Here is a 72,089-nt window from a genome sequence, read left to right on the forward strand (position 1 = left end):
TGCGTTGTCCGCCCTTAAAATACACCAGAGAGTTCACACCGGAGAGAAACCATGTGGATGTGTTTATTGTGGACAACACTTCTCTACTGTGACCACCCTTAAAACCCACCAGAGAATTCACACTGGGGAGAAACCCTATGGCTGTGATCAGTGTGGACAACACTTCTCTCAAATGTCCAGCCTTAAAAAACACATGAAAATCCACACTGGAGAGAAACCCTATGGATGTGATCAGTGTGGACAACACTTCTCTGAAAAGAGAGACCTTAAAACCCACCAGAGAATTCACACTGGAGAGAAACCCTATGGGTGTGATCAGTGTGGACAACACTTCTCTAAAATGTTCAACCTTAAACGCCACCAGAGAATTCACACTGGGGAGAAACCCTATGGATGTGATCAATGTGGACAACACTTCTATGAAAAGAAACAGCTTAAAAGCCACCAACGCATTCACACAGAGAGAGACCAAATGGATGTGTGAATAATTTGGACAACACTTCCTTCTCTAATATGAAGGGCCTTAAAGGCCACCCGAAAATCAACACATGGGAGAAACCCTTTAATTGTTCTGAAGGATTAGGGATTCCTTCATGTTCTCGCGTGACTTCACTGGCCTATCAACCTTAGTGACTCTTTGGTTATTTTTAGGGATGTCTGATAACTGGTGTTGTCCAACTCTTAATTTCCGATCTTGTACTTGTATTTTTTTTTTCATTTCATATGAAAACAGAAAATCACATCAAAATAATGACATATCGGTTAATTAGATTGATTGAATAGTTTTGAAACAAATCACCATTTGTTACACATTCAGAGATACTAATTATTCTATTCTCCTGCAAAGCCATCTATCCCATCATGCTTTGTGTTTTTTATCATTTCTGATGGGCTGTTCTTTTAATTGTTATGCTAATATCGGCCGGTAATATCGAGAGGCAGATCATATTGGACATCCCTATTTTGGTAGAAAAGTTAATTTTATTTTACTTCAATCACCCTTCAGTTAACATCAGTTGCCTTTATCTCTATATCTTTGTTTAATTCCTCGTTCTACTAATCACATTAATTTGTCAATAGGCTACTATTTTGTAAATAAAGCTTCAATTTAATTTGCATTTATAACCCTTGGTTCAGGTGACAGGAGTTATTTCATGGTGTGTCTCAGGACCCCTAGACTGGGGCATAACAGTGTGTATTCCTTTACTGCTTTGTTACGTGTAAATAATAGTTGGTGCACACAAATAAAGACAAACATTCAAAGTCAATATGTGTTTTTGGAGCTTCTTTAGTACTGTGTGGTAATTTCAGACAACCACAGGAAATACCAGTTTGAATGTAATAACACACCGTAGTGTCCTTTGCGATACACGTGTATGTCGGTGTGTCAAAAAAAGGGTAGTTACTGCATTATGGCTTTGTAGGGCAGAACAGGTCTTACACCACCTTTGCTGTTAATATTGTGTGTGTGTGTGTGTGTGTGTGTGTGTGTGTGTGTGTGTGTGTGTGTGTGTGTGTGTGTGTCTGTGTGTGTGTGTGTGTGTGTGTGTGTGTGTGTGTGTGTGTGTGTTAATATCAGTCAACCACAGGAAATAAGTCAATTACACACCTTGCAATCTCCTTTGGGATACGCAAATATTCATGTGTGTTGAAAAGCACGGTTTTACGGTTCATATTTTACTTTCCAGAGTCAGAGATAGGTTGTGCAATTACCCTTTGAGATAACATATGTGTAGCCATGAAATAAGTAACTTCTTCTATGCCAACTTGGGAGTTTCACGCAATATAAAAGTAGAGTAGATACACTGAATTGCAGTTCTACATTCTAACACATTGCTTAAATAACAAGGAGACAAGAGACTCTCACATGGAGACACAGATAGAGATGTTAACATGTAAATGACAAAATGCAGAATGAATAGCAGGGACTTTTACAAAGTCAAAAGATAGTTTGTGAAGTGGTCCCCCATTACTTTTTACTTAGATTTCCAAGTCCATTAAAGGGCCAGTTCACCTCTGGGACAACCAGATCTTATTTTATTTTATTTCAGCATGAATGATGATGCATTTTGCATCATATGAGTCATCATGCTGCATCATATGATGCAAAATGCATCATTATTCATGCTGAAATACTAAAATATCTCAAAACACAGATTGAACACAAGAAATAACTCAGGATTGTTTTGATTGTGTCCCAAACAACAATAAAATAAGATCTGGTTGTCCCAGAGGTGAACTGGCCCTTTAAGTAATTTCCCATGTAACAAAGAATTGTGCATCTTGTAGTTGTGAGACAAAAATATGTAGTCACATTTCTTTATATTATGTATTGGTCTGTTGAATCTGAGTATAAAAAGCAGATTCATGGCATTTATAACACTTTTTGCATTTGCAGAAAGTTTATCTTCGTTTTTATTTAGTTAGTTCTCTCCAGTAAAGTGCCTTGTATTGTAGATTTGTCCATACATTGAGTTATGCCAATGCAGTATTTACCTGTTGGTTCCCCTTGACTCATTATTTCATGATTAATGCCATTCAATGGTTATGCATTAAATTAGTTCATGATATGTGACATTTGAAAATTAATTAATTCTAAAAAGATTATTGGTAAAGGGTGAAAGTTCATTAACACTGATAACATATGGGAAAGTGAATATGAAAAGAAATGTACATTTTTGATGAATACATGCAAGAGAGGAAAATATGGGTTTATTGTAATTTTAGTAAATTACTGAAACTATTTAAAACAAATATAGAAAAGTAAAACGTCATTTAACCTGACTAGAAGCTCGGCCAAGCGTGTGTTTACAAAACAAAGGCTTCTGTAGATTAGACTTTCACTGTTAGATTTGACCTGGACCTGGTGTCCTCTCCACCACACAAGGGTTAATAATGAGAACATATACATCCCTTCTTAGTGTGTGGTTAATAGGAGCTCTGTGGGTTATGCTCGTTTTACACATTCCATTTAAAATGACATGCTGTGATGCAGGTCTGTCACATATTCTGAACTTAACAAGCAGTTCTACATTCTAACACATTGGATAATGTGTCCAATATAGCCTACTGTGTGTCTTAATTCATTTATTTTAAATAATATAAATAATATATAATATAAATAGTTGGGGGTGCTCAGTATGAGCTTGTGATGGCCCAAGATATATGCTAACAGGAAATAATTGTGAAAAAAGTTAGCAGAGAACACTCCCGGACTACTTTACAAAGTCAAAGATAGTGAAGTGGTCCCCCTTTAGGCTACTTTTGTATAGATTTACAAGTCCATGAAGTAATTTCCCATGTATCAAAGAATTGTGCATCTTGTGACCTGGACCTGGTGTCCTCTCCACCACACAAGAGTTAATAATGAATAATACATAGTGTAAGTTCTTTTGGATTTCTATTGACTCCTGCTTTAATATATTTATATGTGCTTCTATATTACTCAGATTGTTGAATCCTGTTGACACTGTAAATATATTCATGTGATTGAATGTATCTGTCCCATAGTTTATATTCATGCATAAATGATACGTTATAGAGATATATTTATATTTGTTGTCATATATAATGTTGTTACCACGTTTTAGAAGGTTGCATGGAGCATGTCTGGGGGAATTAAGGGGTGGATCAGTGTCAACGTCCATGAAGTGAAATGTCCTTATGCAGTCCACATAAGTTATAATATTTATTTAACTTTAAGTATCAACAAATCAAGGGGATTAATTAGCTAGATCATATTTAATTTCTGTCTCCCTAATGTAGGGATACTCTAATAGCTGAACCTGTGGGACACATTAGACAAAGGGCAGTTGATAAAATGACACCATGATACTTGATATCTTCTGTGTTTCATTTATGACTTACATTGTCAATATTGACAACCAACACTGTTATTTGGAGAGAAAAAATAAATTAACATTGTGGCTAATATATTTATTCCTCCTTGAACCGGCACCTTATCGTGGTGGAGGAGTTTGAGTGCCCTAATGATGCTAGGAGCTATGCTGTCGGGGGCATTTTGCCCCCAGAAGGGTCACCCATGGCAGATTGGTTCTAGTTGACTGGGGCCAGACAAAGAACGGTTCAGAAGACCCCTTATGATGAGCAACAACATGAGTCCGTGTACCCGGCCCGGAGGGTTACCGGGGCTCCGCCCTGGAGCCAGGCCCGGGGTTGGGGCCCGTGGGCGAGCGCCTGGTGGCCGGGCCTTAGCCCATGGGGTCCGGCCGGGCCCAGCCCGAACCGACTACATGGGCACATCCCCCAGTGGACCCACCACCCGCAGGAGGAGCCAGAGGGGTCCGGTGTTAAACGGATCGGGTGGACCAAGGCGGGGGCCTTGGCGGTCCGATCCCCAGTTACGGAAACTGGCTTTAGGAACGTGGAATGTCACCTCTCTGGCGGGGAAGGAGCTGGAGCTGGTGGAAGAGGTTGAGCGTTTCCGGCTAGATATAGTCGGCCTCACATCGACACATAGCTCCGGCTCCGGAACCCAAGTCCTTGAGAGTGGTTGGACCCTCTCCTTTGCTGGAGTTGCTCCGGGTGAGAGGCGGAGGGCTGGGGTGGGCTTTCTTATAGCCCCTAGGCTCTCTGCCTGTACGTTGGGGTTTACCCCAGTGGACGAAAGGGTTGCTTCCCTGCGCCTTCGGGTTGGGGAACGGGTCCTGACTGTTGTTTGCGCGTATGCGCCAAACGGCAGTACAGAGTACCCACCCTTTTTGGAGTCCTTGGGACGGGTACTTGATAGTGCCCCGACTGGGGACTCCATTGTCCTACTGGGGGATTTCAACGCTCACGTGGGCAACGACAGCGTGACCTGGAGGGGCGTGATTGGGAGGAACGGCCTGCCCGATCTGAACCCGAGTGGTGTTCAGTTATTGGACTTCTGTGCTAGTCGCAGTTTGTCCATAACTAACACCTTGTTCAAACATAAGGCTGTCCACTTGTGCACGTGGCACCAGGACAGCCGAGGCCGGAAGTCAATGATCGACTTTGTAGTCGTATCATCTGACCTACGGCCGTATGTTCTGGACACTCGGGTGAAGAGAGGAGCAGAGCTGTCAACTGATCACCACCTGGTGGTGAGCTGGATCAGATGGCAGGGGAGGACGCCGCGCAGACCTGGCAGACCCAAACGAGTAGTGAGGGTCTGCTGGGAACGCCTGGTGGAAGAACCTGTCCGGACGGTCTTCAACTCACACCTCCGGCAGAGCTTCGACCGCGTCCAGGGGGTGGAGGGGGACATTGAGGCCGAGTGGGCCGTGTTCCGCTCCGCTATTGCTGAGGCGGCTGTCGCGAGCTGTGGCCGCAAGGTTGCCGGTGCCAGTCGTGGCGGCAATCCCCGAACCCGCTGGTGGACACCAGCGGTAAGGGATGCTGTCAGGCTGAAAAAGGAGGCCTACAGGGCGTGGCTGTCGTGTGGGTCTCTAGATTCAGCTGATTGGTACCGATGGGCCAAGCGGTGTGCAGCCGCGGCAGTCGCAAAAGCAAAAACTCGGGCGTGGGAGGAGTTCGGTGAGGCCATGGAGGAAGACTATCGAACGGCGCCGAAAAGGTTCTGGAGTACCATCCGGCGCCTCAGGGGGGGGAGGCGGCAACTTGCCCACACTGTGTACAGTGGGGGCGGGGAGCTGCTGACCTCAACTGAGGAGATAGTCGGGCGGTGGAAGGAATACTTTGAGGAGCTCCTCAATCCCACCAGCACGCATTCTGTGGAGGAAACAGAGCCGAGGGGCTTGGGGCTGGGTTGTCCAATCTCCGGGGTGGAAGTTTCAGAGGTGCTGAAGCAGCTCCGCGGAGGCGGAGCCCCGGGGGTGGATGAGATCCGCCCTGGGTATCTCAAGGCTCTGGATGTTGTAGGGCTGTCTTGGTTGACACGTCTCTGCAACATTGCGTGGACATCGGGGGCAGTGCCTTTGGAGTGGCAAACCGGGGTGGTGGTACCCATCTTTAAGAAGGGGGACCAGAGGGTGTGTTCCAACTACAGGGGGATCACACTCCTCAGCCTCCCCGGTAAGGTCTTCGCGAAGGTACTGGAGAGGAGGGTCCGGTCGATAGTTGAACCTCGGATCGAGGAGGAGCAATGTGGTTTTCGTCCTGGCCGTGGAACCATGGACCATCTCTTTACCCTCTCTGGGGTGCTAGAGGGGGCATGGGAGTTTGCCCAACCAGTCCACATGTGTTTTGTGGATTTGGAAAAGGCTTACGACCGTGTCCCCCGAGGTATCCTGTGGGGGGTGCTCCAGGAGTATGGGGTTGATGGCGCGTTGCTAAGGGCCATTCAATCCCTGTACCGAAGGAGTGTGAGTCTGGTCCGTGTAGCCGGCAGTAAGTCGGACCTGTTTCCGGTGGGAGTTGGACTCCGCCAAGGCTGCCCTTTGTCACCGGTTCTGTTCATAATTTTTATGGACAGAATTTCTAGGCGCAGCCGGGGGGCGGAGGGTGTCGAGTTCGGTGGCGGGAGGATCTCATCCCTGCTTTTTGCGGATGATGTGATCCTCTTTGCTGCTTCGAGCAACGACCTCCAGCTCTCCCTGGGGCGGTTCGCCGCCGAGTGTGAAGCGGCCGGGATGAGGATCAGCACCTCCAAGTCCGAGGCTATGGTTCTCAGCCGGAAAAGGGTGGAGTGCCCACTCCAGGTCGGGGAGGTGGCCCTGCTTCAAGTGGAGGAGTTCAAGTACCTCGGGATCTTGTTCACGAGTGATGGAAGGAGGGAGCGGGAGATTGACAGGCGGATCGGGGCAGCGTCCGCAGTAATGCGGACGCTGCACCGGTCCGTTGTGGTGAAAAGAGAGCTGAGCCGCAAGGCAAAGCTCTCGATTTACCGGTCAGTCTACGTCCCAATCCTCACCTATGGTCATGAGCTTTGGGTAATGACCGAAAGAATGAGGTCGCGAGTACAAGCGGCCGAAATGAGTTTCCTCCGCAGGGTGTCTGGGCTAAGCCTTAGAGATAGGGTGAGGAACTCAGACATCCGGGAGGGACTCGGAGTAGAGCCGCTGCTCCTACACGTCGAGAGGAGCCAGTTGAGGTGGGTCGGGCATCTGGTTAGGATGCCTCCCGGACGCTTCCCTGGGGAAGTGTTTCGGGCACGTCCAACCGGGAGGAGACCTCGGGGTCGACCCAGAACACGCTGGAGAGATTATATCTCTCAGCTGGCCTGGGAACGCCTCGGGATCCCCCCGGAGGAGCTGGTGGAAGTGGCTGGGGAGAGGACTGTCTGGGCTTCCCTGCTGAGGATACTGCCCCCGCGACCCGGACCCTGACCGGAAAAGCGGAAGAAGACGAGTACGAGTAATATATTTATATTTTTTCATAGATAATGTTACTTCTTTTGTAGAAGGTTGCATAGAGCATGTCTGGGGGAGGATGAAGGGGAGTATTTTAGATTGTGATTGGTGGAGAGATGATTGGTGGAGAGATGGTTCTATTGTTGTCTTTGGCCAATCATTCAGAGCAGTCAGTGTTTTCACCCCAGACTCTCTAGTATAAGAAGAGTTGGTCTGTGTCATTTCTCCACAAGTCTTCCAGGATATCAATCATTTCTGATCAGATCTGACTGTGGACTCCAGACTTCAGGATAAGATGAACTCTCTCAAACTCAACTCTGCTGAACAGGAGGAAAACAAAGACCAAGGTATGCTACTTACTCTACCTACCGTATCATCCCCTGTTGGTTTTCCTCAACATTCATTTTATTCACAATATTATATGTTGCTTCATTGTAATTTGACATGTAGCTTTGTTTAGATAGAGATCATCTATTTTGTGCACCACAGTTCATCAACAGAAGCATGACTATAGAATGCGAGTAATTTTATAATTGCTTAAGTCTTAACTCATACAGTGCCAGGTGACTTTTAGAGCAACTTTCTCACTATGGGCTTCCCTGCCAAGCGACTTTGGGCGACTTTTACTTAGAAAAAAAAACAAAAAAAAAAAATGTTTTCCAATTTTTTTTTTTGATTTTTGGACCCCAAAAAATGTAGTAGGCATGATAGAAATCGCGAAATTGCATGTTTAACCCCCATAGCAACCCCATCTATCAAACATGGCAGCCATCTTTGTTTACATTTTAGGAAAACATAATGGCTATTATCTCAAGAATGCCTGAACGGATTTCCAATCTTTTTTTTTTGTTTGAAAGCTGTGAACAGCCTGCACAAACATGGTGCATGATCTGTGCATGGGTGTGCATGATCTGTGCACTACAAATTACATGGAAGTCTATGGAGAGGGCTGGCACTAATGCCACTCGAGGGCATTTGTAATTGGCAGTAAGTGAGTGTTAATACATGTATTTTATGGCATGCAACATTTTTAAGGGTAGGCATAGTTAGGTACTAGGCCTACTTAATAACAATATTTGGCGATTTTATTTCTCCATACAATCCACAAGAAATGTAACAGCTTGCAAGTGTAAGTACTCCAATTGATGTCAATCACTCATCAATCTTTCCTTTGTATTTGTTTCCAATCCAGTGATGCATCCTGGCCTCCCTGTCCTACCAGAGGTGAATGTAAAAAGAAGGTTGGTTAAGCAAAAACAACACTGCTGTGATCAGTGTGGAAAACACTTCCCTAGCATCTCCTTACTTAAAACACACCAAAGAGTTCACACTGGAGAGAAACCATATGGGTGTGATCAGTGTGGACAACAATTCTCTTTAATGCACCACCTTAAAAGCCACCAGAAAATCCACACAGGAGAGAAACCCCATGGATGTGATCAGTGTGGACAACACTTCTCTGAAATGTCCAAACTCAAACGCCACCAGAGAATTCATACTGGAGAGAAACCCTATGGATGTGATCACTGTGGACAACACTTCTCTCGACTGTCCAGTCTTAAACGCCACCATAGAATTCACACTGGAGAGAAACCATATGGATGTGATCAGTGTGGACAACACTTCTCTGAAATGAAGAGCCTTAAAATCCACCAGAGAATTCACACCGGAGAGAAACCCTATGGATGTGATCAGTGTGGACAACACTTCTCTCAAATGTCCACCCTTAAAACACATCAAAAAATTCACACAGGCGAGAAACCCTTTCATTGTGATGTGTGTGGAAAAGCTTTTATTCAATCAACAAATCTAAAAAGTCATGAGCGCACTCATGTGAAAGAATGATTTGTGTCAGCAGTAGGACAACAGCTTACCTATATTGGGTGAGAATGATTAGCACATCAGCATAACAAAGTGTAGCATATGCAGTACCTTCCCTATTATAAACACATTACATGTATTATGAGCATATATTGATTCTATGTTTTAATTACACTGTATTGTTTTTGTGGAACATGTCCCACTATTTTTAGCAGATATAGCTGAACAAATCTCAGCATATTTTGTTCTTCTCAATATTACCTTTTCCATGTAATTGTTCATTTTTTTGCATTGTTCATTTTGGTTGTTCGTTCTTTGCATTATTGATAGTGTACTAGTTCATTTTTCAGTGTCACTCACCAAAGGAAATAAGTGTCTGTATATTTAGTCATATGTTTCTATTGTTCTGAAGGGTTAGGGCATCCTTTAGGTTCTTTAACACACACCCTTCCTCAGATGGACTTTCTATTCAGCTCAAGCCCATGTGTGTTAAATAAAATAAGCAATTATAAAACATTGTACACAGAAATGTTAGAGCAATATAGTATAACTGCATAAAGCTGTACAATTTGTGCAAATGTAAACATATGCAGCCTATTCTCATTTATAATATATATAATATAGATTCTCATCTATATTATGTTTTGCATGCTTGATACATCCAATCATTTGACAGAAGGACATGCAGAATGATAGCAGCAACATTTAGAGAACATTATTGTGTGTATTCCTTTGTTGCTTTGTTAAATGTAAATACTGGTTGGTACAGGTTGTGTAGTCACAAATAAAAGACACATTCAAAGTCAAGAGGTGTGTTTGAGCTTTTGTTCATAGGTGTGTGTGTGTGTGTGTTAATATCAGTCAACCACAGGAAATAAGTCAATTACACACCTTGCAATCTCCTTTGGGATACACAAATATTCATGTGTGTTGAAAAGCACGTTTTTACGGTTCATATTTTACTTTCCAGAGTCAGAGATTGTGCAGTGGTCTTCAATTACCCTTTGAGATACCATATGTGTAGCCATGAAATAAGTAACTTCTTCTATGCCAACTTGGGAGTTTCACCCAATAGAAAAGTAGAGTAGATACACTGAATTGCAAGCAGTCCATTGGGCAATCGTGTACAAATTAAGTTTCTATAGGAACTTGAATGGCATTGAATGTGTCTTAATGGCTCTGCTTGAATAACAAGGAGACAAGAGACTCTCTTTCACACATGGAGACACAGATAGAGATGTTAACATGTAAATGACAACATGCAGAATGAATAGCAGGGACTTTTACAAAGTCAAAGATAGTTTGTGAAGTGGTCCCCCATTACTTTTGTAAGTAGATTTCCAAGTCCATTAAGTAATTTCCCATGTAACAAAGAATTGTGCATCTTGTAGTTGTGACACACGCAAATGTTTTTGCCTTGCTTCAGTCACAGTAGGCTATTATGTTGCTCCCATTTAGTGTCAAAAGCTCATGTTTATTTTCGTTTTGATTTAGTTAGTTCTCTCCAGTAAAGTGCCTTGTAATGTATCTTTGCCTTTTGTTTTATGCCAATGCAGTACCTATTTACCTGTTCGGTCATTGTGCTCGTCATTATGGGAAAATATGGTCCCGTCGTGAGTCGTGACCATATTTCCACATAATGACGTTTTGTCATACTTAACCCATTCAGAACGGGTACACATTATTGTGTATCATTATTTTATGCTTTAACTGTTGAAAAATAGCAGATATACAAGCTCACAGCGCGGCTTTGAGCTTGCATATGCTATTTTTGAAAAATCGTGAAATTAGAATTTTGACCCATTCTATAAGTATCTTTTGAATCCTTCTAAGACTTTTTGTAAAAACCCTATGGGTTTTCTGGCCAGCCATCGTCAAAGAAAAGGTCCTTTTCACTCAACTGGAGCTCAGTTAGTCTGTTCTTGAGAGACTACTATGTCAGTGGTTCTCAAACCTTTTCATGTCAAGGACCCCCAAAATGATATTTATTTGGACACAGACCCCCCATCTCAAAATATTTAGTTCCAGGGACCACCCAGAAGCAACATTTTAGTTAAAAACGTTCACTTTGAAAATACATATATTCAAAAATAGCAGATCTAGGCTACAAGCTCGCAGCGCGGCACTCATGTGCCATGCTGTGAGCTTGTATATCTGCTATTTTTCACTGGTTCAAGCATTCAATAATTCTAGATTAATGCTGGCATGTGGGAACAAACCCGGACGTTTGTCACCATAATAAGCTGGGTATTTGCCACGCGTCACACTGAAGCACACTGGATCCTTGAATAGCTAGCGACACTGGATTGTGAGTCCACCTCCCCTGTTCCAAAAAACTGAAGAAAATCAATTATGGCGTATGAAAGCAAATTCACATTGTATAAACATGTTATTTAGTCACATAATGGCATTTGCCATGGAGCCAGGCCATTATGTGCCTTCAACCTGAACCAAGGGTCTGATGTTCATCACAACAGGTTGTATTGTTCTGAAGGACTTTAGAGTAATCTTGTGCAAATTAAGTTTCTATAGGAACTTGAATGGCCTTGAATGTGTCTTAATGGCTCTGCTTGAATAACAACATGACGATAAGAGACTCTTTCACACATGGGGACATCGATAGAGTTGTTTAACATGTAGATCAACGGATCATGCATAAGGAATAGCAGGGACATTTACAAACATTTACAGACATTATTCAAAGACAGTTTGTGCAGTGGTCCCCTATTACGTTTGTATGGCTTTCCAAGTACCTCAAATTGTACATCTTAACTTGTAGTCAAGTTGATTGTATGAAAAATAAGTATGTTTGCCTTGTATTTAGCAATTTTAAGAATGAAAATGAAAAAGAGGGGTTTAATGACTTTTCCATTCCATATCACTTCTCTTAGTCTATCGATAAATGTGTGTAATCTCTGTGTTTTTGTCAAGGTGCGGGTTTATCCATATGTGTTGAAATATACTGTCCATCTATTTGCTATTGTTGTCAAAATTTGTAGTAGGGGGAATTAACCTCAGAAAATGGCCAAATCGTTAAGCGGTGGATAAAAGCACCACATTTGGTACACATTCTAGAAGGGGAGCCCAAAATAAATCTTAAACAGGAAGTGAGTTATGGACAAAAGTCAAAATGGCCGCCTAAACTGTTGACTGACTCATATGACACCAAATGATTCTCCAAAAAGCATCCTAAAATGGATGGGCCATCCTAAAACATCATAGAAGGGTGCCCATTTTTTTAAAACAGGAAGTGAGTTATAGACAGGATTCAAAGTGGCCAACTAAACTGTTGACCGTTGTCTCAAAAGACACCAAAAGAATCCCTGGGGTCATCCTAAAACATCCTAGAAGGGGTGCCCAAAAACATCTTAAACAGGAAGTGAGTTCTAGACAAGAATCAAAATTGCCACATAAACTGTTGACCGTTGACTCAAAAGACACCATAGGAATCTCCAAAAAGCATAGGATTTGGCACACATGCATGTCCCTTTGGCCATTCTAAGACATCCTAGAAGAGGTGCCCAAAAAAAATCTTAAACAGGAAGTGAATTATGACAATATTGAAAATGGCAGCCTACAGTGTTGGCTATTGACTCAAAAACCTATAGAATCTCATTGAGGCATACACTTTGGCACATGTGTGTCCCTTGGGTCAACCTAAGACATCATAGAAGGGGTGCCCAAAGAAATCTGAAACAGGAAGTGAGTTATTGACACAATTTAAAATGTCCGCTACAGTATTGACAATTGACTCAAAAGACAACTAAACATCTCATAAAAGCATAAAATTTGGCACACGGCCCTTGGATCGTCCTAAGACATCCTAGAATGGGTGCCCAAAATAATCTGAAACAACTAAACATAATTGAAAATGACCACATAAAGCAGTTGACACAAAATAAAACTAATTTGGTTCCTTCCTTTCCTATGTAAAGCAACTTTGGGTGCTTAGAAAAGAGCTATCATTATCATCATTATTATAAAGGGACTTCACTGCTTATTATCCTAACGGGGGATATTTATTTGTATGGTTAATCCTTTTGAAGTGTTATATAGCCAAGAATCAAACAGTTTTACAGTAGATTAAATATACACCTGTGTTCTATATGACAAGACAACTGACATTATGAAAATAGAAGGACCTGTTTGCTCATAATTGTCTCTCAATGGAAACCTTTCCTCCCACAGAGGTTGCACTGCTACAACATTCAAATCGAGCAGTTTACAAATCTGGCATTTAGTCCAGAAACCTGAAAGCTCCATCTCCTGAAAAATTTGGATGGATTAAAGTCACTGATTCATGAACACCTTTATGGACACACTTGCTAGAGGCTGCAAAAGACGGTGGAGAACTCCGATGTGGCTGCAAAGCGTAGCCCCTCTGTTCGAGAAAGTGTAGATGCTGGGATGCTGGGTTACCTTATAGCATTACGTCAATGTTTTAGTTAGTAAACATTAATAAAAAAAAAACAGTAATGATCGAGATAGATAGAGTGAAGATAGACCAAAATAAGAGGGTTAGATAAATAAAGAAGATTCAAAGAGTAAAGTAAATTAAGGGTAGGGTTCGATCAGGTTTTGAAGGTATGGTAGTGCCATACTCTGTTTACTCTGTGCGGGAACCGGGAGCCAGTGGAGGGAGCGGAGAAGAAGGTGATGTACACAGAAAGTAGACTGAAAAATACCCCAGGTTTAATAATAATAATAATAATAATAAATGTTATTTGTAACACACTTTACATTTGAAGCAAATCTCAAAGTGCTACATTAAAATAAAAAAAACATTAAGAAAATAACTAAGAATTAAAACGAGAAACAAAGAAGTGAATAAAATCAGAACGTTATTCACCTATACACAGCTAAGAAAAGGTTTAACACATAAAACATCCATAAGACGGTCTAGGCAAACGCCTTGTTAAAAAGGAAAGTCTTTAGTCCCCCTTTAAACGTGTCAATGGACTGTGGTGCTCTCAGGTGGTCGGGAGGTCATTCCACAGTCGAGGAGCAGCTGAGCTGAAAGCCCGGTCCCCCATAGTGCGTAACTTAGTGTTTTTGACCTTGGTTCTTGCATACTGTGCAGTTGTCAACTGTTTAAACATCCATTTAGAATTACTTCAATATGGTCCCTTCCCAAACAAATAAATAACCCCTTCTAGGATACATGGCAAATACATATACTTTTATGACGTCCCCTTATGTTTTCTTTTGTGTCAACTGCTTTAGGTGGCCACTTTGAAATTAGACAAGGGTTAGGTTTAAAACATAAACCCAAATAAACCCACATAAACCCAAATATTATTTGGGCACCCCTTGTAGGATGCGTTAAGATTTGTACCACATTTCCTGCCATGATATTGTTTAGGTGTCTTTTACATCATCTGTCAACACTGTAGGTGGCCATTTTTAATTGGGCAATAACTAACATCCTGTTTCAGATTATTTTGGGAACCCCTTCTAGGATGTCTTAAGCTGCATTCACACTGAGAGAAACCAAGCTAATGGTTTGCTTGGTAATTCAATGTATTCTCTATGCAAACCAGCTTTAAAAATTTCCAAGCTTTTTTTTTCAGCTTGGGAATTTTAAAAGCTGGTTTGCATAGAGAATACATTGAACTAGAAATACTGTTCCTTCGAAACAGTGTGGGCTCGCTTCCAACCCAACAAATAGGATACTTTAAGGTACTGTAAGGTACAGTACCTTACAGTATTGTACTGTACCTTACTATACTGTACTGCACCTTACTGTACTGTACTGTACTGTACTGTACTGTACTGTACTGTACTGTAACTTACTGTACTTTACTGTACTCTACTGTACCTCACTGTAAATTACTGTACTCTACTGTAACTTACTGTACTTTACTGTACTCTACTGTACTGTACCTTACTGTACTTTACTGTACCTTACTGTACTGTACCTTACTGTACTATACTATACTGTACTCTACTGTACCGTACTGTACCTTACTGTACTGTACTCTACTGTACCTTACTATACTGTACTTTACTGTACTCTACTGTACTTTACTGTACTCTACTGTACCTTACTGTACTTTATTGTACTTTACTGTACTCTACTGTACTTTACTGTACTCTACTGTACCTTACTGTATTGTTTTGTACTTTACTGTACCTTACTGTACTGTACTGTACTCTACTATACCTTACTGTACTGTACCTTTCTGTACTTTACTGTACTCTACTGAACCTTACTGTACTTTTACTGTACTGTACTGAACCTTACTGTACATATTCTATGTGTTCTAGAGGTGTATATTGAGTGCATATACTGTAGGTTAACAATCCCAGATCACATCTGTCCTCCAATATGTCTATAACCAAGGCGTTCTTCTATGTGGCCACTCCAGACTGAGGAGTGGAGCATGACTTTTATTGTGTTTGTGGATCTGATTTGAAAATGCATTGGTTGTGATATCTCCCTGACAACCAACAACAACCACTAATACGGCTGAGTGTCCCTGCGGGTTCTAGGATATATACTGTAAATCCCATTGCCCGGGATCCTAAAACCTTATTCTTTTTAAGTAAAATTTCTAAAACACTACAAAACATGTCTCAAAGACAAATACAAGCAAATGTCTCCAAGGTAACACAGTAACAGTTGTTTGTGTGTGTGTGTGTGTGTGTGTGTGTGTGTGTGTGTGTGTGTGTGTGTGTGTGTGTGTGTGTGCGTGCGTGCGTGCGTGCGTGCGTGCGTGCGTGTGCGTGCACATTGTAGATCAACTTCATAGCAGTATTAAGTGGTCCATCTATGTTTTTTTATTAATAATAAAATCTGCAAAGTAACAAGTAACTGAAGCTGTCAAATGCTGTATTTATAGTAGAGTATATGTAACAAAAATGGAAAGTAGAGTAAAAGTACCTCAAAAATGTACTGTAGGTACAAGTACTTGTATATACTTGAGTAAATGTACTTGGTTACTTTGCAGCACCACCGAACAGCCAATGACAGACAGGCCTTTAATCACAGCTGTCTCAATCAGTAGAGTGGAGAGGGACATTTATAGATATTTGTAGTTTTAACTCAGAATATATACATCACACAGCTTAGATATTTGGATCAAATCAGAGAGCAGACCTGTGTGAACGCATTGATATAAATAGCATATCTGAAGTGTGAATATTACAGCCACAGCGCCTTAACATAAACATGGGTCCCTTTCCTCCTTCTACACTCTCTCCCCACTCACTAAACCCATTGGAAATGCATTGGGTGCTTAAAGTTAAACATTTTTATTTTTTTATATTTATACTACAAAACATTTCAAAACCAAAAATACAAGCACACGTGTCCTCAGTAAGCTGAACACATAAAAATTTGAATGGTGTTGAAAGGTGTAAGCGTTTAAGAGATGAATCGCGCCAAAGTTTTGAGGATACTGACTAGTATAGAAACAAACAAATAAATAAAGAAATAAATAATGAAGATAACATACGTGTGCTCGCCTTCCAGGCGAGCCCACAATTACCAAGCAAACCATTAGCTTGGTTTTTCTGTATGTGAATGAGGCATTAGGATGACCCAAGGGACATACTGTACGTGCCAGAGTGTATGCCTCTATGAGATTCCCTATAGGCTTTTTGAGTCAATCGCCAACACTGTAGGCGGCCATTTTCAATTTTGTCAATAATTCACTTCCTGTTTGAGATTTTTTGGGGGCACCCCTTCTAGGATGTTTTAGGATGACCCCAGGGACGTGTGCCAAATTGTATGCCTTTTGGAGTAGATTTACAGTACAATTTTGAAGTATTTGTACTATGCTTCAGTATTTCCACTACTTTTACTTCTACTCCACTACATCTCAGATCCAAATATTGTACTTTTACTCCACTACATTTATTTGAAAACTTTAGTTACTAGTTACTTTGCAGATCTAAATGATTATATTATAAAACATACACAAACCACTTTAGCCTTATTTTATTGCCTTGGCTATTTGAAAATAGCCGATCTACAAGCTCACACCACGTCAATCGGCTTTTTTCAAACATTTTGTACTTTTACTTTTGGTACTTTTAGTACATTTTCATGCCGATACTTTCATACTTTTACTCAAGTACATTTTAAATATCCTGGACTTTTACTTGTAAGAGTCTTTCTACATTGCAGTATTGAAACTTTCTCTTAAGTTTAAGATGTGAGTACTTTTTACACCCCTGCGTTCAGTTCCTGAGCTTCGTGTAAAAGACGGCTGCAACGCACAGGTCAACGAGGCACACGAATCTCCGGGGAGGTGATGGTGTGCTGGTGCGTCAAGAAGTCGCAACAGCAGCAGGTGCTGACCTTGCACAGCCGGGTGATGCAGTGCAGGTAGTAGGTGGAGACGGTCTGGCTCTGCTGCTCCATGAAGCGGAAGGCCGGGAAGGAGAGGCGGGCGCTCTGGCTGAAGCCGTTCTGGATCACGGTGGCGCCGCGGGGAATGATCAGGTTGGAGCTGGAGCTGCTGGGCAGCGGCGAGACGGAGGCGTAGCAGCGGTCCAGCAGCACGTTGTACTGACCCGTCAGGTCGGTGGCCTTCACCTCCACGTAGATCCTGGTGCTTTTTTTTATTATTATTATTTTATTAGACAAAAATGGAGAACAGTACAAGTAGGCCTATAGTCAATACAATATAGAAATGTAGTACAGTACAAGTACAGTTAAACACCCTGCCTTAAAGGAACATTCCAAATAAGACCTTTTACGTATTTTTTACGTTGGAAGTCCTCTACATTTAATTCATGGACATAACAAATAGCAAGCAAAGAAAACATTCAATAATGGGGAAACGGGGGGGTAGTGATAACTACCTCCTTCTCTGGCCTCCTGAAAGGTGCGTTTTCAGGGCAGCTTTGAAGGATGCCAGCAAGCTACATGTTTTAAGGGAGGTAGTCAAGGAATTCCACAACTGGGTGGCAGTGTTGTAGAACGGGTCTTCAACAGGGGGTCCTCAGAGTTACTACAGGGGGTCCACAAAATCTTTGTGATAGAACCTTTTTTTTCACCTTTTTTATATTAACCACTTGAACCCCTATAGCGTCCATATTCAGAGACCTTAAGCCAGAAATAGCAGATCTACAAGCTCACAACGCCTCGTGCTGCGAGGCGTTGTGAGCTTGTGGATCGGCTATTAGATCGAGCTTGTAGATGGCTATTTTCGGCTAAGAGGTTTGGTGTAGAGGGTAAAAAGAGCAGACTAAGTACAGAGTGAAAGGTCAAGTTTTTTTTAAGTATTGACGGTTCAAGTGGTTAAAGGACAATTTGTTTTTTTTACAACAAGGGTTCATATTTTAGATTGTAATTAGAGAACAGAAAAGATGAGTGTTAAAATGTTTTCATTTACTGCTTTCTATTGTTTTAGCGATTTTAGTATTTTGATTTCAGTGGGTGGGGGCAAGCGTAAATATGTCTTTTTAGACACAATAAGTCGGCAATTTCTTTTTGCGGTGCATCTTGGGAATGGGCTTATTGTATCTAAAAATACATATTTAGCCACTTGCATGCATTCCCCCAACCTAGGGGCATGCATGCAAATCAAAAATCGTTAAAATCACTTACACAATAGAAAGAAGTAAATGAGAACATTTTAACACTCATCTTTTCTTTTCTTTAATGACTATCTAAAATATGAACCCTTGTTGTAAAAAAACAAAATTGTCCTTTAAAGATCTGATAACACAAATTGACATGAATCAAAAATACACTGATGATTGTGCTGTCAAAAGATGAAACTACATGGAATCTATTAACAGATTGTGGGGGTCCCTGCTTCATCTCTCTCTCAACTTAGGGGTCCTGAAAACGTTGAAGACCCCTGCTGTAGAAGGAGAATTTACCTCAGCTCGATGCCATCCTGTGGCATCACCAGGGGCCTCTCGTACTGCTCGTCGCTGAACAGCTTCAGATGCAGGGTGCTGACGAAGCTGCCGTTCTTGTCCGTCAGCGCGATAGACGAGGCCGACACGTCGATCTGGGTGTTGTTGATCCGGTCCTCTGAGGGGTAAGCGCAGGAGTAGTAGTACTTCAGCTCTGCATTCCCCGTGGTGGGATCAGAGGCTTGCACGACGCCGCTTACGTTGACGGCAGCGCTGGTGGTCCTGAAGACGCTGCCACAGGCGTGGGTGGTGTTCAAGGGGAAGCTGAAACGCACCACGGGTGGAAATACGCGTGTATCCAGGGTTCCCCTGCAGGCAGGGTCCGAGACGTTGTTCAGGATCAACAGTGTCACGTTGTAGCCGGCGTAGTAGATGCCGCAGGCTTGGATTTCCAGACTGATGGAGTTGTTGCCGCATGCCACCTCGATGTCAGTGCTTTTTGGAGGCCTCCATGAGTCATGTCCTCCGGAATGTACAGTATAGTTTTCTGGAGGCTGCGTGATTCCCGGATTAACTCCGGAACTTCTCTTTCCCGGATGGTGAGGATGCGGGGTGAAACCATTACATAAACGGTAAATATTGCTATTAGTCAAAGTAAAATCATCCGGTAGATTACTATGACTGCTGGGTATAGTATAGTTACTATGACTGTTACCTATGACGGCAGCGACGATTAAAAAAAAGTGTAAATTCATCTTGGCTCTATAAGCAGTGTGGACATTCTTTATTTAGGAATAGCTCTGGATAGCTTGTGTTAGTCGGCTCTGATGGCAAAGGCAGGTTGATGCTGGTTGATGGGTGTTCAGGAGTCTTTTATGGTCATGTCTCTTTCACTGCGATTGGCTCAAAACAAGGTTGAAGCTTCCAGCTAAATGTTAAACAATTGCATTGTGTTATAAGGAGAAGGGTGCCAGCGTTGCCAGCGTGTCAGCGTGTTACTCTCTGGGCAACAACCTGACCTCCGAAGCATATTGTCTTCAGAAACTGTGATATCTATGACCTGAGTCACAGACAGGCTGAGACATCGTGAAGTAATTTAACATGAAGTACAGTATCCCATATCTGCCTAAAGTATGCCTAAAGAGCCCATTCAAATCCTCCGGAATAGAGAACATTCATAAATGACGCAATAAGGATCTATATTATATAGTCATTATATAATTATAAATTATATAATAGTTCTTGCATTCGCTTTGGCTTTTTCCATTTCCCATGCGTTCAGCACTAGAGAAGAGAAGAGAAGACAGATTAAATTTAAACTATTTGGAAATTCAATTGTGTTTGGCATTAGGAAATGGTAGAATAAGGTATTATGCAGTCAATTACTTGGACGCAATTCTAACCTCAGTGTCTTCACCCATGTGTCACTTTAGATTTGAACCACTTTAACCACTATGTTATGCTTTAACTATTAAAAAATTGCAGATATACAAGCTCACAGCGCGGCACCGAGTGTTGTGCTGTGAGCTTGCACATCTGCTATTTCTGAAAAATCATGAACATTTGTGCAAGTCTTTGAATATTTTCCAATCGATTCTATAAATGTCTCTAAATCCTCCTTCTAACTCGGTGGTTCTCAAACCTTTTCATGTCAAGGACCCCCAGAATTACATTTATCCCCCAGAATTACATGTATTTGGCCGCGGACCCCCATCTCAAAACATGTTGTCCCCCCAAATGTTCACTTTTAAAAAGATACATTCAAAGATCTTTCAAAAATAGCAGATCTACAAGCAACGCGAGGCGTTGTGAGCAAGTAGCTCACATCGTCTATTTTCACAATAGAACCGTGTTATACAAAATGTAATTCCTCAGCTCTTAGTGCTTGTCAGGATTATGATTATTTTATGATTAGTTTGGGGGTCGCAGCCTGAAAAGGTTGAGAACCACTGACAGCTCTAGGGCTTTAAGTCCACTATAGTCTCACCCTCTACACAAAACCTCTTTGCCAACCTTAAAGCTCACAAAACGTTGTGTTGTGAGCTTGTAGATCAGCTATTTTAGCAGAATGTAATTTATGTGGTTCAAGGCAATTGGCCAATCACACGATTTCACTCGACTTTGTATTCATACAGAATGCAAAACACACAGTTTGTCATAATTATAGCTTCATTTTAAATCCCAGACTTTTACTTGTAACAGAGACATGTATGCAATGATAGGGATATGTTATTGTTATACAGATAGTTTAATATGTTGATGTTTTTTGTCATAGATAGATGATGTTGTTAGATTGTGATTGGTCAGTGTTCTCCCATTACTTATTGAGGTATCCATAAAGTGAAATGTCCTCGTGCCAAATACAGTACATTGTGCAAAAGGAGAATAGCACAAGTGAAGTGATTTACAAAGTAGTGCATTGCATGATAGAGGGCGCCAGATCCCTTTTAGTCACACCCTACCACTACTTCCTGTTCATCCACAGAGCGAGAGCACTGATTCTAGTTGTTTTCTCCATTAGATTTCTTTTCACTTTTTTCAGCTTTTATTACTTGGGATGGTAAAAAGATGAGGCAGACAAATAAAATGTATTTTGGCAAGTAATAAAAGTTGAAAAAAGTGAAAAGAAAGCACTTTAATCTAATGAATAAAATGCACAACTTTTTGCAAAAGGAGAATAGATGGAGTCCACAGAAGTCATTATATTTATGTAACTTTTAGTAATTACAAAACAAGGGGATTAATTAGCTAGTTCAGACTTCTGTCTCCCTATTATAGGGATGATCAAATGGCTGAACCTGTGGGAAGCGTTACAACAATGGCAAAGGGCCAGTTTATAAAATGAATCATATTTGATAACTTCTGTGTTTAATTTACAACTTAAATTGACAATATTAACAACCAACACTGTTATTTGGAAAATAAAATAAACTTAGTGGTTAATATATTTATATGTTTTGTCATAGATAATGTTGTCACCATTTTTTTTGTAGAAGGTTGCATAGAGCATGTCTGGGGGGAGGAGGGAGGGGTGGAGCACAGTATGCTAGATTGTGATTGGTGGAGAGATGGTTCTATTGTTGTCTTTGGCCAATCATTCAGAGCAGTCAGTGTTTTCACCCCAGACTCTCTAGTATAAGAAGAGTTGGTCTGTGTCATTTCTCCACAAGTCTTCCAGGATATCAATAATTTCTGATCAGTCATAGTATGTGTCATAGTATTTATTTAATTTATTTATTTATTTGTTTATACAAAGCACAATATTTATTTATTACAATGCACAAAATGAGATATGATGGAAGCCATTGTGATTTTTTGTTGTGAAGATGATGATAGGTTGAAACGTGTTGAGGTTGTCCTTTAACAACTTGCAAAACCATGTTCCAAGTTTCCAATCCAGTGTCACATCATTCTGGCTTCCCTGTCCTACCAGAGGTGAATGTAAAAAGAAGGCTGGCTAAGCAAAAACATCACCGCTGTGATCAGTGTGGAAAACACTTCCCCAGCATCTCCTTAATAAAAAGTCACCAGAAAATTCACACTGGAGAAAAACCCTATGGATGTGATCAGTGTGGACAGCACTTCTCTCAAATGTCCAACCTTAAAAGACACCAGAAAATCTACACTGGGAGAAACCCTTCCATTGTTAGTTGTGTGGAAAAGCTTTCAGTCAATCAAAAAGTCTAAAACGTCATGAGCGCACTCATATGAAAGATACATCTGAATGATGTGTGTGAACAGTAGGGCAGCAGCTTACCTAGATTGGGTAAGAATAATTAGCACATCAACATAAAGTGTAGCATGTACAATACCTTCCCTATTATACACATATTTATTTAAAGTTATACCATGTAACTTTTTTTATAAAAGAAATCTTAAAATTGTCCTAACTGTTAAATCGCTAAAGTTTTAGAACCCCCACTCCGTTATTTTCAGCTTCTAAAGCCTTCTCTTTATATGTTTTCTATGATCCCTACCGGGGTCCGGTTTTCGCGGAAAGATTGCGTCATCTGCATCATCTGTATACGTTGGCCAATCACATCGCGAATCATACACACATGATACACTAACGGCCAATCACAGGCGTATCTGCAGTATCTTCAGGAAATAGCTTTGTTTACACTGGTCTAGAAGTCTAGCATGTAGCTCCCCAACCGCTGCTCGTAGAGGGACACGGGAGACCTCTATGGATGCGTCTCGGCGAGGCGGACGCGGTGGTCTGAAGGACCGGTCCACGGCGAAAAACGGCCGAAAAAAGCAGACGCGACCGCGGTTTGCTATACTGCTACAGACCACTAGTTGAGCAACTTACACAGTATAGCTAATTAAGTTTGCCTGCTATGCAATGGCAAAACACTTATTGTAATCCTCCATACTTAAAGGGGCACTCCACCACTTTTCAACCTATCTTCATATAATAGGTCCTCATTAATGTTCATGATAAAATATCAAAAAAAAATTCTACTCAATTTGGGTCTCATAGGAGAGCTGTGGGTGGGTCAAATCCTTCCTACCGGTGACATCATCAATGGGAAATGCAAGCTAATAGAAACTGCAGGCTTTCTATTCCTGAAAATATTATTAATTATTATTACCCATATTAATTATTATTAATTATTACTAACCGGTAGGAAGGATTTGACAGCTCTCCTATGAGACCCAGACTGAATAGAAACAAATCGTGCTATTTTATTATGAACATTAGTGAGGACCTATTATATGAAGACAGGTTGAAAAGTGGTGAACTACTCTTTTAAGTAAGTCGTAATTTTGGCACAAATTTTGGCACGCAATAACTGCCGCACGATTTACGCCACCCCCACAATATATACATCAAAATGTGCGGCTCCCCCAATATCTCCCCCAACAGCAAACGGTGAGGTGAACCAAACCCTGTCCTCCAGCAGAAAACTTAGACAAGCTGGTGGATAAAATGGAACACCTCAAAAGACAGTCTTTACCCTGCAGCCTGATGGCCCGTTATCCCACCTTCAGCTCAAGAAGCTTTGCTTTTAGCAGTGGTGTAAAGTAACTAAGTAGATCTACAGTATACAATTATGAGATATTTCTACTGTACTTCAGTATTTCCAATTTCCAATACTTTTACTTCTACTCCACTACATCTCAGATTCAAATATTGTACTTTTACTCCACAACATTTATTTGAAAACTTTAGTTACTAGTTACTTTGCAGATATAAATCTATAAGCTCACAATTGTGAGCTTGTAGATCGGCTTCTTTCAAACATTTTGTACTTTTGCTTTTGGTAATTTTAGGACATTTTGATGCCGATACTTTCGTACTTTTACTCAAGTACATTTTAAATTCCAGACTTTTACTTGTAACAGAGTCTTTCTACATTGCAGTATTGAACGTTTTTCTTAAGTTTAAGATGTGAGTACTTTTTACACCCCTGCGTTCAGTTCAGCTTCAGCTTCATGTAAAGATGGCTGCAATGCACATGCAGGGGAACGACGCACACGAATCTCCGGGGAGGTGATGGTGACACCGGCACACCGGCACCGGCACCGGACCTCGCACAGCCGGGTGATGCAGTGCAGGTAGTAGGTGGAGACGGCCTGGTTACACTGCTCCACGAAGCGGAAGGCCGGGAAGGAGAAGCGGGCGCTCTGGCTGGTGCCATTCTGGATCACGGTGGTCAGCTGGTCATGGGCGTCGCTGGGAATGATCAGGTTGGAGAAGCTGGAGTCGCTGGGAAGCGGCGAGGCGGAGGCGTAGCAGCGGTCCAGCAGCACGTTGTACTGGCCCGTCAGGTCTTTGCAGGCCCTGGCCCTCACCTCCACGGAGATCCTGGTGCTTTTTTTAAATTATTTTATTAGACAAAAATGGAGAACAGTACAAGTATAGTCAATACAATATAGAAATGTAGTACAGTACAAGTACAGTTAAACACCCTGCCTAAAAGGAACATTCCAAATAAGACCATTTACAGTCTTTTTTTACGTTGGAAGTCCTCTGTATTTAATTCATGGACAACAAATAGCAAGCAAAGAAAACATTCAATAATATTGCAATTATAAAAACACTGTATGTACAGGATAGGGAAACAAGGGGGTGGGGCTAAGTTAAGGGGGGGGGATCACTTCTGGCCTGTCTATGGGAGAATTGATAACTACCTCTTTCTCTGGCCTCCTGAAAGGTGAGTTTTCAGGGCAGTTTTGAAGGATGCCAGCAAGCTACATGTTTTAAGGGAGGTAGTCAAGGAATTCCACACCTGGGTGGCAGTGTTGTAGAACGGGTCTTCAACAGGGGGTCCAGGACCCCTAGAGGGTCCTCAGAGTTACATCAGGGGGTCCACCAACTCTTTGTGTGATAGAACCTTTTTTTTTCAACTCTTTTTATATTAACCACTTGAACCCCCTACCTGCACAGCCTTTGTGATCTACTGGTAGATCACGATCTACCTTTTGGTCACCCCTGCCCTATAGCGTCCATATTCAGAGACCTTAAGCCAAAAATAGCCGATCTACAAGCGCACAACAGCGTTGTGAGCTTGTACATCGGCTATTAGGTCGAGCTTGTAGATCGGCTATTTTCGGCTAAGAGCTTTGGTGTAGAGGGGAAAAAGAGCAGACTAAGTACAGAGTGAAAGGTCAAATTTTTTAAGTATTGACGGTTCAAGTGTTTTTTTTTAAACAAGGGTTCATATTTTAGATTGTAATTAGAGAACAGAAAAGATGAGTGTTAAAATGTTTTCATGTACTGCTTTCTATTGTTTTAGCGATTTTATTATTTTGATTTCAGTGGGTGGGGGCAAGCGTCTTTTTAGACGCAATAAGTCGGCAATTTCTTTTTGCGGTGCATCTTGGGCTTATTGCGTCTAAAAATACATATTTAGCCACTTGCATGCATGTCCCCAACCTAGGGGCATGCATGCAAATCAAAAATCGTTAAAATCACTTAAACAATAGAAAGAAGTAAATGAAAACATTTTAACACTCATCTTTTCTTTTCTCTAATGACTATCTAAAATATGAACCCTTGTTGTAAAAAAAACAAAGTTGTCCTTTAAAGAGATGAAAACACAAATTGACATGAATCCAAAATACACTGATGATTGTGCTGTCAAAAGATGAAACTACATGGAATCTATGAACAGGTTGTTGGGGTCCCTGCTTCATCTCTCTCTTAACTTAGTGGTCCTGAAAACATTGAAGACCCCTGCTGTAGAAGGAGAATTTACCTCAGCTCGATGCCGTCCTGTGGCATCTGCTCGTTGCATGTCATCGCATCTACAGTAAGTTAATCACCTTGCCTAGGCTTGGTAGGCAAAATGTGGTCGTTAAAGTCCCATCAGGACAAGGACCTATGACGGTACCTATGACGGCAGCAACTATTAAAAAAAAGTGAAAATTCATCTTGGCTCTATAAGCAGTGGTCCGCTCCGGTGTCTGGAATCTCTGGATAGCTTGTGTTAGTCGGCTCTGCTGGCAAACGCAGGTTGATGCTGGTTGATGGGTGTTCAGGAGTCTATTATAGTTCTCTCTTTCACTGCGATTGGCTCAAAACAAGGTCGAAGCACCCAGCTATATGTTACACAATGGCATTGTGTTATAAGGGGAAGGGTGCCAGCGTGCCAGCGTGGAATACCCTCTGGGGGTATTTCTGAATAGGGGTGTTTCTAAGTAGGGGTGTTTCTTAATAGAGGGCTGCCCCCCTGGGCAACAACCTGAAATCCGAAGCATATTGTCTACAGAAACTGGAACAAAATACACATATATATGACCCGGATCACAGACAGGCTGAGAGCTTGTGAAGTAATTTAACATGAAGTACAGTAACCCATATCTGCCTAAAGAATGCCTAAAGAGCCCATTCAAATACTCCAGAATAGAGAACATTATGTAATAACCTTCTGTATAGTGGACATTGACCCAAAAACATTAATTATATAATGACTATATAATATATATAGTCATTATATAATTATAATTATATATTCTATTATATAATAGTTCTTGCATTTGCTTTGTTTTTTTCCATTTCCCATGCGTTCATCAACACTAGAGAAGAGAAGACAGATTAAATCTAAACTATTTGGAAATTCAACGGTGTTTGGCATTAGGAAATGGTTATGACATCACTGTACAGAGAGTTTAGAATAAGGTATTATGCAGTCAATTACTTGGACGCAAATCTAACCTCAGTGTCATCACCCATTTGGACTCTGTGTCACTTTGAATTTGAACCACTTTAACCATTATGTTATGCTTTAAATATTATTTCAGAAAAGTCGTGAATAGGGGTGTAACGATACATTTTAACAACGATACGATACGCATCACGATACATGGTTAACGATACGATACATGGATGATATTGGTTCATTAATGGCGATACGATACGATTCGATTCAATGATTTAAAATCGATATGGTAACTATTTATCAAAGACATGAAATCTCTGTAAAACGTGTACAAAATTATGGAAGTAAACGCAGAGATTATCTAGCAAATACATGGACATAACATTTCAACACGTGGACATGAACACAGAGATTTCACACATTTATCGATAGACCAAGAGTAGCTATATGGAATGGAAAGGTAATTAGACCCCTCTTTTTCATTTTCCCTCTTAAAATTGCCAAATACAAGGCACAAATACTTAGTTTCCATACAATCAATTATTTGCATTGCAAACCGATTCGATACCGGTTACCACATTTTAAAACGATACGATACGACACAAAGCCAAAACGGTACGATATTTTGCTTTTGCAAACACTATAGTAGATCATTAGTGGCCAAGGCCACGAAGTGGCAAAAGGCCACTCATTGATATTGGACTTCATCATTATTATTCCGCCACTTTTTCTCTAGCGGCTAGACCGTGCAGTCGCTTTTTACAAAACTCGGCAGTATGGCAGAGGACTATGCCAAACGGCTAAAACACGAAGCTCGCAACAATCGGCCAAAGGGTGGCGCTGTAGGAAGCCTTTGAAAAATGCCAACTTTGAACTGGTGTAGCTCATGCCCTGTTTCAGGTACAGCAATGAAACCTGTATACACTTATGCGTCTCCTCATGCCGAACAACTTTTACGCTCTGACTTTTGACCTTTGACCTTTACTTCTCCCACAATTTTGAATTATATGAAAAACAGTCAAAATCTATCTCCTCCTGGGATTTTCGCGTAACGTGCGCAAAACCTTTTTTTACATGAACTTTGGACCAACACGGTCATCGCACAGCGGCCGGATTTTCTTTAAAGCGAAACATTATTTTTTAATAATTCACTGTATAATGCAGTTTCATGCAAATTATTCTTCTGCCTCTAAATCATACATGCAAAGTGACACGTTCATGGCATTTGGCAAATATGTAAAGGGTTTGTCCAAATATCACTGAAAGCAATCTTACTCCAATTGGCCAAAGGGGGGCGCTATACGAAGCGTTTGAAAACTCAAACTTTAAAGGGGCATAAGTCATGCCTCGTTTCGTTTGAAGACATGCAACTTGCTTACACGCGTGCCTTGACTCAAGTGGAATACATCTGTGTCTTTGTTAAGTAAGCTCCGCCCTTAGATTTTCCGCCATTTTGAGCAGTTTGTAAAACACTTAAACCCGCTTTTATTCCTGAACTTTCGCGTCACGTGCACGGAACTTTTTTTACATGAACTTTGGACCAATATCTAAAGATCTTTCAGATCGGATTTTTTAAAAATTGAAACATGCTTTTTTAATAATTCTATCAACATTGCAAGTTTTATGCAAATTATTCTTCTGCTTCTAAAACAAACATTTAAAGTAATATTTTCTCACTGTGCAGAGCTGTGCATAGCTCACCTGGTAAGGCCTTTGTCTATCATTCCAGAAGTCCCCTGTTCAAGCCTTACCTCATGCATTTAAAATACATTTTACAACATTTTGCCGTGAAAACCCTGGTACTGCAACTGAACATGGCAACCTGACCAAACATGGCAACCTTCTTAAGCAAGGGTATAAATAGTGGTTGAGTTGAGGCCACTCCCCCCCTCTCAGATTGTTTGGAAGCCGCATGGTGCTGGTGGTTGCTGCTACTCACTGCTACATTATGCAGCAGCTGCAGGTCTGTACACTGTTCATTATTCCAACAACTATTCCAATTTCTAACAGTTTCATTCATTATACTTACCCATACTATAATTTGGCTTTTAGATTTACCTCACCTGAACATACCTACCTGATCCACTCGATACACTGGCTGTGTATGATGGAGGAACAATGTGACTTGGTAAGCTGACCATGTGCTTTTGGAATGTAATGCTTGTATGTTAGCTGCAACGTTGATTATTGAATTGATGTATTTTGAGTTTAATGCCAATGCCTAGTTGGGCAGATTAATGGAATTATTTTGTTTCAAGCCTGTAGTGCAGCAGATTATTTGAATTCGTTGTTTTTCTATTCATTTGGCCTTTTTCTTTGATCCAGGCCAGGTTTATTGCCTAGAACTGAATCTGAAAGATGGCGAGCCTGCAGAAAGACTGACACAATCCTGTCTGACCTATGGGTAGGAAAAAGCAGCCGCAGTGACACTCATTCCTAGTTTGATTTGATTTTGAAATAATGACTTTGAGTTTCTTTATAAAGTAATGATGTTTGAGTGCATTCATTTATTCATTTATTGTTTCAAACCATGCAGGGGAAGCTCAGCCTCACACCTGAAGCCCATCTGACAATCAACTGACAATCAGTACCAGCTCCCAGATTGCTTCATTGAAGCCAAAGAAAGGCAGTGTAAGTGGGTTCATTATTCTGAACTGTGTGGAATGGGCAGATTGAACACCTCTTCTCTAACTTGAGGCTCAACTGTAATTATTCTGAAGCTCACCTCATTTCTCTCTCCCTCCCCCACCTAGGCTGGCTGGGTTCCAACACCCCCCAATTGGAATCCATAGTCTGCTCTGCCCACAGGACAGCAGCCCCATGTGAGCCCCTAAAGTTCCAAGTTTTGACCCCCAGCCGCCTTCCCCTCAACGCTTTTCAATAAAACAATTTAAGTTTAGTTAAGTCTGACTCTGCTAGCCACTTACAGAAAATAATGCTGCTATAATATTTTGCAATTGCAAATCCTTTGTGTAAATAAACTGAAATTCATACTATTGCATGACTATTTCTTTATCATGTTTCACAAGCATCTGGGTCTACAATGCCAGTGGTGTAAAAGTAACTGAGTACATTTACTCAAATACTATCCTTAGTATAATTTTGAGGTATTTTATACTTCACTTGTATAGTCTTACTTCTAGGCTACTCCAGTAAATGCTAATGCGTTGCATTGCATTGTGAGCTTGTAGATCTGCTATTTTCAAAAAATTTCAAGTTGATGCCAATACCTTTGTACTTTTATTCAGTATTTATCTCTATATATTCATGTTATTCCTGGCACCGCCCCTTTTATCCTGTTCATATCCTGAAAGAGGCGGAGGCTGAAAAGGCTGTCCTGAAAAACAGCATTTGATTTCCTGTTGTCCTTGCATTAAAGTGTCAGTAGTTGGCGTTCTGGGCTCTGAATGTACCTAGGTTGCCATGTCTGCTTATAATAAGCAATTTGTGTCTCGTTAGGATTTTTATTTATCCAGCCCCCACCATGCAGTTTTGTACAGTGAAACCCAAAATTCAAAAATGGCAAAAATAAACTTTGCCAAAAATCTAAAAATAGAGAACTCGGGAACAAAAGGCAAAACTCAAGAAAAAGGCAAAAATAACAAACACTGCACTAGGCTATGGGGCCCTTGCAACTCTCACTGAGATTTGTTCATCTCGCTCTGCTGAGCATAACAAGAGTTGCCCTGGTTTGCAGCCTCCCTTTAAAGGAGTGGATCCTACCACTAACCTGGAAACCAATTACCTTGAAATGGCTGATATAGCAGCTTAGAGTCTCTCTCTCTGAATACATTACCCTTTCAATAAATGTGAAAGTGTTTTACACTACATATTCAGGCTTGGAATTCATGTACAGAGCTGTTAGAAAACCTTTGCTCAATGTCTTTGTCTAACACCCCCCCTCCTCCACAGTATTGGCAACCTCCACCCCTATTTAAGTGGAGTGGTACAGCCCTGTTCTGTTTGACTTGCACTGTCACGACCTGGCCCGTAGGCAATGACAAATTGAGGAGGACACATGGTAGGGGTATAAATAATAATAATTTATTAACTAAAAGGGTTAACTCATATTTACAAGAGTATGAGGTGTGTAAGTCAGTAATCAGTAGTGTCAGCAATGCATGTATGTGTGGTAAGTATGATGTGGGGTGTTGTAAAGAGTATAAACTCAAAGGAACTGAACAAACAAAGGGTGCTGTCGTCTGGGGAGGGAGAAAGAGACTGGCTTTCCATTCAGTCTTTTATGGGGAGCCAGGGAGCACTGGCCAGGTGCTCCCAATGCACCTAATCATCAGGCTCCATTGGCCGACACCCATAGGCTCTGTGGAAGAAGCACAAATACAGGGATCCACCATACATAGGGCTACACAGGCCCTACAGGCCAGGCCAAGGGGCCGTGACATGCACATTCAACAGAGGAGTGCCAGTGACTGCAGATGATGTGTGTGTGCGTGCGTGCGTGCGTGTGTGCAATGTCTTTAAGCAGATTGCATCTATAGGGCACGGGCTGCCCCGTGACAAAGTGGTTCCCAAATCTTACAGTCTTTTGCATACATGTTGTGTAGAGGCCAATTTGTGCTTTTACCTATAACCACCGATTAGTGTAAAACTTTGTATGCACACCTCCCAGAGGCCAAGGAAAAACCTGTGCCCTGCATTTTTCACATCTGCCATTTATAGCGCAACCAGAAGGCAGACTTACAGTATGTAAAACACATTCTTCGATATTACTCCTTCAGATTTTATCCGAAAATCACAAGAATCAGTACACAGTATCGCTACAGTGATGTAATCATGACGGATTTGTCCGATATCATATTCTATCTAATTGGCTAACATTGAATTCCAAGGTTTGCAGGATTGCTCCTTTTTGAACAAATTGTCTCAAACGCAGCCTGCTATGTGTGTGAGATTTTGCACACACATTCCCACTAGGCCAAGGAACAGATGCCACCCTTCTCACATTGGCCTGTTATAGAGTCACCAGTAGGCCAAAAAAAACACCTGACCTGTTCGGAAGAACACTGCTTCTAGTTTCTCTTTGATGTCTTCTTTGCTTTCCCTTGATGCTTTTGCCTTGGCCACTTTATCGCTGCTTGCAGCTATATTTGCTAATTAAAATCGATTTTTCGTTGTGAGCTTGTAGATCTGCTATGTTTGCCTTAAAGGACAACTCTGCCCTAAATCACTCCTAGGCTCATTTTCCTACTTATATTGATCCATAAAGACTGTCCATGGGGTCTATTAGGCACAAATGCTCCTGTTGTCCATTTTCCCCAGCAGAACCCAGCAGCTCTCATAGCATAGAGTGGAGCATATAAGCCTATCGCTTTTACACTATTTGGTGTGGTCAAAAGTGATTTCTTTTTTCATGAATGTGTTACTAGTTGTCATTACAAACACATCCATGCCTTGTTTGCTCCACACAAGCCACCACAATCTCATAAATCATGTTTTTGGGTGAGCATTCGGCACAACTGCCAATCAAAGTGACTGTACTGGCCAATCACAGGGCATCTTTTCCGGGACTTGGTAAAGCACATAAAAGCATAACATCTGTTTAGCAGAGTGTGATGGCTTTTATGGGACAACGATGGCATGGATGTGTTTGTAATGACAACTACTAACACATTCATGAAAAATAAAATCACTTTTGACCACAACAAATAGTGTAAACGTGATAGGCTTATAGGCTCCACTCTATGCTATGAGAGCTGCGGGTTCTGCTGGGGGAACTGGACAACAGGAGCATTTGTGCCTAATAGACCCCATGGACAGTAATTATGGATCAATATAAGTAGGAAAATGAGCCTAGAAGTGATTTAGGGCGGAGTTGTCCTTTAAGGTCTCCGAATATGGACGCTATAGGGGTTCAGGAGGCCAGAGAAGGAGGTAGTTATCACTTCTCCCATACATAGACAGGCACCCCCCCCCCCCTTATTTCTCCTATCCTGTTTTTATAATTGCAATATTATTGAATGTTTTCTTTGCTTGCTATTTGTTGTCCATGAATTAAATACAGAGGACTTCCAACGTAAAAAATGTTCCTTTTAGGCAGGGTGTTTAACTTTATCGTTACATCCCTAATCGTGAACATTTGTGCAGGTCTTTGAATATTTTCCACTCGATTCTATAAATGTCTTCTAAATCCTACTTCTATCTCAGTGGTGACATGTATTTGGCCGCGGACCCCCATCTCAAAACATGATGTTCCAGCCCCCCCCCCCCCCCCCCCCCCCAAGAAGCAGATATTTGAGTTGCAAATGTTCACTTTTGTTTAGTTACTGTACATTTTGTTTTATTATGGCAATAACATTCAGAGCTTCTGCTAACCCTAAGCCTGGTACGCGTGCAAAAAAAATGTGCGCGCGCACAAGGGCCTCTTTATTTCCCGTTGCCCAGGGGCCTCATGTCATATAAATCCGGGCCTGTCTACAAGCAACGTGAGGCGTAGTGAGCATGTAGATTGGCTATTTTCACAATAGAACCGTGTTATACAAAATGTAATTCCTCAACTCTTATTGCTCGTCAGGATTATGATTATTTTATGATTATTTTGGGGTCCACTATAGTCTCACCCTCTGCACAAAACCTCTTTGCCGATCTTAAAGCTCACAAAACGTTGTGTTGTGAGCTTGTAGATCAGCTATTTTAGCAGAATGTAATTCATGTGGTTCAAGGCAATTGGCCAACTACACAATTTCACTCGTCTTTGTATTCATACAGAAGGCAAAACACACTGTTTATCATATAGCTTAATTTTAAATCCCAGACTTTTACTTGTAACAGAGTTGTTCTACATTGCAGTATTGAAACGTATATTCATACATGTATGCAATGATAGGGATATGTTATTGTTATACAGATAGTTTAATATATTGATATTTTTGTCATAGATAATGTTGTTAGATTTTGATTGGTCAGTGTTCTCCCATTACTTTTTGAGGTATCCATAAAGTGAAATGTCCTTGTGCCAAATACATTGTAAATAACTTCACTTGTGCTATTGATGGAGTCCACAGAGGTTATTCTATTTATGTAACTTTTAGTAATAACAAAACAAATGGATTAATTAGCCAGATCAGACTTCTGTCTCCCTATTATAGGAATGATCAAATGGCTGAACCTGTGGGAAGCATTACAAAAATGTCAAAGGACCAGTTGATAAAATAAATGATATTTGATAACTTCTGTGTTTAATTTACAACTTAAATTGTCAATATTAACAACCGACACTGTTATTTGGAAAATAAAATAAACATAGTGGTTAATATATGTATATGTTTTGTCATAGATAATGTTGTTACCATTTTTTTTTAGCATAACTGGGGGGAGGAGGGAGGGGTGGAGCACAGTATGCTAGATTGTGATTGGTGGAGAGATGGTTCTATTGTTGTCTTGGGCCAATCATTCATAGCAGTCAGTGTTTTCACCCCAGACTCTCTAGTATAAGAAGAGTTGGTCTGTGTCATTTCTCCACAAGTCTTCCAGGATATCAATCATTTCTGATCAGATCTGACTGTGGACTCCAGACTTCAGGATAAGATGACCTCTCTCAACCTCAACTCTGCTGAACAGGAGGAAAACAAAGACCTTGGTATGTTACTTACTCTACTTCCCTTTACCCTGTTGATTTTCCTCAATATTCATTTGATCTAAATTGCACACGCTTTGTTTCATTGTAATTTGACCTGTAGCTTTGCTGTAGCTATTTCTTCTGTCTGACCTACCACTAATTCTGTCTGACCTACCACTTAAAGGTGTATTCAGTCATAATGAAAGTGGCCGGGGGTCATCTTGTCCCTTACTGGCCTTACAGCGTGGAAATGTTTAGTTTTTTTATAGATTTTTTACACCATTATAATGTTCTTGTTTTGATCATTAGACCCAATTACTGAATATCGGTAGGCCTACTTCTCCAGCTTCAGGATATGTATGATACTGATTTACTAAGAGACGGTGGCAGTTCAGTAGTTTACAATCTATAGGCATTTAGCAGACGTTCTTAATTCAGAGCGACTGTGTTTCTCCAAACCTTTATTTTGACCATCATAACTAAACATCATAACATAACTACGGCCATACTCTACCCTGATTGGTCGAGGACTGGCTGGCCACCTCTGAAAACCAAATCTAGCTATGCCTGTAACACGGGCCATGGTGGAAGTCCTTACATGGTCAGCACACATTCTAGTGAGGAGAATGAGTGGAAAATGTACCAATTATATTTTTATTTTAATGAAATACAATCACTGAATACCTTTACTACATATACTGCATTTTAGGGCATGCAGTGTTAAGGTAAGTCATAGTTTGGTACACCATTTTAGATGATTATATGTGTCATAGTATTTATTTGTTTGTTTATTTATTTATCTATTCATTTACACAAAGCACAATATTTATTTATTGGGTATACAATGCACAATATGAGATATAATGGAAGCCATTGTGATTTTTGTTGTGAACTATCTATGGCTGGAGTTGCTGGGGAGCGGCGAGACGGAGGCGTAGCAGCGGTCCAGCAGCACGTTGTACTGGGCCGTCAGGTTGGTGGCCTTCACCTCCACGTAGATCCTAGTGCTTTTTTTTATTATTTTATTGGATGAAAAATGGAGAACAGTACAAGTATAGTCAATACAATATAGAAATGTAGTACAGTACAAGTACAGTTAAACACCCTGCCTAAAAGGAACATTCCAAATAAGACCTTCTACCACTTTTTGTGGTCACATGTTCAGATTGGATTCTGGATTCTGATTGGCTTAAAACAGTGGTAAATCAGTCAACAACCTTGAGTTGGCTCATCCCCACCCACTGTTGTGTTGCAGTTGTAACATTCCCAAGTTACAATTTTTCTTTCATTTATATGGTAAAAGTGGTAGAAAAGCAATTTACCATTCGAGGGTCGTGGCTTGTTGGCTGATTTACCACTGTTTCAGGGTTTAGTGGGTTGGCTTAACAAAATTATCGAAACGAAGCGGATAAAAGCGCCAAACTTTTTTTGAGGCTTCTTTAGGACCTAACGATGGATTTTATCCTCGGATACCAAACTTTATTTTGAAGTTTACCCATAGCATTATCCATATCAAGTTGGGCTCCCATCGACTTTCTATACAGAGGAAAATACCCAGAAAGAAAATCTGCTTTAAGTAGGATGCGAGGGGTCTAACTAGGGGTTTGTCATGATTCTGAATCCATTGCAAGCATTTGTTTTGCACAAAGAACTTTCATTGGGCTAGAAATGGCCCCACAAAACGATGGTTTAGTGATTTTCACAGTTTTTTGGGTGTTTTTGGGGGCTTGTAGATCGGCTATTAGATTGAGCTTGTAGATCGGCTATATTCAGCTAAGATCTTTGGTGTAGAGGGAAAAAAGAGCAGACTAAGTACAGAGTGAAAGGTCAAGTTTTTTTAAGTATTGACGGTTCAAGTGGTTAAAGGACAACTTAGTTTTTTTACAACAAGGGTTCATATTTTAGACTGTAATTAGAGAACAGAAAAGATGAGTGTTAAAATGTTTTCATTTACTGCTTTCTATTGTTTTAGCGATTTTAGTATTTTGATTTCAGTGGGTGGGGGCAAGCGTAAATAAGTCTTTTTAGACACAATAAGCCGTCAATTTCTTTTTGCGGTGCATCTTGCGAATGGGCTTATTGTGTCTAAAAATACATATTTAGCCACTTAGTTGCATGCATGCCTCCAACCTGGGGGCATGCATGCAAATCAAAAATCGTTAAAATCACTTAAACAATAGAAAGAGGTAAATGTACCCATTTAACATTTTAACAATCATCTTTTCTTTTCTCTAATGACTATCTAAAATATGAACCCTTGTTGTAAAAAAACAAAGTTGTCCTTTAAAGAGATGAAAACACAAATTGACATGAATCAAAAATACACTGATGATTGTGCTGTCAAAAGATGAAACTACATGGAATCTATTAACAGGTTGTGGGGGGTCCCTGCTTCATCTTTCTCTCAACTTAGGGGTCCTTCTTGACCTGAATACTCTGAAGACCCCTGCTGTAGAAGGAGAATTTACCTCAGCTCGATGCCGTCCAGTGGCATCACCAGGGGCCTCTCGTACTGCTTGTCGCTGAACAGCTCCAGATGCAGGGTGCCGACGAAGCTGCCGTTCTTGTCCGTCAGCGCGATAGACGAGGCTGACACGTAGATCTGGGTGGTGTTGATCAGGTCCTCTATAGGGGTAGGCGCAGGAGTAGTAGTACTTCAGCTCTGCTTTCTTCGTGGTGGGATCAAAGGCTCGCACGACGCCGCTGACGTTGACGGCAGCGCTGGTGGTCCTGAAGACGCTGCCACAGGCGTGTTTGGTGTTCAAGGGGAAGCTGAAACGCACCACGGGTGGAGATACGGATCTATCCAGGTTTCCCCTGCAGGCGTGGTCCGAGACGTGGTTCAGGATCATCAGTGACACGTTGTAACCGCTGTAGTAGATGGGGCAGGCTTGGATTGCCAGACTGATGCAATTGGTGCCGCATGTCACCTTGATGTCAGGGTATTCTGGAGGCCTCCATTCTCCAATAGCAGAACAATCACGAGACGGTGCACCCCATAAAGGATCAGAATAATGATGATGACATGGAAATCTTACATCACTATGACTGCTACCTATGACGGCAGCGACGATAAAAAAAAAGTGCAAATTCATCTTGGCTCTATAAGCAGTGGTCCGCTCCGGTGTCTGGAATCTCTGGATAGCTTGTGTTAGTCGGCTCTGATGGCAAAGGCAGGTTGATGCTGGTTGATGGGTGTTCAGGAGTCTTTTATAGTTCTGTCTCTTACACTGCGATTGGCTCAAAACAAGGTCGAAGCTTCCAGCTATATGTTAAACAATTGCATTGTGTTATAAGGAGAAGGGTGCCAGCGTTGCCAGCGTGTCAGCGTGTTACGCTCTGGGCAACAACCTGACCTCCGAAGCATATTGTCTTCAGAAACTGTGATATCTATGACCTGAGTCACAGACAGGCTGAGACATCGTGAAGTAATTTAACATGAAGTACAGTATCCCATATCTGCCTAAAGTATGCCTAAAGAGCCCATTCAAATCCTCCGGAATAGAGAACATTCATAAATGACGCAATAAGGATCTATATTAGTCATTATATAATTATAAATTATATAATAGTTCTTGCATTCGCTTTGGCTTTTTCCATTTCCCATGCGTTCAACACTAGAGGAGAGAAGACAGATTAAATCTAAACCAAATTCAATTGTGTTTGGCATTAGGAAATGGTAGAATAAGGTATTATGCAGTCAATTACTTTGACGCAATTCTAACCTCAGTGTCTTCACCCATGTGTCACTTTAGATTTGAACCACTTTAACCATTATTTTATGCTTTAACTATTAAAAAATAGCAGATATACAAGCTCACAGCGCGGCACAGAGTGCCGTGCTGTGAGCTTGTAGATCTACTATTTCGGAAAAATCGTGAACATTTGTGCAAGTCTTGAATATTTCCACTCGATTCTATGTCTTCTAAATCCTCCTTCTAACTCAGTGGTTCTCAAACCTTTTCATGTCAAGGACCCCCAGAATTACATGTATTTGGCCGCGGACCCCCATCTCAAAACATGTTGTTCCAGGGGACCCCCCCCCCCCCCCCCCCACCCTCCAGAAGCAAATATTTGAGTTGCAAATGTAGATCTACCAGCAACGCGAGGTGTTTTGAGCGTGTAGATTGTCTATTTTCACAATAGAACCGTGTTATACAAAATGTAATTCCTCTGAGCTCGTAGATCAGCTATTTTAGCAGAATGTAATTTTCGCCCAAGGGGTTCATGTGGTTAAGGCAATTGGCCAAGTCTTTCTACATTGTAGTATTGAAACATATATTCATACATGTATTCAATGATAGGGATATGTTATTGTTATACAGATAGTTGGTGCTCCAGAACGGATGCCAAAGTGGTGGCGCCCCCAGTGGAGGACCCCCTACACTGCAGCTCACATAAAATGCCGTAACTCCGGCTAGGAGCGACCGGGACAGCCGGGGCCGTTACCTATTCGTCCGCCTTGGCGGCGCGGAGACCCCACCCCTCATTTCTCACATGGCCCTCTTCTAGCGCCACCATGAGGCCGATTCTTGCAAAACACATTTTTGGACACTACTCCTAAAATTTTTGCCCTAAAATCATGCAAATCGGTACACAGTATGTCTACACTCATCCCATCAACATGAATCTGTCCCATATAGCGCCACCTCCTGGCCGATTTTTAAAAACACATTTTTGGACACTGCTCCTACAGATTTTGCTCTAAAATCACGAAAATCACTACACAGTATGTCTACACTCATGTCATCAACATGGATCAGGAAGATTTTGGAAAAACTAATTTTTGCCCTATTTGTGGAGATAAGTGACCTACGGTCGCTTATCTCCCGATTAGGGAGTCTTACTGGTATATTGATATTCTTGTCATAGATAGATATGGTTGTTAGATTGTGATTGGTCAGTGTTCTCCCATTACTTTTTAAGGTATCCATAAAGTGAAATGTCCTCCTGCCAAATACAGTACAGTGTAAATCACTTCACTTGTGCTATTCTCCTTTTGCACAAAGTAGTGCATTGCATGATAGGGGGCGCCAGATCCCTTTGAGTCACACCCTACCACTACTTCCTGTTCATCCACAGAGCATTGATTCTAGTTGTTTTCTCCATTAGATTTCTTTTCACTTTTTTCAGCTTTTATTACTTGGGATCGTAAAAAGATGAGGCAGACAAATAAAATGTAGTTTGACAAGTAATACAAGTTGGAAAAAAGTGAAAAGAAAGGACTTTAATGGAGAAAATGCACTACTTTGTGCAAAAGGAGAATAGATGGAGTCTGTACAAGTTATTCTATTTATTTAACTTTTAGTATAACAAAACAAGAGGATTAATTAGCTAAATAAGACTTCTGTCTCCCTATTATAGGGATGATAAAATGGCTGAACCTGTGGGAAGCATTACAGAAATGGCAAAGGGCCAGTTGATAAAATGAATGATATCTGATAACTTCTGTGTTTAATTTACAACTTAAATTGTCAATATTAACCACCAATACTGTTATTTGGAAAATAAAATAAACTTAGTGGTTAATATATTTATATGTTTTGTCTTAGATAATGTTGTTACCATTTTTTTGTAGAAGGTTGCATAGAGCATGACTGGGGGAGGGAGGGGTGGAGCACATTATGCTAGATTGTGATTGGTGGAGAGATGGTTCTATTGTTGTCTTTGTTCAATCATTCAGAGCAGTGTTTTCACCCCAGACTCTCTAGTATAAGAAGAGTTGGTCTGTGTCATTTCTCCACAAGTCTTCCAGGATATCAATCATTTCTGATCAGATCTGACTGTTTTTGTATTTTTACTTTTGATACTTAAGAGAGAGAGAGAAAGGCGAAGTGACGGAACACACAGGGTACTCGGGCGCTTTGTGAGCAGTATCTGACGAGTACCGATACCGCAAAATAGGCCGGTATCGGGGCGAGTACCGATACCACGAGTACCGATACCGCATCCCTAATGCTGACAGGCGGTCAGCAGGTGGATTCATGACTGTATATGTATATAGACAATATTTTAGGCCAATAAAAAAATATATATACCAAATAGCATACCTATGCCATAAATGCTAAGTTGGCAGCCGGACTATTTTAGCAGAATGTAAGTTCATGTGGTTAAGGCAATTGGCCAATCACACGGTTTCACTCGTCTTTGTATTCATACAGAATGTCTTATAGCTTCATTTTAACTTGATCACCTGTTTGACGGATTGTTTGATTGTATTTGATTATATTGTTTTTTGTATTGTTTCTTACAGCACTTTGGTCAAGTTTGCCGATTGATTGATTGATTGATTGATTGATTGATTGATTGATTGATTGATTGATTGGAGGACATTTTCATTCCTCTATCACAGGGGTCTTCAACGTTTTCAGGCCGAGGACCCCTGAGATGAAGCGGGGACCCCCTTTACATATTGTATAAATGAATGATGCAGATTTTCATGGATTTCACAGATAGATTCATAGACTTGTTTGACAGCACCGTCATCTTTCAATCTATGTTGGATTCATGTTTTTCATGTTTTATTTTTTATCCGGAGTAGCGGGGCATTGCACAGGGAGAAGGCAGTTTAACTGTATTAACGTGTTTATGTAAACGTGTGCATTGGGTCCCTCCAGAGGCAGAGCTGGGAATTGCACAGGAAGAAGGCGGTTTAAATGTAACATGTGTCAGTTTGTCTCACAAATAATAATCCAATAACAACAGCATCACTGATGAAAATATGAGCGAGAGAGAGAGAGAGAGAGAGAGAGAGAGAGAGAGAGAGAGAGAGAGAGAGAGAGAGAGAGAGAGGTCTGTATCAGGGGGGTCTGGGGGTATCTCTGTTCTCACCCCTCTCTCTCTCTCTCTCTCTCTCTCTCTCTCTCTCTCTCTCTCTCTCTCTCATCATGAGCAGGAGTGTTGTGAATGGCTTGTTATTGGGGGCCCCGCTCAGTGCGAGGCGGTTCCGTGTCTTCGTGGCGGTGGCTCCTGTGCGCTCGGGCCAACAATGTGCACAACAAAAGTCATGTGAGGGATCAAGTAAGCCAGGAGCCTATCTCTCCTGTCGGGTCGCGGGGGTAACAGTTCCAACTGAGACTTCCAGATTTCCTTATCCTGCGCAACTTCCTCCACTCCCTCTGGGAGTATACCGAGGCGTTCCCAGGCCATTCTGGAGATATAATCCTTCCATCTGGTCTTAGGTCTGCCACGGGGTCTCCTCCCAGTGGGACGTGCATCGAGGACCTTCCTAGGAAGGTGCTCGGGGGGCATCCGTACTAGATGCCCGAACCACCTAAGCTGACTCCTTTCCAAGTGAATTTATAGACAAATGGAAATAGTTTGGAGAACGGGTACAGTGGTAAAATGAAACTAGGACCTCCCCTAAGGGCAGGCCTATTCTACAGCATGCAGATTGTGTCACATGAGCGCATACAGGAAGTACATAAAATACATGGAAACACATTGTCATGGTTATAATTGCGTTACACAAGTGCATGCATGAATACTGAACAAATAATAAAACAGGGTTACAGGGTTATACATGTATTATGTGACACACAGTTCAGTTCAGCCCATCTTGTGAGAATATATTCTCAGTGCCCCCTGACCCCAGTCCGTCACGGTAAGGTAGTGTCCCTAGAACAGGGGTTCCCAAACTTTTTTGTCTCAGGGCACCCCATGAATATTCTTTTAATCCGAAGCACCCCTACATTATAATTTTCACTCTCAGCACCTTATATTTATATTATATAGTCTTTGTCTGGTGGAAACCTTGTCCAAAACCGTTCATTTTGTATTTATCATCTATAAAATGTACTAAACTAGTGAAAACAGCAGATCTACAAGCACACAACGGCGTTGTGTGCTTGTAGATCGGCTGTTTTCACTAGTTTTGTGCGACAGTCTTGTATGATGAAGCAGGGCTTTGCTTTACCAAAAGACGTACACATTTGAAACTTGGAGATACGAGGTTTCTGCCCGACAGTGATGATATTTTAGTGATTATGTTGCGAGGAAAACGTTGAGATAATAGCCATTTTGGTTAGAACTGACCGAAAATAACTTTGTACTTGAAGTTTAAAGTGATATTTATTCTAGTGTCCAAATAAATTCCAAATATTATCAAATTATCTCGCGGCACCCCTGGACTGCCGTTACGGCACCCCAGGGTGTCCCGTCACCCACTTTGAAAACCCCTGCCCTAGAAGCCTGTAAGCTCACAGAGAGAGAAAAGCATAACAACGGTGCTGTGAGTAGAGAGATACAGCCTCTCAGCAGAAGGCACAGTGTGGTTGTTTTTTCTTGTGTTGACAACCTTGGCTTCATGTAGCGGGACCCCCTTCACCGAGCGGAACGCACCACGCCAATGGTGGAGGGACAGGTGAGGGCGGGGGGAAAGGTCGTGGAGGCCCTGTCATGGCCGGGTCAGGGCGATGCATCTCCCAGCCAGGGGAGGGCTGTGGGTTAGGTGGTAGCTCCACTGGGAACACCCTTGGGGCCACCCAGTGACGCGGGGGGCCCTAGCAGCATTTGGGGCCCCACTGGAGGCAGGCCCCTTCTTCTTCTTCTTCTTGACGGAAGGATTTGACTGCTGAGGTTTGACAGGCATTTTGAGAACCCTTTTTTATATACATTTTTATTATGATTGTTTGAAAGACAGGACATCAACAAGACATAACAAGACAAACACACCAGACTATCAAGTCAAACACGGGTAATTCACGTATCATATAAAAAATACAAAAGTACAAAACACTAGCAATTCACCAATCATATAAATAGTAAAAAAGTTATCAACCTCTTGGAAAACATGGACATTATGGACTAAACGTCCAGATGCGCCATAATAGGACCCCAATAACTGGAGTAATAACAAAACTGAAGAAATAATAATAACAATGGCAATAGCAATAAAAGTAATAATATTGTTAATAAGAATAGTAATAAGGGTAACTAGAAGAGAAAATTTCTAAGAAATTTTAAGTGTGCCTGCAGCTCGCTAAGTCTGTGCAACCTTGTGTAGCGGTTGGTGTTAGCATTAGCGTTATTTCATTTGACGCAACCCGCGTGTCTGTATGACAAACGGTTCACGAGATCAAGGGTCACTTCCTGTTTGGTGAGGGGCACTTCCTGTTTGGCGAAATAGGCCCCAATTAAGGTCATGGACGATTAATGAATTAAAGCTGCAAGCAGCGATGACCAGGCCCTCGCAGCTCTACCCACGTCACAAGGCCAGCAGCCAATCAGAAACCAAACAGGAAGTCAGCCATTTCGACTAATTAGTGGCGTTTTGGAGCATTTTTGGCCGTTATCACGGGTCGCACTTTAACGACAGTTTTTTGAGAAAAAATTGTTTTGAGAAAAAAAATTTGAGAAAAAAACTTTTTTGAGAAAAAGAAATTTTGAAAAAAAATTGTGAGAAAAAAAAATCTTGAGAAAAAAAAATGTGAGAAAAAAATTTTTTGAGAAAAAAATAATTTTGAGAAAACAATTTTGAGAAAAAAAAATTTTGAGAAAAAAAAAATTGAGAAATTTTTTTTGAGAAAAAAAAAATTAGAGAAAAAAATTTTTTTGAGAAAAAAAAAATTTTGAGAAAAAAATTGAGAAAAAAAAAATTTGAGAAAAAAAATTTGAGAAAAAAAAAATTTTGAGAAAGAAAAATTTTGAGAAAAAAAAAATTTTGAGAAAAAAAATTTGAGAAAAAAAAATTTGAGAAAAAAAAATTTGAGAAAAAAAAATTTTGAGAAAAAAAAATTTTTGAGAAAAAAAAATTTGAGAAAAAAAAATTTGAGAAAAAAAAAATTGAGAAAAAAAAATTTGAGAAAAAAAAATTTGAGAAAAAAAGAAAAGGTATGACACCAGCCGCAAGTCTGTACGACAAACGGTTCATGAGTTATAGAGGCACTTCCTGTTTGGTGAAGGGCACTTCCTGTTAAAGAGGGGGCGAGGCTTAATCAATTACAGCTCATCCCTATTGGTCGGAAAAAGACCAAAGTTGTGTGAGCATTTTACATTTTAAATGACGTTGCTAGGCAAAAGTATGGCAGAGTTATGTGGCGCCAAAGTTTCTGGGTTTTTTTCGGAGTCCCCCATTCAAAGTCAATGGAGTTTTTGGGCGTTGTTTTTTGCGAATTACATCGCAATCGTAAAGCGGATCGGAAAGAAAAGTAATAGCACACCATTCCCGGCCGAGCCGCACGTTTTGATGTATATATTGCGGGGGTGGCGTAAATCTTGCGGCAGTTATTACGTGCCGAAATTTCCCCCATTCTAAGTCAATGGGGTTTTTGGGCGTCGTTTTTTGCGAATTACGTCGCCATGGTAACGCGGATCGGAAAGAAAAGTAATAGCACCCCATTCCCGGCCGAGCCGCACGTTTTGATGTATATATTGCGGGGGTGGTGTAAATCGTGCGGCAGTTATTACGCGCCGAAATTTGCCAGAACATGACTGACTTAAGTATGGCGGATTACAATAAGTGTTTTGCTATTGCATAGCAGGCACACTTAATAATAATATATCATAATAATAATAGTAGTACCAATATTAATAACAAACTGCAACGCAATGATTTGTACTAGGGATAACATAGCTAATCTAAGCAGATTAGTTACATTCTTTGGTGGGTATTCTGGCAGAGTTTCAGTGCTTCATCACACCATGTGGCTTTTTGACCACACAGTATTATTCCACACTTTACACTGCCACACAACGCCATGCTTCGCCAAGCTGGCGGATAATATGGAACACCTCAAAAGGGGGTCCACCCTATGTTCCCCAGGTTCTATGTTCCCCACAGGTTAAAATGCACCAGGTTAGCATTCACCAGCGTTAGTTTTACTGAGGTTAAGGTTAGGGTTAAGGTTAGGGTTAGGGTTAGGTTTAGGCATAGTTTTACTGAGGTTAGGGTTAGGGTTAAGGTTAGGTTTAGGTAGTAAATGGGGAACATAGAACCTGGGTAACATAGGTACTGTCCCCTCAAAAGACAGTATTTACCCTGCAACATGATGGCCCATTATCCCACGTTCAGCTAAGAAGCTTTGCTTTTAGCAGTGGTGTAAAGTAGTACAAGTACAACTAAGTACAATTTTCAGGTATTTTTACTTTACTTCAGTATTTCTTCAGTATTTATCTTTTAGTCTACTTGCCAGCCCATAGAGCCCCATTGTGAACCTGGACATATTGAGTACACCAAGGTTTTATGTTATAAATGTTGAGTAAGGGTCCCCAGCATGTAGAAACTGCCGGATGCTAACTTACATATGTTGAGCAATTTTCATAATTTGCATAATTAGCTTTAATTAGCATAATCCCCTATAATAATGGATAATATGTCAAAAACTGATTGGCCGATTTGAACAATATTGGAGTGGTTTTGGGGGTTATTGAGGATGCTGAATCCATTTTCTAAATTCAAAATGGCCGTTTTAAACCGGAAATGGCCTTATACCAACTTAAATTGGGGTGATTTTGATACTTTTTTATGTTGTATATGGCCATTTCCGGTTTAAAACGGCCATTTTGAATTTAGAAAATGTCAGAAATGGATTCAGCATTCTCAATAACCCGCAAAACCACTCCAATATTGTTCAAATCAGCCAATCAGTTTTTGACAGTATCCATGGGATTATGCTAAATAAATCGAATTATGCAAATTATGAAAATTGCTCAACATATGCAAATTAGCATCCGGCAGTTTCTAAATGCTGGGAACCCATACTCAACATTTCTAACATAAAACCTTGGTAGGCTATACTCAATATGCCAGGGTTCAGATTCTGGCAAGTGGACTATTTACTTCTATTCCACTACATCTCAGATCCAAATATTGTACTTTTACTCCACTACATTTATTTGAAAACTTTAGTTACTAGTTACTTTGCAGATATCAATTATAATATTATAAAACATATACATAACACACTTTAGCCTTATTTTATAGCCTTGGCTATTTTTTCATAACATTTTGTACTTTTACTTTTGGTACTTTTAGTACATTTTGATGCCGATACTTTTGTACTTTTGCTCAAGTACATTTTAAATCCTGGACTTTAACTTTTAACAAAGTCTTTCTACATTGCAGTATTGAGACTTTTAGTTAAAGTTGCTATAGTCAACTTTTACTTGAATAATGGATGCTAAAATAAAAAAAATAAAAATGAAAATATTGTATAAAAAAATATAAGCTCATGTGTGTTTCTATTCAAAGATGTCCACAAAAAGTGCAAAATAATAATCAAATTATAATTTTGGCCGTTGTCAGGCCGACACTTTGTCTATATCCTAGTCTATATAGGTGCCATGGCATTGTTCCGAAGGTTCATTGTTCCGAAGGTTCATTAGTCCGAATTTGTTAAGAATACTATGCCTAACGCTAACCCTAATCCTAACCTCAGTAACCCTAACTATTCGGACTAATGAACCTTGGGACTAATGAACCTTCGGAATTATGGGCAGTCCCCATCTATATAGTCACAAAATGTAAATATTGAATATAAAAAAAGAAAAGAGCTCCAGTTCTTGACTATTGCAGCTTTAAGTATAAGATGTGAGTATTTTTTCCACCCCTGCTTTTTAGTTCCTTAGCTACTTGTAAAAGACGGCTGCGACGCACAGGGCAACGACGCACGCCGGGGGAATAAATGCAAATGATCCTCTCAGAGATGGTATCTACTAGTAAGACACCTCAGGGTGACTTGCGACCTCAGGGTGACATGCAAACTTGGCCATCTGGCCAGTGATGTATATGGGACCAGTTACTCATGATGGAGACTGGAGACCCCTTCATGATAGTTATGTTATGTCAAAAAACATGCCCATATATGGACATTACCAAATATGGGCATTCCCATATATGTTAAAATTGATAACATAATATCCTTAATAATATCCTTAATATTGACAATATAGGAATCTCCATATATGGGCATAAAACGTATGTTAATTAGTAATGCCAAGCAGGGCCTTGGTGAGTTAGGGCCTTGGTTTGATGCCTGTGGATCTCCATATATGGGCATAATGGGGTACCCTAACATTCTCATTTTTGGCCTGGGATTTATGACATCAGAAATATCCATGTATGGGCATAAAAGTTTGTTATTTTTATTTTTTCTGGGAATGACCATATATGGACTTTTATACCCTGAGAGATCTCGTAGCTTGTCTGACTGTCAGTACAGGAAGTGATGTCACGTGACATCCTTTTCATGCCCATATATGAGTCATTCTGTATCACATCACTGTGACTCACTGACATCACACTGACATCACTTTCTGTACAGCCAGACAGACAGACAGACAGACAGACAGACAGACAGACAGACAGACAGTCAGTCAGACAGACAGACAAGCTACAAGGTTTTTCAGGGTATAATGCAACCTTCGGTCGCAATAATCATGGGTATGCGGGATAAGTATGAGGGGATTTACCCTAGAAAAACCTTCCCATATTCAATGTTTTTCACGCAGTGCAAAAATGGAGAACAGTACAAGTATAGTCAATACAATAGAAATGTACAAGTACAGTTAAAAACCCTGCCTTATGATCTTTTTTACGTTAAGCCCTCTGTATTATATTCATGGACATAACAAATAGCAAGCAAAGAAAACATTCAATAATATTTTCTTTTGTCTTAGGAATGCAATAATGCAACAAATACAAAAAATATTATTGAACTCAAGTCTCCATGGCGTGAGTAATCTTGCGGGTGAACTACTCCTTTAAGACAAAATATCGGCTATTAGATTGAGCGGGTAGATTGGCTATTTTCGGCAAAGAGCTTTGGTGTAGAGGGGAAATAGAGCAGACTAAGTACAGAGTGAAAGGTCAAGCGGTGCCATAGTTTTGTACTTTTTCTGGTTTTCATGTGTCTAGGAGGTTGACAGTACTTCATTAGACCCCCTGCTGTGGTTGTTATGAGCAATTATGTATTCCTTTTGTATTTGTTTTTTTTTCCTGGAGGCTGCCACCTTGTGGGTCAAAAGTGCCGGTCCAAAAACACAGATACAATTACATCATAGAATCAACCACTCCCCTTTTACCATTCACCCAACACTGTGGGTGTGGCTAACTTCAGCTGGGTCACCACCCACCATGACAACCAGGTATCCTTAATGAACTGGTGGGTGTGGCCACATAAGAACCTAATTGTCTCCACCAGCCGAAGGCTTGGGGGAGAGTATGTTTTCCCCTCCGTCTGTCCGTGTGTCCGTGTGTCCGTCCGTCCGTCCGTCCGTCCGTCCGTGCGTCCTCGCAGTTTGTGTGCAGCTAATCTCAGTCACCGTTGGCCCGGTCGCTGCCAAACTGAGCACACACATTCCCTGGATGCCAATCTAGAACCTCTGCCCTACATTTTTCAAATCAGCCTCATGGTGGCGCTATAACAGGCCGATTTGTGTGGCCTGGTTGTTACCAGCTAATCTCCGGCGCCGTTGGCCCGATCGCTGCCAAACTGAGCACACACACTCCCTGGATGCTAATTCAGAACCTCTGCCCCACATTTTTTAAATCAGCCTCATGGTGGCGCTATAACAGGCCGATTTGTGTGGCCTGGTGGAGACCTGTGCTCGGAAGAGCACTGCTTCTAGTTATAACTCTTTCTGTACACTTTTTTGGTAAATAAATCTTCTTCCTAGTATAATCATAATAGCTGATAATTATAGTTTAGGGGGGGGGGGAAATCATGGCACCCCATCTTTAAAGGGAAGACCACCCATTTTCAATATTTAACTATGTCATTAATATACCTTAGAGGAGTTGTGTGGAAATTAAAAAAAAGGTTTCCCCTTTTCTGTGTTGCCTAGAACTGGAGGATTGATTTCGGGGGTTGTATTGCAAATCACAACGTGATGACATCACACCGTTGTACTCAAAACAAAACAAGGTCGAAGCTTCCAGCTATATGTTAAACAATTGCATTGTATTTTAAGGAGAAGGGTGCCAGGCATGCCAACGTGGAATCACACCCTCTGTGCAACAACCTGACATCCGAAGCGTATTGTCTCCAGAAACTAGATAGATAGATACCTTTATTATCCCAAGGGGGAAATTCTGGAGCAAAATAGAGAAATATATGACCCAGGTCACAGACAGGCTGAGACATCGTGAAGTAATTTATCATGAAGTACAGTATCCCATATCTGCATAAAGATCAAATTCAAACCCTCCGGAATAGAGAACATTCAGAAATTACCCAATAAGGATCATCTGTATCAGATATTGACCCACATGACATTGATTATCTAATGTCTATAGTTCTTGCATTCACTTTGTTTTTTTTCCATTTCCCATGCGTTCATCAACATCTAAACTATTTGGAAATTCTACTGTGTTTGGCCTTAGGAAATGGTTATGACATTACTGTTTAGAATAAGGTATTATGCAGTCAATTACTTGGACGCATTTCTAACCTCAGTGTCTTCACCCATTTGCACTTGAACGCAAATCTGTGTCACTTTAGTTTAGATTGAACTACTTTAACCATTATTTTATGCTTTAACTATTAACAAATAGCAGATCTACAAGCTCACAGCGCAGCACCGAGTGCCTGCTATTTCTGAAAAATCGTGAACATGTGTGCAAGTCTTTGAATATTTTCCACTCGATTTTATAAATGTCTTCTAAATCCTCCTTCTAACTCAGTGGTTCTCAAACCTTGACCCCCAAAATGTACATGTATTTTGATACAGACCCCAATCTCAAAACATGTTGTTCCAGGGACCCCCTCAGAAGCTTTTTTTGTTTTAAATGCACATCTACAAGCTCGCAGCGCGGCACTCATTTGGTGCTGCGCTGTGAGCTTGTAGATCTGCTATTTTTCAATAATTAAAGCGTAAATAATTCATGCTCTGATGTCACTGTGATGTCAGGGGAACACTCTACCAGAATGGGTTTGCAGCTCTGACATCACGCTCTGGCTTCACTGTGATGTCATACTAACAGAATTCCTTTTATGCCCATATATGGAGTTCCCTGATATCATCAATATTAATGATTCGATTCAATGATTAATCAAAATCGATATAGTAACAATTTAGCAAAGAAATTAAATCTGTGTAAAATGTGTAAAAAATCTAATATTATGGAAGCAAACTCAGAGATTATCTAGCAAATACATGGACATTATATTTCAACACATATGGACAAACCCACCTTGACATGAACACAGAGATTACACACATTTATCAATAGACCAAGAGTAGCTATATGGAATGGAAAGGTAATTAGACCCCTCTTTTTCATTTTCCCTCTTAAAATTGCCAAATATATACAAGGCACAAATACTTAGTTTCCATACGATCAATTATTTGCATTGCAAACCGATTCGATACCGATTACCACATTTTAAAACGATATGACACAAAGCCAAAACGGTACGATATTTTGCTTTTGCAAACAATATAGTAGAATAGATCATTGCTAATTAAAATCGATTTTTCGATTCAGTTACTTTATCGTTACATCCCTAATCGTGAACATTTTTGCAAGTCTTTGAATATTTTCCACTCGATTCTATAAATGTCTTCTAAATCCTCCTCCTATATCAGTGGTTCTCAAACCTTTTCATGTCAAGGACCCCCAGAATGACATGTATTTGGCCGCGGACCCCCATCTCAAAACATGTTGTTCCAGGAACCCCCCCCCCCCCCCCCCCCCTCCCAGAAGCAAATATTTGAGTTGCAAATGTTCACTTTTAAAAAGATACATTCAAAAGATCTTTCAAAAATAGCAGATCTACAAGCAACGCGAGGCGTTGTGAGCATGTAGCTTGTCTATTTTCACAATAGAACCGTGTTATACAAAATGTAGTTCATCAATTCTTAGTGCTTGTAAGGATTATGATTAGTTTGGGGGTCGCAGCCTGAAAAGGTTGAGAACCACAGCTCTAGGGCTTTAAGTCCACTATAATCTCACCCTCTACACAAAACCTCTTTGCCGACCTTAAAGCTCACAAAACGTTGTGTTGTGACTTGTGAGCTTGTAGATCAGCGATTTTAGCAGAATGTAATTTTCGCCCAAGGGGTTCATGTGGTTTGAGGCAATTGGCCAATCACAAGATTTCAATCGTCTTTGTATTCATACAGAATGTCTTATAGCTTAATTTTAACTTGATCACCTGTTTGACGGATTGTTTGATTGTATTTGATTATTTTGTTTTGTTTCTTACAGCACTTTGGTCAAGTTTGATGATTGATTGATTGATTGATTGATTGATTGACTGTTTGATAGGAGGACATTTTAATTCCTCTATGACAGGGGTCTTCAAGGTTTTCAGGCCGAGGACCACTGAGATGAAGCGTGGACCCCTTTTACATATTTTATAAATGAATGATGCAGATTTTCATCGATTTCACAGATAGATTCATAGACTTGTTTGACAGCACCGTCATCTGTCTATGTTGGATTCATGTTTTTCATGTTTTTTTTTAATCCGGAGGAGTAGCGGGGCATTGCACAGGGAGAAGGCAGTTTAACTGTATTAACGTGTTTATATAAACGTGTGCATTGGGTCCCTCCAGAGGCAGAGCAGGGCATTGCACAGGAAGAAGGCGGTTTAAATGTAACATGTGTCAGTTTGTCTCACAAATAATAATCCAATAACAACAGCATCACTGATGAAAATGTGAGCGAGAGAGAGAGAGAGAGAGACGTCTGTATCAGGGGGGTCTGGGGGTATCTCTGTTCTCACCCCTCTGTCTCTATTCTCTCTCCCTCTCCCTCTCCCTCCCTCTCTCTCTCTCTCTCTCTCTCTCTCTCTCTCTCTCTCTCTCTCTCTCTCTCTCTCTCTCATCATGAGCAGGAGTGTTGTGAATGGGTTGTTATTAATGGGGGGCTCCGCTCAGTGTGAGGCGGTCCCGTGTCTTCGTGGCGGTGGCTCCTGTGCGCTCGGGCCAACAATGTGCACAACAAAAGGCATGTGAGGGACCAAATAAGCCAGGAGCCTATCTCTCCTGTTTCTGTAGCCATGAGGCAGCTAGCCTTGGTGTACAAGTAAACCCCCTGGACACGAAGCTAGTCTGTCTGGTGTTACAACATACAGTATATTGTATATTTACCGTATGTATAAAATGGTTTATAAATAAATTCATGCTTTTATTTCAAAAACACAGGTAGGCCTAGATCGAGTAGGATGGACATACCACTGTCATTTCTAAACATACCTTATTAACTGAGAACCAATGTCAAAACTAGCAATCTGTCAATTGGACAGTAATTTTGTCTGTACAAGCTATTCAAAATGGACAGATCCATTTTTCATTTTCTCATGAATGTGGAAAATGTTTTTTAAATTATTTATAGACAAATGGAAATATTTTGGAGAACGGGTACAGTGGTAAAATGAAACTAGGACCTCCCCTAAGGGCAGGCCTATTCTACAGCATGCAGATTATGTCACATGAGCGCATACAGGAAGTACATAAAATACACATGATGATGTGATGCTGGTTGATGGGTGTTCAGGAGTCTTTTATAGTTATGTCTCTTTCACTGTGATTGGCTCAAAACAAGGTCGGAAGCACCCAGCTATATGTTAAACAATTGCATTGTATTTTAAGGAGAAGGGTGCCAGGCATGCCAATGTGGAATCACACCCTCTGGGCAACAACCTGACATCCGAAGCGTATTGTCTCCAGAAACTAGATAGATAGATACCTTTATTAACCCAAGGGGGAAATTCTGGAGCAAAATAAAAAAATATATGACCCGGGTCACAGACAGGCTGAGACATCGTGAAGTAATTTATCATGAAGTACAGTATCCCATATCTGCATAAAGATCAAATTCAAATCCTCCGGAATAGAGAACATTCAGAAATGACCCAATAAGGATCATCTGTATCAGATATTGACCCAAATGACATTGATTATCTAATGTCTATAGTTCTTGCATTCACTTTGTTTTTTTCCATTTCCCATGCGTTCATCAACATCTAAACTATTTGGAAATTCAACTGTGTTTGGCATTAGGAAATGGTTATGACATTACTGTACACAGAGTTTAGAATAAGGTATTATGCAGTGAATTACTTGGACGCAATTCTAACCTCAGTGTCTTCACCCATTTGCACTTGAACGCAAATCTGTGTCACTTTAGTTTAGATTGAACTACTTTAACCATTATTTTATGCTTTAACTATTAACAAATAGCAGATCTACAAGCTCACAGCGCAGCACCGAGTGCCTGCTATTTCTGAAAAATCGTGAACCCTAACCCTAACCCTAACCCAAGTCTTTGAATATTTTCCACTCGATTCTATAAATGTCTTCTAAATCCTCCTTTTAACTCAGTGGTTCTCAAACCTTGACCCCCAAAATGTACATGTATTTTGACACAGACCCCAATCTCAAAACATGTTGTTCCAGGGACCCCCTCAGAAGCAAATATTTGAGTTACAAATGTTCACCTTTTAAAAAGATATATTCAAAGATTTTTTTTTAAATGCACATCTACAAGCTCGCAGCGCGGCACTCATTTGGTGCTGCGCTGTGAGCTTGTAGATCTGCTATTTTTTCAATAATTAAAGCGTAAATAATTCATGCTCTGATGTCACTGTGATGTCAGGGGAACCACTCTACCAGAATGGGTTTGCAGCTCTGACATCACGCTCTGGCTTCACTGTGATGTCATTCTAACAGAATTCCTTTTATGCCCAAATATGGAGTTCCCTGATGTCATCAATATTAATGATTCGATTCAATGATTAATTAAAATCGATATAGTAACAATTTAGCAAAGAAATGAAATCTGTGTAAAATGTGTAAAAAAATCGAATATTATGGAAGCAAACTCAGAGATTATCTAGCAAATACATGGACATTATATTTCAACACATATGGACAAACCCACCTTGACATGAACACAGAGATTACACACATTTATCAATAGACCAAGAGTAGCTATATGGAATGGAAAGGTAATTAGACCCCTCTTTTTCATGTTCCCTCTTAAAATTGCCAAATATATTCAAGGCACAAATACTTAGTTTCCATACGATCAATTATTTGCATTGCAAACCGATTCGATACCGATTACCACATTTTAAAACGATACGATACGACACAAAGCCAAAACGGTACGATATTTTGCTTTTGCAAACAATATAGATGAATAGATCATTGCTAATTAAAATCGATTTTTCGATTCAGTTACTTTATCGTTACACCCCTAATCGTGAACATTTTTGCAAGTCTTTGAATATTTTCCACTCGATTCTATAAATGTCTTCTAAATCCTCCTTCTAACTCAGTGGTTCTCAAACCTTTTCATGTCAAGGACCCCCAGAATTACATGTATTTGGCTGTGGACACCCATCTCAAAACATGTTGTTCGTGCCTCCACGATAATGTATAGCCTAAAAATCTCTCTTTAGTGTTCAGACTCAGTCACTCACTGCTGACCTGTTTTAGGAGGAAGAAATGAGAAAGGAGTTGTTTCCCAGCCTGTTGTGTTTATACATAGTTTTATGAAAGTAAGAAGACCACTGTAATTACATTGAAAATGTGCTAGGATTTTTGGGACATCTAGTCACCATTGTGAATGACGTGAATGGATAGCCAACGGCAGAAAAGCACACACACACACACACACACACACACACACACACACACACACACACACACACACACACACACACACACACACATATAACTCTTATACTGCTTTGGACGTTCCCGTTCGCCCCAATTCTCGAGGTCGCGCCGCGCCAATACGGCCGTTCGTTCGTTTACCTTGTTGATGTCCTTAAGCTGATGAGGGGTCGCGCCGCCGTGTACTGTAATCACATCGCGAGCAGTGACGGTCTTAAAATCCATTATGCGTTAACATCAACGGAGACCAATTCTCTTCCGTGTTGATTTTCTCTGGCCCTGAGGGTCTGTGGCCAGTGACTGCTCTCAATGTAAGGGAAGCGAGACCAGCCAAATTCACATTACTTCTTGCATGACGCCGCCCTCTGCTGCCTGGTCTGCGAAAGTGCAGACCAGGCAAATAAAAAAAAAAAAAAAAAAAAAATGTCTATCTATCTACTATAACGTCGCAAAGGTAAGCTGCTTTTTACGGAGCCCCCTAGTGGCCATTGGATAAATAAAAAATAAAACAAGCTTTTTCGTGGCCATGAAGTAGTTATTCATGCCCACGAATAAGTTATTCATACCCACGAATAACTATATCGTGGGCATGAATAACTACTTCTTGGCCACGAAATAATTTATTCATGGCCACGAAATAGCATTAATCGAGGGAAAGATTAAACGTTTTCGTGGCCACGAATAAAGGGAGTCTCGGTAGGAGCGTCGGTGGAGTGGAGAGCATATGGATTACTCTAGTCTGGAGAGTAGTACTGCTGCAGTAACCAGAGACAAGCACGCTGAAGAGGACCACCTCACATGTAAGTTGTGAGTTGATCATTATTACCTTGATCATTATTAACTTAGTAGTTTGTGAAAGTAGGCTGTTCCAAAACAGAACCATAATAGCAGCCGTGACTGTTTGAAGTCTGTGTTTATGTTGGCACAATGCAGCTAGCTAGCTAGCAAGCTAGTCAGGCCAGTAGTTGCGTTCTGAGGAATCCACTTGAATTACCCAATCGTGCAGGTACTGTTGTGAATCTAAAACAATTTTCTTCTCCCCTTGAATCATTTTAATTAAATGCCGTGCCTGTTTGAACAGTTAGCATTAGTGAATGCTAAATGCAGCTAGCTATCCAGGCCATTGTATATAGCCTAGCCTACCGGAGACTGAGGTGGAAAAAGTACTCGAATGTTTTACTTGAGTAAAAGTATCAATACTGCAACGTAGAAGTACTCTGTTAGAAGTCAAAGTCCTGTGTTCAAATGTTACTTGAGTAAAAGTACAAAAGTATTGGGATCACAATAGTTGACGTACCAAAAAATAGCCGATCTACATGCTCACAAGACGTTGCGTCGCGACGTGAGCTTGTAGATCAGCTATTTTCACATGTCCTACATAGGGTTACAAGTGGACCACCTCACGTTCTTCAAATTGACAATCGTGTAAGTTTGGAGTTAATTCATTTAGTAGTTTGAGAAAGAAGGCTGTTCCTAAAAAGAACCATAATAGCAGCCGTGCCGTGACTGTTTGAATTCTGTTTGAGCTGTGTTTATGTTAGCACAATGCAGCTAGCTAGCAAGCTATCGGGCAGGCCAGTATAGTTGTGAATCTAAAACAACTCTCCCCTTAAATCATGTTAATTAAATACTGTGCCTGTTTTGAACAGTGTTTATGTTAGCATTAGTGAATGCTAAATGCAGCTAGCTATCCTTGTATAGCATACGTGACAAACCACGAGAGGTGGGAAAAAAAGTACTCGAAAAGTACAAATGGCATCACAATTAGTTGAAGTACAAAAAAATAGCCGATCTACATGCTCACAAGACGTCGCATCGCGACGCATTGTGAGCTTGTAGATCAGCTATTTTCACATGACTGTGCTACATAGGGTTACAAGTGATTCATTTATGTCTTATGATAATTGGTATCTGTAAAGTCACTAAAGTGACTAGTAACCATAGTTTGCGAAGTTTCCGTTATTGGGCATTTGAGCCACGGACCACCATTAGATGACATTTAGCATCATATTGTGTTCTCTAGAGTGCAATGGCCTTTTTTCTTGATCCATTTTTTTTGATAGTGGCCTAGCTGTTTACATTTTGGCCAGGCCTTTTTGCTAACATGCTATAACACTTCCGAGCCCTGCCGATCGCTATCAAGGGCTCGGATCGCCGAATGGATGGCACGGTTAGAACGGTGGCATTTTTCCGGTTCGAATGAGTACTTCTACGTCTGGGAAGCACGGTGAGTGAGCACGGTGAGTGTATACACCTTAGCTAATGCTAAGGTGGACGGAACCAATGTTCGGCCGGAAGTTCCGGTCTGTGTTTCCCGTCGGACTGTGTTCGCTACAGGCAAATCGGTCGTGGCGTTGAGGCTAACGGCTAACGTTTACAGCGATTTTCTTTTATATTACAATTGTGTTATGAAAGATAAAACGAATCGATTAGCCTGCACCATCTTGGCTGGGGTGCTCTGCATCTACATAATATACCATTACATGTGATGATTTTTTTTTCTTCTGCCTCAGAAGAAGCCAAACATTGTGTGAACCTCTTCTACATGGCCGCTGACGTTATCCAGAACTGCAAAAGGACAAACGCCGCTGTAATCTTGACACTCCTTTGCCACGGTGCTGCCCATTACCACCCAACGTTGTGCACAAGAGCAGGTCAGTGGTTCAGTCAAATGTATATCAATTGATTCCTCCCCTTACATTTGAGTGTTGTCACTGCTGTTTTATATCCTACAATTACTGTATCATCCAGTATGAATGAGATCTCATTAGTTTTTCTCGTTATTAACCCATTTAGGCCTAGAATTATTGAATGCTTTAACCAGTGAAAAATAGCAGATATACAAGCTCGCGCTGGGTCCTTCACATGAAAAGGTTTGAGCACCACTGACATAGTAGTCTCTCAAGAACAGACTAACTGAGCTCCAGTTAAGTGAAAAGGACCTTTTCTTTGACGATGGCTGGCCAGATTGCTGACAATAGAAACATAGGTTTTTTCCAAAAATCTAAGAAGGATTCAAAAGACACTTATAGAATCGGTTCAAAAATAGCAGATCTACAAGCTCGCAGCGCGGCACTCGGTGCCGCGCTGTGAGCTTGTATATCTGCTATTTGTTTTAATATTTAAAGCATAAAATATTGCGTCATAATGTGTTCAGGCCTAAATGGGTTTATGTTTTTATAGAACCTTTTACCGTTGGCGTTATCCACAACTCACCGGCGCTACGTTGCTGTCCACAAGACAAGGTGATGACAACACGCATTCAGTCAATTAAATTCAAAGGAGCTTTAAACATACGTTTACATTGCCCAAAGCAACTGTCTCTTTGTGTCTCTCAACCTCTGCGTACAGGTCCTTGAGGTGGACCAGGGGTCTCAGGGAAAAACAGCTGTCATCGCCAGGGACAGTTTCGGAAGCACCAAGCACGTGGAGAGGTAAGGTAAAATAATTGGTCTTTCTTGGTCTTTCTAGTTGAGTACTACTAATAATAACCTCCCTAGTTCACGGTTACTGGCCATCTTTTCCTGTTTCTTCACAGACAAAATACAAGCTATACAAGATGCCCCTGTTAGTTGCAGGTTTTATTTTGGGGGGGTTGTTTCTGAATTTGTTTTTAATGTTTTCATAGAAGGAAAGCTGCTTTAAGCTGACCCAGCACCGGCGCTACGTTGCTGCCCAACAAGACAAGGTGATGACAACACGCATTCAGTCAATTCAATTCAAAGGAGCTTTAAACATACGTTTACATTGCCAAAGCAACTGTCTCTTTGTGTCTCTCAACCTCTGCGTACATCAGGTCCTTGAGGTGGACCAGGGGTCTCAGGGAAAAACAGCTGTCATCGCCAGGGACAGTTTCGGAAGCACCAAGCACGTGGAGAGGTAAGGTAAAATAATTGGTCTTTCTTGGTCTTTCTAGTTGAGTACTACTAATAATAACCTCCCTAGTTCACGGTTACTGGCCATCTTTTCCTGTTTCTTCACAGACAAAATACAAGCTATACAAGATGCCCCTGTTAGTTGCAGGTTTTATTTTGGGGGGGTTGTTTCTGAATTTGTTTTTAATGTTTTCATAGAAGGAAAGCTGCTTTAAGCTGACCCAGCACCGGCGCTACGTTGCTGCCCAACAAGACAAGGTGATGACAACACGCATTCAGTCAATTCAATTCAAAGGAGCTTTAAACATACGTTTACATTGCCAAAGCAACTGTCTCTTTGTGTCTCTCAACCTCTGCGTACATCAGGTCCTTGAGGTGGACGAGGGGTCTCAGGGAAAAACAGCTGTCATCGCCAGGGACAGTTTCGGAAGCACCAAGCACGTGGAGAGGTAAGGTAAAATAATTGGTCTTTCTTGGTCTTTCTAGTTGAGTACTACTAATAATAACCTCCCTAGTTCACGGTTACTGGCCATCTTTTCCTGTTTCTTCACAGACAAAATACAAGCTATACAAGATGCCCCTGTTAGTTGCAGGTTTTATTTTGGGGGGGTTGTTTCTGAATTTGTTTTTAATGTTTTCATAGAAGGAAAGCTGCTTTAAGCTGACCCAGCACCGGCGCTACGTTGCTGCCCAACAAGACAAGGTGATGACAACACGCATTCAGTCAATTCAATTCAAAGGAGCTTTAAACATACGTTTACATTGCCAAAGCAACTGTATCTTTGTGTCTCTCAACCTCTGCGTACATCAGGTCCTCGAGGTGGACGAGGGGTCTCAGGGAAAAACAGCTGTCATCGCCAGGGACAATTTCGGAAGCACCAAGCACGTGGAGAGGTAAGGTAAAATAATTGGTCTGTGCCTCATTTGAGTACTACTACTAATAATAACAACATTGACCTTGATGTTGGACATTGCACTCTGAGTTAGCGAAAGCATTTTACCATAACCCTAGAAGTCCAGATATTGAGCAATGTTCAATTAACTGACTATTATCTTACTACATCCTAGGCCGTCGATAAGGGACCTCAAGAGTTCACGGTCACTGGCCATCTTTTCTATCTGCCGCCAGGTGTATCCCAGTCTCTTGGGCCCCCATTTATCAACGTGGTGCAGATCCAAATGTTGGCGTACACCGAAATTTAGGCAAGTCTCTGCATTTATCTTTTCAGCGTGATTTTGACGTTGGACTAGGGTAGGATCAAATCTCAGTCAAGTTCAGAGGCGGTGTAGGAATCATCCTATTGGTGTAGGAATCATCCTACACCACTTTGTTCCATTCTAGACGTGCGGAACAGCATTGTCTAACTATCTGACAGGCCATGGACACATTTATCCACTCGAAAATGTAGCCTATATAACGCACTAATAAATAATCCTGTGAAAATATAAAATTTTATAAAAGCATATAGTCGGCTACATCATGAACATGCCGATTGTAGTTCCTAATTACAATGACAAGCAATTAACGTATTCATGGTGGTGTTGACTTGGGTCATTCATCATTCATGTAGGCTGCAGTGGCATAACCTGATATGGCTGCCATGAAATTCATTTAAATCTAATCATATTTCCTGTTTTCCTTTTGTCACCTCCTCAGAAAGCTTGTCCTTGTCTGCCTTCAGCCACCAAGCCAACAGATTGCACCTCTACATCTGTGGATAGTCTGATCGGCCTTGTTGACAGCTATGGATAGAGACACCTTAATTAAGATTTTTTTTAGCATGGGCATGATTTATAAAGACATTTTGTCAACACTTGCTTTGTATGGGATAATTGTTAGTGCCAGGCAATTAACAAGGATATTGAGAGCTTTTGGCTTATATCGCCGGCGATATTCTGACTTAGTTGATGCTGTAGATTTTATAGTTGAACAATTGGAAGGTCCTGGAAAACTGCATGGATACCGGTGGATGTATGCCAAGTGTCTGGAGCATGGTATCCGTATTAGGAAAGAAGACGCCAGGATCCTTCTTTCTCTGCTCGACCCAGTAAACTCTGTCGCTCGTCTAAGAAGGCGTCTAACTCGGAGGCGATATTTTTCTAAAGGACCTAATTTCATATGGCACGTAGATTCCTATGACAAGCTTAAACCCTATGGAATATGCATTAATGGGTGCATAGACGGGTATTCCCGTAAGATCATATGGTTGAGAGCAGCCTTCACCAGTAGCGACCCAAAGGTAATTGGAGGCTACTTCGCTGAAGCAATAGAGCAGTTTGGTGGTTACCCAAGGCTTTTACGCACAGACATGGGCACAGAGAATGCTGTGATAAGAGACATGCAATTGTATTTGCGTCGAAATGATGAAGATGACAGGGCAGGAGAAAGCAGTTATATCACAGGAAAAAGCACAGCGAACCAGCGAATAGAAAGCTGGTGGGGATTTATGAGAAGGGAAGGGGTTGAATACTGGATCCAGCTACTGGGAGAACTGAAGGATGAAGGGATGTTCACCGGTGACTTCGTGGATAAAGCACTCATTCAGCTGTGCTTAATGGGAGTTATTCAGGTAAACATTACACAATCACAGCCCATGCATGCCTTGTATGAAAAATGTCTACATTAGCATACAGGGCCCTGGTTGGCTCGCCTTCGAACTCGAGCACTGAAGTCTGGGCAAGAGCACCACCAATACTCTACAATGTCCCCAGGGATGATGTTGCACGCACCAGTTTTGGATTCCCTGTAAGAATGTACTGTCATGTTGGCCAGTGGTTCTCAACCTTTTCAGGCCGCAGCCCCCCAAATAATCCCCCCCACCCTGACGAGCACAAAGAGTTGGCATTACATTTTGTATAACATGGTTCTATTGCGAAAATAGCAGATCTACATGCTCACAACGCATGTAGATCTGCTCTTTTCACAATTTCTTTCTCATATATTTGACCAATGTTTAATTTGTCATTTTTTAGGTATTAAAAGTCCTTAAATTGTCACTTTAGAAATGTGCAGATACCCTCTATAGTCTATACACTTAAACTTTGTTGGTTTGTTTACTGTTGAGTGAGTATTTTCCTTATTAATTCCTGAAATATGACAATTTATCTCTCGCTCTCTCGCTCTCGCTCTCTCTCGCTCTCTCTCTCTCCTGTAGGAGGACTTAAATGAGATCAAGGATGTTTGGAATGCACATCGCATCCGGCCCAGCAAGAACCTCAATGTACCTGCTGGAATACCAAATGTCATGTACATGGCACCTCACCTGTGGGGCACAGAGGACCATCTCGTTGATTCATTCAGTGCTGACTTAAACACTTGTAAGGAGAACTGCAAGTTCCTAACTTCAGTTCCATGTGATGAGGACATGTTTGACTTGTGTACTATGGTTATGGAAGAGTCAGGCTTGAGATTCCCAGTTAATAGGTCACAAGCACTTGACTTGTATGTGTCATTGAGGGATCTTATCCGCCCCCAAATATTTGAGCAGGCTGCATGATTGATACTGATTCCGCCACCGTTGACTGACTTCACCTGTTTGTACGGTTTCTCCTTTTCCACAAAGTCCATCCATCAAAGCTCTATCTGCCTTTCCCGGTTAACCTGAGCGCAACGGTGGGGGCACTGATTATTGCAGATGATGGAGAGGTTATCTAGCTTTATGTAATGAGAGGCACTCTTGCCAATTTCGTACGAGACTCGTCACCAATTGCAAGATATTTAAAAGTTATTTGGGGCCATGATTATAACCTCTTCCCATTATTAGACTAAGGATTTATATTGTCTGTGTTATTGTTTACAACCACAAATGTTCACATGTGGCAAGATCGCTGTTCCACTAGTTTTACTAGTAGGCTAGTGTAGGCCTTTTCAGAAGTTAATTTATTTTTTTCCATTTAATGGTTTGCTTTATCCTCATCCAATCTTGTGCTAATGCAGACAACGGCTAGTGTAGGCTTAGAAGCCTTTTCAGAAGTTAATTTTTTTTCTTCCATTTAATGGTTTGCTTTATCCTCATCCAATCTTGTGCTAATGCAGACAACTGTTTTTACAAGGTTTTAAGGCCTAGTAAGCTTTTCAGTAGTTCATTTAATGTTTTCCAATTAATGATTTCCTTTATGGTCATCTTCTTCTAATGCACTCAACTGTTTTCGTCAGATTTTACGGTGTTATTTTAGTTGTTTCTCATAAGCTTGCGACCCTCCTTGCCCATCGACCTCCACCGTTGTGCTTCGGTTCACCGGGAAAACCGTGGTCACCCTGTTTTGGCTGAATTGGTATTTCCTTTTCCTTTTCCTGTTCCGAATCTGCGTCTGACTTCTTTTGCAGATATTGGTACCTCTTGAGACAGCAGTTTTGTTTGAATACACCTAAACAAAGTCGACCCAAACTCATTTCCCAACGGGTCTGTGGCCTTAAGCTAGATGCAGAATAGACCGAAATCTAATCTTTGCTTCTGGGGGTCCCTGGAACAAAATATTGTTGTGCATTTGGCAAGTCTGTTGTCACCAGATGACCTTCATCGTGTGATACAAGAGAAGATCCCTACATCTAAAGGTGTAAAGGCCCAAGTTCCCTGATGAGAGGAATCCACCACAAACCCTAGTTGACCGCTACCTCAAGAGATATGTTGGTGAAATTGATCAGAGCACACTACAGCTATTCCTCCGATTCTGCACAGGATCCAACTTAATGGGGAACCCTATCAAAATCGAGTTCTTAGAGACCAGTGCTTTTGAACGAAAACCACAAGCGCACACGTGGGTGCATTTTAAAGTTACCTGTTGGGTATCACAATTACCCTGATCTGCGTAGCGAGTTTAACTCTGTTTTCACAAGTGCTGTATGGGTAATGGACATAGTCTAAGTCTATCTCCAAGCAAAACGTATACATTCCTTGTCCATATACACTGATGGCTTTATTGACGTTCCTGTTAGTAAGATTTGATTTTGGTCTATTCTGCATCTAGCTTAAGGCCACAGACCCGTTGGGTAACGAGTTTGGGTCGAGTTTGTTTTAGGTCAACCTTTCCTGCTACCTTTTTGTTTCAGCCTTGCGATTATGAAGTCTTTCCTGCAGAACGGCGAGTATCGGAAGTAGCAGTGCTGCACTGAACTGTAGTCCCATTGAAAACAACAGAAACACAATAGCTCAGACAAAGTCATTTGAGCGGCCTATTCTTGTTATGGGTGTATAGTTTAAGAAAACGTTTGAAAACATCATGGAGGTATCACCAGAGAATGACGAAATAACGCCCCCAGAAATATTGAAAGGAGACTTGACGCTTCCAGTAGGACCTGTTATTGCTACTGCACCAAGGGAGCGGTTGCGTCACATCCGCTTTATCTCGCACTCATCGTTTCTATTTCCGTTTGCCAGACTGTATGCCGAGAGCATTTGCCCAAATCGGAGGCAACAGTCTGGCCTCGCGAGACTACTTTCCTGCTCTTGGTGTTAACGGGTTCCGTTGGTTTGAAGGCAACTACAGCATTCCTATTATCTCGAGCTTTAGGGATGTTTTAGCAAGGTCACCATCTGTCATGGCAGGGATAACAGATGCATCAATTTCTAAGAAGTAAAAGTACAATATTTGTCTCATATGTAGTGGAGTAGAAGTAAAAGTATTGGAAATACTTCAAAATTGTACTATGGAGTAAAAGTATTGGAAATTGGAAATACTTCAAAATTGTACGAAGTAAATGTTCTTATTTACACCTGTAATAAAGATTTAATTATTCTTGTTATTTGTTTGTTTTGTTCCCTTTATAGCCTATTTCATTTGTATTATTTTTGAATAAATATTAGTATGCTCACCCATCTTTTCTTCCTATTGAAATGTAATCTATATTATACTGTATTGCTAAGAGTTGTGTGTAGGAGGTAGGCCTATTAAATTGTCTCTATAGAAATGTGCAGATAGACTGTATGTTAATTTACTGTTGAGTGAGAAAACAAATGTTGCACATTAGTTAAGAAACTCATCTGGGGACCTCCACTTGGGAACCACTGAACCAGGTAAAACATCTATACCCGAAGCATACCTGTGACTTCAATTTGTCAACTCTTAAACCTATAACCAATTGTCCAATGCTGACAGCTGATCAATGTTTTCAGGAATGTAGACATTATTTTGGATCAATAAAAAATAACTAGTCCCACTTCAAGCAAAAAAGGCAAAGTGAAGTCAACCAATACTATAACCTATATGCATAGCTATATGCTGCCACCTTCTGGCGAAATCAGGTACTAATGTCACTAGCCAAATTCTATTTATTTTCTATACTTTAAGAGTAATTCTTACAAAATCTGAAATATTAAATACATCAACACGGTCATATTTTACAGTAGGCCTTTGCACTTTTATTAAACACTAGAAATGTTGGATGCAACAAGCAGCAACAAGGTTCAAGTTCCAGATAAGTGTTTCTTAAGAACGCTGTTAATAAAGACATACTTTAAAAAAAAAGATATATAAATGAGTAGCACATGTGGAGAATTAAGCACATTAGAACAATAGGCCTGAAACTGCCACAAGTGCCTAATTTGATTCAACAGTAGGACTAGATTTGCATCAAGCAGCTGGAACGTTCAAGTTCAGGCTCAAAGTGCTTGTTAACATTCTTAAACGTTTTTAAACGATAAAAATAAAGATACAAAGGAACATGACACTGTAGTATGTCCAACTCAAGCAGCAACAAGTACACCAATCACAGTTACACATCAGTGGTTGCTATGAAACTGTATATAAAACAATTACATTGTTGTAACAAAAATATGAAAATACAAATGTTCCCTGTTCAAGTCTTAAAGACCTACGGGCATGATCACTTTGGTAGAGGTTTAGGTTGTGTAGTTACCTTGCCATGATGCAACTCCAAATGTGGACAAGAAAACGAAAATAATCGCTCCATTGATTAGAAATTGATAATTCAAAATATGCTCCTCATTGACTTAGATTGTACAGTAAAAAACCTTCCTCAAACTATCAAAGTCGCTCTTTTTAGCACTAAAACACTTAGCTGTATACAATTGAAGTCAATGAGGAGCATATTTGGAATTATCAATTTCTAATCACTGGAGCAATTCTTTTTTTCTTGGCAAGGTAACTACACAACCCAAACCTTTACCTAAGTGTTCTTGACCTTTAAGTGCAATCATGAACATCAACAAAGCCATTGGCTTTTTACGAGGTATAATGCACAGGTACACAAGGGGTTCACATCTACTAACCAAATAGCAGTTATTAGCCCCTCAAAGGTTTACAATCGTACCTCCTATTTGCATGAATTTGTCACTAATATATACACACAATACTACGGTATGTAATATGTAAATAAACCATGTTATAAAACTATGGTATGTAATATGTAAATAAATAGATGAGTCTAGACTCTAGACCAGTGGCATCCCAGTAACCCCTTAACTCTCAAATACCTGAAACGCGCCCGAGTCGCGTTAGATTTGAACCACTTTAACCATTATTTTATGCTTTAACTATTGAAAAATAGCAGATATACAAGCTCACAGCGCGGCACCGAGTGCCGCGCTTCGAGCTTGTAGATCTGCTATTTTTGAAAAAGTTGTGAAAATGTATTTTCAAAGCAAACGTTTGTAACTCAAATCTCTGCTTCTAGGGGGTCCCTGGAACAACATATTTTGAGATGGGGGTCTGCGGCCGAATAAATGTAATTTTGAGGGTCCTTGACATGAAAAAGTTTGAGAACAGCTGATTTAGAGGAAGGATTTAGAAGTCTGGTCAAAGATCGAGTCAAAGATATTCAAAGACTTGCACACGTTTTCACGATAAAAAAAAATAGATCTACAAGCTCGCAGAGCGGCACTCGGTGCCGCGCTGTGAGCTTGTATATCTGCTATTTTTCAATAGTTAAAGCATAAAATAATGGTTAAAGTGGTTCAAATCTAACGCGACACGGGCGCGTTCCAGGTATTTGAGAGTTAAAGGACCAGGTCACCTCTGGGACAACCAGATCTTATTTTATTGCTGTGAGGGACACGATCAACACAATCCTGAATTATTCTTTGTATTCAATCTGTGTTTTTAGATATGTTAGTATTTCACCATGCTACAACTGGTCATATGATGCATTTTGCATCATATGACCAGTTGTAGCATGCTGAAATCGGCTGAAATACTAAAATATCTAAAAACACAGATTGAACACAAAAAATAACTTAGGATTGTGTTGATCGTGTCCCACACAACAATAAAATAAGATCTGGTTGTCCCAGAGGTGACCTGGTCCTTTAAGGGGTTACTGGGATGCCACTGGTCTAGAGTCTAGACCATCTATTCAAAAAGCAGGTGTCTCTCTCACACACAACAGACACGCATTGAAAGCACGCACAAACATGCGTGCACACATCTGTAGAAGGTAATGAAATACAGTCGCCTCCAGTGGGATGTCATAAATGTTACTCCTTCCTATGAGAAAGAGTGGCTATTGTAGCTAGAATATATTTTATGTGAGGATGCTGAAATCAGTTATGAATAGGTGACTTGATCTTACCATGGGTGATATAACATTTGTTGACTAGTCAGTTCAAATACAGCACATTAACAAAAATACACAAAGTAGTGCAAATCTTTGAATTCGTTCACAGTGAAGATTTTTCAATAAAATCTTAGCTTGACATGAAAAAGATAAAGCACCAATGAGAAGAGAGTTGTCTTTCAGAATTTAGAAGACAACCTTTTCACAGCCATGTTTTAAACTCAAATCTGTGTTTCTGGGGTCCCTGGAACAAAATACAGATAATTTGGGGGGGTCCTTGAAATGAAAACGTTTGAGCACCGCTGACATAGAAACATACATTTTTTAGAAAACATTTTAGATTCAGAAGACATAAGTACAATCTGCCTCAGGCATCAATGGGTTAAGACCAAGAGCACATGAAGATACTGAATGTTCATGTTTACTAATAGGAACATGAATAAAGCCATCAGTGTATATGGACAAGGAATGTATACGTTTTGCTTGGAGATAGACTTAGACTATGTCCATTACCCATACAGCACTTGTGAAAACAGAGTTAAACTCGCTACGCAGATCAGGGTAATTGTGATACCCTACAGGTAACTTTAAAATGCACCCACATGTGTGCGCTTGTGGTCTTCGTTCAAAAGCACTGGTCTCTATGAACTCGATTTTGATAGGGTTCCCCATTAAGTTGGATCCTGTGCAGAATCGGAGGAATAGCTGTAGTGTGCTCTGATCAATTTCACCAACATATCTCTTGAGGTAGCGGGCAACTAGGGTTTGTGGTGGATTCATCTCATCAGGGAACTTGAGGAGGGCCTTTACACCTTTAGATGTAGGGGTCTTCTCTTGTATCACACGATGAAGGTCATCTGGTGACATCAGACTTGCCAAATGCTCAACAACAATGGACCGCCAACACTCAATGATGTACATCGGTTCCTGTATCAGAGCCTTATGTCCCAGCTGCGATATCAGTGGGATAAGATTTTCCTCTGTTGGAATCATTTTGCACTCATATGGCTCGAGGGCATCAAACAGTGTGTCACTGTCAACAGAGTTGAAGTCATCCATAGCCTTATGAAGGACCTCTCTCTCCTGCTCAGACACATACTGCAAGAAAGCGTCCTTTAAGCTACTGCTGACTGTTTGGTATAGTGCTTCTTGCAGGAAAGGTTCTGCCAATTTCACCGGGAAATAACGCGCAATCCTCCACCCTATCACCAAGATTCTGGCAATAGCCTGCCACTCTTCACACTGATAGTCGTGCCTTATGAATGGAACTTTGACATCTCCCCCCATCGTGCACCTATCGTAAAACTCTCCCCAAAACTCAGTTAAGCAGTCCCGAATTACACCGCTTCCCTCTCCTTCTTCAAGTTTTCCATTGGGGAGACGCATCTTAATGAACACTGAATGGTTTAAAATATCTGGGTCTTTGAAAGCTTTGATCAGGTCATTGAGACAATGGCCCCTCCTAACAATTAGTGTAACAGAATCAGAGTCAGGTTCATCCAGTAACTCTGAACGGTCATTCAATGGATCAGGCGGAGGTTGAACAGGCCTCTGTTCTGGCCGGTCACTCAAGGGAGCCAGTTGTGGTTCGTCCAATCCCCGTTGTTGTTGGTCATTCAATGGAGTAGATTGAGGTTGAACTCTTCTCTGTTCTGGCTGGTCATTCAATGGAGTAGATTGAGGTTGAACTCTTCTCTGTTCTGGCTGGTCATTCAATGGAGTAGATTGAGGTTGAACTCTTCTCTGTTCTGGCTGGTCATTCAATGGAGTAGATTGAGGTTGAACTCTTCTCTGTTCTGGCTGGTCATTCAATGGAGTAGATTGAGGTTGAACTCTTCTCTGTTCTGGCTGGTCATTCAATGGAGTAGATTGAGGTTGAACTCTTCTCTGTTCTGGCTGGTCATTCAATGGAGTAGATTGAGGTTGAACTCTTCTCTGTTCTGGCTGGTCATTCAATGGAGTAGATTGAGGTTGAACTCTTCTTTGTTCTGGCTGGTCATTCAGAAAAGCAGTCTCTGGTTGAACTGGTCTATGTGGTAGTTGGTCATTACGAGAAGGCTGAGGTTGAACTGGTCTCTGTTCCACTCGCTGTGGTGACTCTTCCAATGTGTCACTCAAATCGTGTGCTTCGCTTTCCCCCCGCCCATATATGATTTCAGGGTCAGTTGGGTCAATCCATATCTGATCTGAAGAACCTGTCTCGCTTCCTGTGAGATCATAAACTGGGGTAGGCGTTAACTGCGTCTCAGCTTCCTCTTCAGAGGAATCTGCCTGTTCTCTCAACTGCATCTCAGCTTCCTCTTCTGAGGAATCTGATGCCTGTTCTCTCAATTTGGTACAAAGATATAGCCGGAGAAGTTTAGATCTACTTGTGGTATACAGGTGTTCCACACTGCTGTTAGTATCACTGACATCTACTTGATCGCAATCAATTTCAGTGCTATAATAAGACAGCTTTTGACGTTTTTTGGACCGACCATTAGGGAAGAACAAACTTTCAGCCATATTCTTAATATCCTCAACAGTTTTCTCCTTTGAGACGGTTAGGTGACGTGTTCCTCCACCATTGACCGCTTTAACCTGTTTGTAACGTTTCTCTCTATCCACAAAGTCCATCCAACCAACCTCTACTCGCCTTACAGTTTTTACTGCATTGGCATTACCTTTTCCTAGACCGATTCTGCTACTGCGTTTGAGTTTTTTTGCAGGAATCTCTGCTGGTACTTCATGAGACACCAGTCTTGATTTCAGCCTTTCCATTATAGAGTCTCTCCTGCTCCTGGTGCTAAGGGATCCGTTGGTTTGACGGCAGAAGGCCACTACAGCAATCCTATCGCCAGCTTTGGGTATATATTTAGCGAGATCGCCATCTGTCATGGCGGGGATTACAGACGTATCAATCTGGGGAAAAACAAAAGGAAAAAAGGAAATATGATTGATTTAAATTACTTTCATGGCAGCCATTTCAAGTTAAGCCTGATTGCGACCGTAAGTCTCAGTTTATCATGAGAAATATCACAGCGTGTAGACGTACGTGTGTGTACACATTTTTAAGGTCTATGGGTTTTCTGCTCTGATATTATGTTCTGATGTCACTGTGATGACACATCCAGCACATCTTGTCCACACATCTGTGTATCTCTGAGGGTCACGCCTGACACAGCACTGCAACATCACAGGTGACATCACCTATGTAAAAGTCCATATATGGTTATTCCCCAGAATCCATTTTATGCCCATGTGAAGATCCCTGACGTCATCAATATATATTACTGGCCAGATGGCCAAGACATGGGCCATATCTGTGTGGCTGGTTCAGATAGGGATCTCCATGTATGGGCATAAAGGGATTGCATGTTGTGATGTCATGGGAACCAATCTAACAGAATCCCTTTTATGCCCATACATGGAGATCCCTGATGTCATCAATATTAAGCCCATATCTAAGTTCATATGGGAATGCCATATCTCCATGGGCATAAAAGGGATGTACCATATACCATGGATCTCCATATATGGGTAGTTTGGGTACCAGGGGTCTCCATATATGAATGAATGAATTACCTTTTTATATAGCACACTTCAAAGCACGAATGCACAGAGTGCTTTACAGATGCACAGTAAAAAGAAAATCAGCTCTACAGTTGCAGAGTTACTGAGATACACAATAAAAACAGTTCTACAGTTAGAGAAGAAACCAATCAAGAATAAATTAAAAACACTTAACAGTAACAGAGAATACACAAGAACAAAAGAACAATAATATCAGGGATGCCTATTAGTGACCAAAGGCCTGGTGTTTTCAGATGGCTCTTAAAGGAAGGCTTTGAGGGGGCCGTTTTTTAGGCCCAGGGGCAGGGCGTTCCAGAGCTTTGGGTAACTGGTCCGATATATATCACTGGCCAAGATCAACACATTACATCTATCCATAAACGTTTTCAGCAAAGACTTCATGTAATCCTTAAGTTAAGATGACTGTCTGTTGCCCCTTACTATACAAAATCATTATTCAACCTATTCTGTTGTATTGCTCAGCATGTTTATTCACTATACTGTCCATGCCTAACAGAAAAATAATTTACATTATTACCCGTATTGCGCCAACGATCATGGGAATTCCCACACCCACACTTGCTGATGAATGAATGATAAAGCCATCACACGCTTAGCACTGTCAATAACAAAGACACTGATCATCCTCTGTATCGCTACTTCAACCTCTTGCCATCGGGGCGTAGATACAGAACAAGTGTTTTGTCCCCTCAGCCATCGCTGCACTAAACAATCTGCTAAGCAAGCGCCCCCGTCGCTAGGATGGTTTTCTGTGACTAGTGGGGACCCGATGATCTGTCTTGTGATGTTTTGTGTTCTATGGTTTTGTGTTGTTTTTTTGTGTTGAACAGACTTGTGAAGAAAAATGTCCCTTTGGGGACAATAAAGATTATTATTATAGATGTAGCATGAATAAAAGTGCCTTACATTTTCATCCTCCAGCTTAGCTATAAGCTCCTCCGCAAGGTT

General features: G+C 40.9%; 1 protein-coding gene and 1 pseudogene across 2 annotated transcripts; both read right to left on the minus strand.

Moving 5' to 3' along the window:
• Window positions 1-17,340: 17,340 nt before the first annotated feature.
• LOC308308506 (zona pellucida-like domain-containing protein 1) lies at window positions 17,341-19,959 on the minus strand (the record flags this gene model as incomplete). The annotated part of the gene is made up of 3 exons (XM_080753920.1): window positions 17,341-17,674; window positions 18,951-19,424; window positions 19,949-19,959. 3 exons carry the CDS (start codon window positions 19,957-19,959, stop codon window positions 17,341-17,343), a joined length of 819 nt encoding a protein of 272 aa, XP_080610046.1.
• A 4,376-nt stretch (window positions 19,960-24,335) lies between these two features.
• On the minus strand, window positions 24,336-43,203 carry LOC308308507 (zona pellucida-like domain-containing protein 1; annotated as a pseudogene). The gene is made up of 3 exons: window positions 43,137-43,203; window positions 37,082-37,575; window positions 24,336-24,741 (listed from the first exon to the last, which is right to left on the minus strand). The product of its transcript is annotated as a zona pellucida-like domain-containing protein 1 (transcript).
• Window positions 43,204-72,089: the final 28,886 nt, after the last annotated feature.

The sequence above is a fragment of the Nannobrachium achirus genome (genome assembly GCF_963921795.1).
Source record: "Nannobrachium achirus genome assembly, chromosome: 23".
In the NCBI taxonomy this organism is placed as follows: domain Eukaryota; kingdom Metazoa; phylum Chordata; class Actinopteri; order Myctophiformes; family Myctophidae; genus Nannobrachium; species Nannobrachium achirus.